General features: G+C 34.5%; 1 protein-coding gene across 1 annotated transcript; it reads right to left on the bottom strand.

The window, feature by feature from the left end:
* Window positions 1-29,950: 29,950 nt before the first annotated feature.
* LOC145690925 (uncharacterized) lies at window positions 29,951-58,113 on the bottom strand. The gene is made up of 2 exons (XM_081766372.1): window positions 56,945-58,113; window positions 29,951-38,602 (listed from the first exon to the last, which is right to left on the bottom strand). The coding sequence occupies exons 1-2, from the start codon at window positions 57,307-57,309 to the stop codon at window positions 37,507-37,509; spliced, it is 1,461 nt and encodes a 486-aa protein (XP_081622498.1). The 5' UTR covers window positions 57,310-58,113; the 3' UTR covers window positions 29,951-37,506.
* Between the last annotated feature and the right edge of the window lie 2,835 nt (window positions 58,114-60,948).

Below are 60,948 nucleotides of genomic sequence, written 5' to 3' on the forward strand. Positions count from 1 at the left end.
CTAGAGAATTCCCCTGAATTTTTCACGTTTTATCGAAAAATTCCCTTTTTTCCTTTTTGCTAAATTTACCTATGAAATTTCCCTAGACTAGGGAACTTTCCCCTCAAACTACGAACACTACGGTGGCTGTTTCAGCTGAATTACTTATTGTTTAACACGGGTGTTGGTTTCGTTACTCATCGGGAAGTGTGGGAGCCTGAAAAATGAAGGTATGCAAGTTGCACAGAAGGTTAGTTTTTTCGAGTTTCATGTCAATTCCTTCATTGTACCTATTTTTGTATTATTATTCATACGTCTCATCCATCACTGTCTCCCTTTACCGTCTGGTTAGATTCTTTGGCTTGGTGCAGTTCAACCTGGTTAATGTCTTGTCCGTACAATGCTGGGACTTTATACTGATACATTTCAGTCAGGATATGAATCTGACAGTACAGTGCTTTCGAATCCGTCTTACCAAGGGCCGAGGTGGTGCATAGTGTTCTTCGTTCGATCCCAACTTCCGCCCAGTGAACTTTGTAGTAGACAAACACCGTGTGCGTGGGTTTTCTCGGAGTTCTTCCGTTTCCTCCCACTTCTCCATTCCCCCATTTCCTTTATTTCTCAAGTGACAAATTCATCTCTCATTCCCCCTGCGTAACATGAAAGAAAAGCACGTTGTTTAAGGGATACAGCTTTTTTCAAGCTTTTTATATATATATATATATTCAACTACTACCTTCGTTTTTCCTGTAATGGAATCTACAATTAAAAATCTGCCTTGAGAAGATTCAATACTTATGACTACATTGTACTATTCTACTCCTCCCCCCTCCCCTGCAATTTCCTTGTACACGCCCCTGGATGGAAAAGGACTAGTCCCCAAAATCCAAGTCTATCAATCAGTATCATATTTAGTTATTACTTCAATTAAACAAAAGTAGGCTTCGGAAGAAACCAATAAACTTCTGATTTTCTTTCGCTTCAAAATAAGAAATAACCATTCTCATATACAGCTTTACAAAACACACGACCTCATTGTTTCGGGACTTCGGCCTTCAAGACTTCAACCTCTGTAGCATACAGAGTATAAATGTAAGGCATTATACTGAAACTTTGATTTCATTTGTTTCATTTGAATGTTTGCAACGATATGATTTGGCAGGGTTTTTAATAGTAACGAAATACTTCTGGCATTTATCTTTTATTCTGTCTTTTATAGTAGTCAGTATTCTAATCCAAACAATTTCGGTAGCCCCTACTACCTTCCTCATTAGAGTTGGGAATTTTACAAGCAAAGCATACATGCAAAACTCTACGATGACATCGTGAGAGGTGTAATATTTTCCGTGTGAGTTATTCGTGCAGCTGAGAAGGTAGCAAGCGCTACAGAAATGCCACTAATATAATACTCAATACTAAAGAACACGAAGTAAACTGAAAATATTTCGAGGTTTTGAAGAACAGGTTTACACGTTTAGCTCGAAAGTTTAGTCGTATTTCAGTGTTTTATCAGATACCAAATTAATATAAAACTAAATGTTATTAGGTAAAAATTTATCATACTAATTTCGGGAATATCTGACTTATTAGTTGTACGTACAACCAGTAACAGCACGATCTGCCTGGTTTTATCATAGTTTACTTTGCCTGAACAAGAGTCTAATTGCTACTTCACATTATTCATGTATGCGCATTTCTAACATTGCAGTAAAACATTATGACAATGAACTACTTTGGAACTTCATGACTAGAAAAAGGTAAAATATATTATTTAATAGTATATATTTGTATAACAATTAAATCTTTATATTTCAGATCGATGCTGAATTTAAAAATTTGTTCGGCGCGACAGAGTCTGTTTTCAATGTTATCTGTTTGGCAGTGATAATTTTCTTTAAGGTTTCGCTAGAGAAAGTTCTTGGTGAGTAAGATCAAGTTTTCGTGTATATTTATCATATTTCAGGTTGCATGTTTAAATATATACACAAGAGTCTATTTGTCATCAATACAACCCTACTTCTGGCAAAGCCCCATTTGTTTTTTTTTCTTTACATTATCTTTTTATAGTGTCTATTCACAAACATTGTTTTATTGTTATAATTCAATCGCAGCAAATAGTAGCTTTTATATGCTTTACTTTGAGAAGTAAAAATAAGTCAGTATTTTGAAACACGTAATACCTTTTAAATAAACGTACATGAACTCAAAATTGCACATCTTTGGCTTATTATCTTCACGTCTTAAGACAGTGATGGGCAAAGCATGGCCCGCGGATTAGATGTAGCTCCTTAAATGTTTCCACGCAGCCCACGACGTGATTCATTACCTGACGAATATAACTTCACTTCTGAGAATCAGTGGATTATACTTCCAGCCAAATTATGAGAAATGATTAAAAATGCATTCACAATACCATTTATCACATTCCCCTTCATGATCTTTCGAGTATTAATAGAGCTTGGTTTTACAAGTGATACAATCACTGTTGTTCTTTAAAATTATATTGGCCCACCTATATTTGTTTTTTCGTTTTTCTTTAGCCTTCGGCCCAAAATGTTTCCCCATCATTGTGCTAAGGAATATAACAATTGTCTAGGGCTTTAGAAAGCAGTACACTTTAAGTAAAACCTTATTTCAACTCATGGAAGTAGTTTTTGAATCGTTTAGTGTGATTTACATTGTACTTCAAAAAATATTTTGGCAGACAATAGCAATATCTACTAATTCCAAACATTATTATAGTCATATTTTCTCTCTATAGCAATCAATTGCGCACTACATTTGCTTCCATTTCTACTACCACAAGGTGTAATCATACGTAAGAAAGGAGCTAGAATAGTAAGGAGAAGGCCGGCACCTTACAGGAGCCACGAATATGTCATTGCAGAGCTACAGGTAAGTCGTGTCAGGCGTTTCATTGGACACATAATTTTTGTATACCTTCCTGATTAGGAATATGTCCATTATCGTTCAATTGTAGTTTCATAATTACAGAGTTAATACATTTACTTTCCAGGTTATACGTTTTGGAAATATCTTAATAGAAGAATGGTTTTATAAATAATTTGATTTGCATACTAATGGATGGTTCTAACGTCATCTGTATATGTAGCAGGGTTGGCAAAAACCATGGCTTTTATTAAAAAAAACGGGTTTTTTGTTTTAAACCAGGTTTTTTTGGTTTAAACCAGGTTTGTTTGGTTTAAATAATTTGCTCTATATATTCATATCATATATGGACAGAAATAAGTTTGTTTCGCCTTGATGTTATTATGCAACAGCCGGGTTATGCTGGAAGGGGTCACATAAGCTTAAAGCGGAATAAAAACTGCTTCTCGAGTTACATCCGAGAAAAATTGTCCTCCATTTGAACTCGGAACCAGGACTAATTGGCCACAAATGCGATACGTCTGCCGACTCACTCACGAAGGAATCCTGATAAAAATACGTTGTACTGATCTTTACATGCTTCTTAATATAGCTCTCAAGAGTCATTTCAGAAGGACAAAAAGATAAACAGTTGCACAAGTGGAACCATTATACTGAATTACATATGGACAATTTCAAAGTACTACGGAGTACAGAAGAACTAATTTAATTCAAGTAAGTTAACAACGACTTTTATTGGTCCAAAATAAAGAAATACAACGACTTAATTTGCATATCAAAAAGATACGAATTATTTGAGTCCACTTTGGCTCAGACTCATTTATACATAAATAGATATCGAAGATACTTCTCATTTCACTAAATGCCTCTCGTGGGGTCTGTATGACCCTCCCCCCCACACACAAAGTACGGTATTTCGATGTATTTTATCAATAGTAAACAAAACAATATTTAGAATGTTTCTTTGATTGCAATTACATAACAATAATAACTACAAAAAAATCACAAAACAAACATTTGTAAACTTACATAAAAAAAGGTTGCTTTTGTAGTATAATCTTTTTGAGTAATGAATGGGGAATTTAGGTCTGAATATAATACGAATAATATACGGGAGTGAAACGTGATAATCCACAAATGTGTGTTCATCAAGATTTTACAAACACTTACACTTTTACGAACATTTTCGTTTTTTGGTTTAAACCAGTTGTTTTTTTTAAAAAAAACAGCTGGTTTAAACCAGCCAACCCTGATATGTAGTCATTAAGTTTCCTTTCTATGAATAAAGAATCTGTATTCTCAAGCAGTGGCGTAACTAACAGGCTCCCGGTATTTAAGTTTCGGAGTATAACTTTATAATGTTTGGATGTTAAAAGCGCTTTGCAGAATTCCTCCGTGGCTAAGCGGTTAGCGTACGCGCTCTTGGCGCGGGAGACCCGGGTTCGATTCCCGGCGGGAGCTCGTGGTTCGGATTCCACGTTAATCAGTAGGGCCACGTCGCACATAGCCTCGCTGCTGAAAGGGACGCTAAACTGAAATTCAACTCCATTCAAAAGCACTTTGCAGGTTTCATATTACTGCAAGAGTACTCTACTTAGAGGAAAAAGAAATCACGGAACCAGCTATAATAGATTTAGTGAATTCTACTCGGAAAATGTATCGCCTTTTTTTTGGCAACAACTAACAAGTTTCCGATGAGTAGTGAAGAAACAATTTAGTGAAATTTTAACTTGGAATTAATTAGCCAATTATTTAGTCGTAGATAACTTCCTATGTTAGTAGTGTTCTGGATTTGTGTACTTCTTTGCAACTGTATCTCACTTTGCCTCTGACGAAGCCAATCCTGAGCTATCATTCAGTACACTAAAAGCCATCAAACTTTATATTCGTAGAACAAGGTCGAAGATGAAATTGAGCTCAGCCCCGTAACTTAGGCTTTTTCTTGGAAGACCAAACATTAATTAGACCTCCTAAAGTATGTCAAGTTGAGGCCCCCTAGAATAATGATGGCATTTGAAGTGAAATCCTTACTAAACGTGTTCGATACTTCTTGGGGCGCCAGTTGATGGTTTACTAAAGTAAGATCCAGATTACATATATGCTACATCTTAAAGGAATGTATTTCGTTCAGATAGTGGGGCAGCAGAAACACCTTAAATTATTTGCAATGCTTTTGAAAATAGTACGGTGCTTCACAAGTTAACTAAATGAGACAATATTTCACCCAGTTGAAAGCCTTACTAAATATATATTTTGTCTGGGGCTCTAATAGGACACATTTTACTGAATGAGGCTCGAAACACATTTTCGTTTCATTTTGTTTTTTTCCTGTTATGTGGTAAACCTATTCCAAGCTTTATTTATAAGTTCCTGTTCATATCACATCATACAAAGCAACAAAGTTTTAACTCAAATGAATCCTATCAAACAACTGGAAGCTTAATTGGGGGAGGGGCAGTTTCCCCATTCCCCCGCAAAAGTTACGGCATTGGTTGAGCCCTTTGCCAATCCTGAGCACTGAAAGCGAAGAATGGCACCACGTTGATATTGAGAAAGTAGTCGGCGAATTACTCTCCGAAAAAAAAATACGCAGGTTTAGAAATATGTGAGCAAGTTCCACAAGTTTTGACGAGTTTTCATATGTTAGTTGTTTTGAACGTTAGGAAGAAATTATTTCTGCTCTTGCCTTTGAGGTGAGCGGTCCCAGGTTCGACTCCTGGTGGGGACACTCGGCCGAAAGAGTGTAACAGCTTTATCAGACCTGCCATCTTGAGAGAAGTCTTTCTTGGGTTTCGTTCATTCATACCATTCAAATGCCGGGATGGAGGTACCTAATATAATGGTCCCAGGCTGCTTCCTTCCTTTCCCAATCCTTTCTTCCTTCCCTTTCATCGTATAGTGGGCTCGCTGAGGGACGTCATCCTTCATACGGGATGGGCTAACGTGGCCTTAGATGCCGACAGCCCAGAAATCTAATTCCTAATTCCTAGAAATTATTTCTTTTAAGAAACTTTTCAGTCCCATGTAATTGCTTAATAATAATAATAATAATAATAATAATAATAATAATAATAATAATAATAATAATAATAAATAATGTGCAATTTTTGTATATTAGCAAGTAGTGTCTGACTAGATGGAAAAATAACTCTACTACTGTATAAATTGTACGTGTGCCATGAACGTAGAAACAGGAAGAGCCCTTTGGCATTTTCGCGGCTGGAGGGGGCATGCATTCTTAGTTACGCTACTGTTCTCAAAGCATTCTAGTAATTCGTTTAACAATTGCTAAAAAAGTAGAAATCGAATAACGGTGAAATTTTATATAAATTAGAATTTGTGGTGTGATTCATTGTTTCTTTCTTTCTTTTTTTCCTGGAAGGGAAACAGTGAAGGAAACTGATAAGAGGATTTTACTTATGTTGGTGACTCATAGTCTTTCTTAAAACTGTTCGACTTTGGGTATATGTGTTAAGTGTGGCAGAACAAGTATTGATTCAGGAAGCTCCGCTAAAAGACGCCACTTACGTTTTTTTTTCCGCCACACATAAGCAGAAAGGACTAATTTCTAGGTTTATTGTTTCCTTGTCTTGCATAGATGAAACAGATCGAAATGTTTTTGGTTACCTTTCAATTTCCTTAAATTATAATCTTATTTCAATTGATATTAATCCTTCCAGAACGTGACAACCCTACTATTATTATAAAGATCGCCATAGACGAGTCAGGTCTTAAGTCTTTCACTTGATGTTTATTAGGATCACGCAAGTGGGATATATATAATATTGTAATGTTAGTACCATAGGTGTTCATTTTACTCCGACCTCACTCACCTTCATTCTCACAGTGAATTGGCCCTCGCCCTCACCTTCGAAGAGAGTTGACCATCGCTCTCGCCTTCGTGTTGGGAATTTGTCCTCGCTCTAGCCCTGACCGTGACAGTTGGCCCTCGCCCTCGCTGTCCAAGCTTGTCATCGCCCTCGCGTCATTATGGTTGAGAGAGAATTTGAGGGTGAGGATGCCCTCGAGAGGGCCATCCTCGCAAGGGTAAACACCTCTGGCTTAGTACGTCCGTTACACCGCTCAATAACTCTTCAACAAAAGATAATTTTAAAATTGTTTTCTGCAATCAACAGCTAGATAATTATCTCGGAGGAGTTCGTTAATGGATGTGATCCACCTACTTGTAGTGATAGAAATAAACCATTTCCGGTTAACGTTGATCACTGTAGAGCATAGACAGTAATCTCACATTGTATATTTTTTAATCGATTAAGCGTCCCCAGAATATATTCCATTTCCACTCTAATCACTCTGCTAAAACACTAAATGGTTGATCTACTACAACTTCTGGTTTCAATATTAATTGAAGAAATATTGCGCAATTCTCTTTACTGTCTTTACCAGAGCCTATATTATCGTATTTCAATTGATACTAATTCAAATTAGAACGTATCAACACTAATATTATTCGAGATATCGCCATACACGAATAAGATTTATAAGTATTTCATTTTATTTTTATTTCTATTGTCACTAATTACACAATCTCTTTGTTTCCAGGGAGATGAAGGCATAGACACATTTATAGCAAATGAAAAACTTCTGGGAGGATCTCGAACATAGCTGTTTATATTGTCCATTGGCAGTCGACACAGACTATTTTCCAACGAATGCATACATCTGTCATAGTAATTTGTAGGCATATTCAGAGTGTTCATGTATCCTCATTGTCTTATGTAAGTTGTTATAAAAATTTTGCTCATGTACCGGTATAGACTTAGTTTATTATTTGACAAATAAAAAAATACAATGTACAAACATATTTTCATTTAATCAAAATGAAACAAATATATATACATTTAAGTGTGTGTGTGTGTGTGTGTGTGTGTGTGTATGTGTGTACGTATGTATGTATATATGTGTGTATGTGTAACGTCGCATGATTATGTTTCAAGGCTAAAGGAGAAGGTAATGATAATGAAGTGGTGCAATGAAGAAAGTAGGAGGAAACGAGAATGCATCGAGAAAACAAGTGCACATAAGATTTGTCCACCATATCAGGCTTACTTGTTTAAAACTACGCAAACCAACATCACGAAAACTTTAAGTTACAAGGAGCTTGTGTCTTGACTGAATTAAAATTCTCATCTATGCTATTTATGGAAACAACAGGTATCAGCATAAAAATGTAACCTTGCAGATTCAAAATTTAGTAAAAAAGTACTTTAACAATTAGATTATATTAGTATTCAAAAATAGGAAAGGGAGTATTTATTCTGCTGCCTTGCTGGCACAGGGAAAATTCCCCAAAATTACAAAGGTAGATGAATTTCACACTGCACTAAAAAAATTTATAGTAAGTACGCCTTCTACACATTAATATTGATGTTAGAAATTTTCATCTTCAAAACTGGGAAATAGAAGTAATTTTTGAAGTACTCGTATTTTTTCAAAAACTTATTTCTATTTTCCAACTTTTAAGAGGAAAATGTTTTAACTTCAATATTAATGTGTAGAAGGCGTACTTACTATAAATTGTCCAGTGCAGTGTGAGAGTAATCTACCTTTCTAGTTCCAGGAAACCTTCCCTGTGCCAGCAAGGCAGCAGAATAAGTTTTTTTTCTGATTTTTGAATACTAATAAAATCTCATTTTTGAGTACCTTTTTACTCAGTTTTTTAAAAAAACCCTTCTCATTTTTGAGAAGAGTTTTTCTTAAATTTGAGAGGAAATATTTTCAATTTTTGAGAACGTGTGTTTCTCAGTTTTGCGGCTATCTGAGCATTTCGAATACTTTTCTACTCACTTTTGAGTATACATGTTCTCAATTGTGAGGAGAGCATTACTAGTTTTTGAACAAAGAATTTCTCAATGTTGATTACATTCATCTCATTTTACAGTTAACTTTCTTATTTTTGAGAAAATATGTTCTCGTTATTTTTGAGAAATAGCAGTTTCTCATTTTATTTAAGAATATTTTATTTCGCTTTTAAGAGAATTTTTACTCAAAAGTGAGTAAAATTCACTCAAATTTGAGTACATATTGTTCTTATATTTTGAACACCCACACTTTCTCACTTTTGAGAACAATGTATTCGGAGCTATTCTGAGAACACAATGTTCTCAAATTTGAGTCAATTTTACTAATTTTTAAGTAAGTATTTTTAACAGTGCAGCAGATTGTATGAAATTGGTCTTAGTTGCTAAGGTAAATATTATATTTCACGATTTTTTTAAACGTGGGATTAAACACAATATATGAGTCACATAACGAAACACATACCCATGCAAAACCGTGTTGCTTATCCCCTTGGTCATATTCCCACAAAGTGTCTGTAGAACACGTGATATTCAAATGATCAAAACTTCTCACGAAATTGACTTAGTTGCTAAGGTAAATATTGTATTTCACGATTTTTTAAGACGTGGGACAAGAAACCATATATGAGTCTCATAACGAAACACATACCTATACACTCCTCCCCCAGATCTCGTGCGAATGGATTCCAATGATTGAGCATATTCTAATAGCGGAAGCTTCTCATAGCATATCATATTGTTTAAAAACGTAGGATGTGAAATGTGTTATATGGATATTCACATGATGATGTCTGTTATGACAAGTAATTAAAATCACTTATGTAGAGAAATTAAAGATCAGATTATGCCAAATGAATTTGCTGTTCATGTTAAATCCGTGACGAGAAATTGCAATATAACATATTCCCATAGCACAAAAAACTACGTCAACGAAATTTAGAATTGAAATACAGTCCCATATAGCTACCTGTATAAACAAAATGAAACATGACTTTCCAAAGTCTTGATGTGAAAGATATTATCTTATGTACTGAAATCGTAACGAGATATGTTTTCGATTATGGTAGGCATGATCGAACTTGTTATGACATGTTTTTTGTAAGGCAAACACGTGCGCGCGCGCGCGTGTGTGTGTGTGTGTGTATGTATGTGTGAGTTTGTATACAGAGAACATTTGTGATTCAGTGTAAACGTGTGTGTGTAGATCCTCTTCACTTCATATTTGAAATAGTGAGTGTGTGTGTTTGTCTTTGTGCGTGGTTGATCCGTTGGATGACTAGAGTTGTGAATAAGTGCTATCATAAGACGATTTTATTAAAATAGGTAAGTAAAAAAATATATTATTAAAAATATTACGGTCTATGATTATTCTTGAAAGAATAAAACAATATGTTAGGTCTTCATTTAACTATAAATGTACTTCAGACAGTGTATTTTCTTTGCGTTTCCGTGTTTCATAGAGATGAAATTCTAACGTTAAAAACACATGCATATAAGCGAGCTTGGATGATGCTTCTGTTCGCTGTACGTTGATTTCTAAGAAAATGATAAGATGGAATTCTTGAATGTTTTCTGACTCGCATTGCAATTATATATCAGCTGACGCAAGAAGTGTCTGTAGACTTGGTGTTTTAATTTTGATAATATGATGCATACCTGTCTGTCTTTCTGTCTGTAAATGAAATCTTTGAACAATGAAGAGTTTTACGTCCCACAATAAAGCCAACAAGGTCTGTCTGTCTTTCTGTCTGTAAATGAGATCTTTGAAGAATGAAATGAAATCTTTGAGTTTTACGTCCTACAATTATGCCAACAAGGTTAATGGGAAATCTTTGAGTTTTACGTTCCACGTTTGGAAATCTTTGAGTTTTACGTCCCACAGTTATGTCGGTTATGCTAATGGAGACGGTGATGATGAGAAATGAAAGAATGAAATGTTGGAACAGAGAAAATGGAAGGAAATTCACGTACACGGTGTTTGTCCACCACAAACTTCATTCTGATTGGAACAGGATTTTGAACCTACGAGCTTTCATGTATACGGTGTTTCTTCACCACAAAGTTCACTTGATGGGAACAGGATATTGAACCTGTGACCCCATACACCAGAGGTGAACGCTCTACCAGCGAACCACCGTCACCCCCAAACCCCCCGAGCTAAGATCTAACGAGAGAAACAATGAAATGAAATCTGAGTTTTACGTCCCACTCTTATGACGATTAGGCTAATGGGAAATCTTTAAGTTTTACGTCCCACAGTTATGTCCGCTATTCTAATGGAGACGGTGATAATGAAAAATGTTGGAAAGGAGATAGTTGGATTAAATTCACGTACACGGTGTTTGCCCACCACAAAGTTCATTCTGATTGGAACAGGATTTTGAACCTGCGACCTTTCGTGTATACGGTGTTTGTCCACCACGTAAAAATAATTTAAAATGAACGATACTAGTGTGAAATACATAGTTTTCGGGGTCGCTGTGTTCAATGATGATACTCTGAACTGAATAACACATCATCTAAGAGGGTTAAAGTTGGGGGGAGTCTCCAGGGTTGATATCGAGACACGTAAAAATAATTTAAAATGAACGATATTAGTGTCAAATACATAGTTTTCGGGGTCGCTGTGTTCAATGATGATACTCTGAACTGAATAACACATCATCTAAGGGGGTTAAAGTTGTGGGGGAGTCTCCAGGGTTGATATCGAGACACGTAAAAATAATTTAAAATGAACGATATTAGTGTCAAATACATAGTTTTCGGGGTCGCTGTGTTCAATGATGATACTCTGAACTCAATAACACATCATCTAAGGGGGTTAAAGTTGGGGGGTCTCCAAGGGAATAAGTATAAAATTCACGTACAGATCGTTTATACATTAGATAATACACTTGAAGCAAACTGTGAACATACATTTGTTTCACTCCCAGAGAATACGAAAAAAGTTACAATTCATTTTAACTACTTAAAAGGTATGCTATTTTTTCCCTTGAAACTTCTGCCTTTTACATATAACGAATTGTAATTTATGTGTATATATACTGTTTATATTTATTTGGAATATGGTTATAAGTAACCAGTTCATTTCTCTTTTTATTTTAGGTTGAATAAAAATAAAGATAAGTGTATCAGACTTTCCTTATCTTTACCGATATTATTATTCCATTGTTAATAACTTATATATATATAGCCCTTTTTTATTTATTCATATATTCTTTTAAACCGCTTTTATTTATATTCTATTTGAAATAATAATTATAGATCCACTATTTATATATACATATTGGAAAATTTGTAAACAAGTACAGGAGTAGTAAAAATGGAAAACAAGTGTACGCAAGAATTATTAAAAGAGATTACCGCATTTATTAAAGACATAGAAAAAGAAAAAAGGTGATCGAAGTAAATTTAGAGACGCAAGTTCTTCTAAGAGAAATAGATGCCGTAATCGGAATAGAAGAAGAAGATCATGGAAATAAGGAAGATGATGATGAAATGAAGAAATTTACACAAAAGGGAGAAGAACTCATAGAAGAAGAAGAAAAAGAAGAGATGATCATCAATACCGAAGAAAAAGAAGAAGAAAGAGATGCAGCTAGTGAAATTCAAATTGCAGAAGAAAAAGAAGAATTTGAAGAAGAACAACTATTAGAAATATTGGAAAGTGCATGTAATAGAATGATAACAGAAGAAGAAGAAGAGGAAGCTTCCGAACGTATTGCCCAAATTAAAAAAAAATGGTTACAAGAAGGAGCAAAAGAAGAAGAAACGTCGAAGAAAGAACAAAAGAAGAAGAAGAAGAAGAATTGCTAAATCTAACGTTCTCCCAAATAATAGGAGAGACTTACAATGAGGAAGAGAAGAAGAAGACAGAAGAAGATGAGTTCTACGAAACTGAGCTAGAAAAATGGATTACCAATTTATTTCCCAATCCTGAAAAAGAAGAAGAACAACAAGAAGTAATATATCCATCAATTATGGAAATATTAGCCGAGGCTAATACAGAACATACAGAAATACAGATCGATTTAGACGAAATAGAAAAAAATGGACGAGTTGCTATCCGTATTTGCAGCAGAACGAAACTCAAATGTACAAGTAGGATTTGGAAATAACAGCCGTAATGATGAAAACAATAGATTTCATATAATAGAAGGACGCAGAAGACAATACAGAAGATACAATATGGAGGGTATAATGCTAAGATTCCGCCTAGCCCCCGTGCGTGCAGGTGAAAATCCTTTTACTGCAATTGAAACAAGTCTACGGGCTTTAATAGATTATTTGCTACGTAATGTGAACTAGCATGATTACGTAGCAATAACAATCACAAATGAGAGAGAAGGACATCACCCCTTTTGGTTATCGTTTAGAGAAGCAAGAAATCTCTCAGCAGAAGTTCTATGGACAAGTTATGAAAAAGTACTGCAAAGTAATGCGGTTTTTCGTATAAATGAAGATTGCATCGTGAATTTTCATCATGTACGCATGCCGAGAGGACAAGGGGGAGGATTGAAACAACATGTTATGAATACTGAAGAATATGTATAGGCAAAACGTGGTATTATCACTATTAAGACTAAAGGCACAAGATGTTTAGCACATGCAATCGTAGTTGCCATAGGACTGAAAAAATACAAGGGAAGAAATCAAACTGAATACAATAGATATGTAAAAACTCAAAGTAAATATATCATAGAAAAAGAAGCAGAAGACCTGTGTGAAGCTGCCGATGTAGATCTTAGTCATGGTGGTGAACAGTGGCGTAGGGAAGGGGGGGCCCGGAGGGGCCGGGCCCCCCCAAAGAGGTCCGACAATGTACTTTGGTACTTTGATGTTTGTAATTTTTTATATATTTTTATGTTTATATATTTTTTTGTTTGTAATTTTTCTATATGTGCCTATAACAGCACTTGGGCCCCCCCCAAACACACATCCTGGCTACGCTACTGGTGGTGAAATTCCTGAAATTCGTAAATTTCAGGAATATTTAAAGGATTATAAAATTACAGTGTATAGGGGCTTTTCAGGAAGTGATGTTATGTTTGAAGCTCCACCAAGTGATAATGAAAAAACACCTTTAAATTTACTCTTCGTAGATAATCATTACAACGTCATTGAAAGCTTCACAGCATGTTTTAGCTGTAGTTATTATTGCGAAAGCTGTCATAAGAAATATGAAAACAAGCATGCACATTTGAAACATTGTTCAGCTGTATGTTACCGATGTCATCAGAAGCCACCATGTGACTTTAAAGAAACCCATATTATTTGCAATGATTGTAATCGAGAATTTTATGGCCAGTCATGCTATGATTATTACAAGTCAGCGCCGTATCAAAATGGAAAGCCTTTATGTTCCATTGTGAAATGTGCCCAGTGTTTGAAAATTTATGTAATAAAAGAGGTTTCTCACGTATGTGGAGAAACTTATTGCAACATTTGCTATGCTATAGTACCACCCAATCATGAATGTTTCATGAAAGTGAATGAAAGAAGAAAATCAAAAAAGCCAATGAAAAAATTATCGTGGAGAAAATAGCTATGATTGTGTTTAATGATATTGAATGCACACAAGATACGAAAATAGAAGAGGAGGACGGAAACATACATGAGCATATACCTAATGTCTTGGTTAGTCAGCATACATGTTACAGATGTTATGAAGACAACATCAAAAATAATTGTATCGTTTGTGGAAAACGAGAAAATATATTTGACGGAGAAAATGTAATAGAATACTTTCTAAAACACCTTCAACCGCGACGTCCAAACATTAAATCAGTAACATGTGTAGCCCATAATTCTAAGGGCTATGATGGACATTTCATCATTAAGACCATGGTTGAGAAGATGAATTGGACTCCAGAAGTAATCATGAATGGAGCGAAAATTCTATCTCTTAAAATAGGGAACGTAACATTCATTGATTCACTAAGCTTTCTTCCTATGCCCTTAAGTAAATTAAGTGGTGCATTTGGTCTTCAATCGTGCAAAGGATATTTCCCACACTTTTTCAATCGACGAGAACCAAACATATGAAGGTACACTTCCAGACATTAGATATTATGGAGCAGATACCATGAAAGTAGACGAAAGACTCAAGTTTCTCCAATGGTATACTGAACATCGAAACGATACCTTTAAAATGAAAGAAGAACTAATCAAATAATGTGTACAGGATGTTGTAGTATTACGTCAAGCATGTATTTCCTTTATGAATACATTTGAATCTGAAACAAATGTAAATCCCTTATTTGAATGCATTACAATCGCCAGTGCATGTAATTTGCTGTATCGTAGAAATTTCTTAAAGGAAAATACGATTGGTATCATACCAAAGAACGGGTATCGATGGAGAGATGTCCAGTCAATTGAAGCAGTACAATGGATAGCTTGGGAAGAAAAATCAAGAAACATACAAATTACCAATGCTGCACATAGTAAGGAAAAACGAATTGCATCAATGAAAGTAGATGGTGTATGGACAGATCCCAATAAAGGAAGAATACACGTGTGGGAATATTAAGGCGATTTCACCCATGGCTGTATCTACTGCTACCCTAACGACAGAGATAAACCCATCTATAACAATGCTACAGATACCATGGAATTTCGATATGAAGCAACAAAGAAGGAAATCCAAAAATTAAAAGATTTTGGCTGTGAAGTGCATGAAATATGGGGCTGTGAATTTAAAAAACAATTGGCAGGAAATGAAGAGATGAAGAAGTATGTTAGTAATCATCCGTATACAAAGAAAACACCATTAAATCCTCGTGACGCTTTTTATGGAGAACGTGTGAATGCCATACGTTTGTATCATAAAGCACAAGAATCTGAAGGAGAAACCATCCAAAACAAAAATGTTATTTCGTTGTACCCCCATATTTGTAAGACTAAGAAGTTTCCAATTCTTCATCCTACTATCTATCCGCCTGGAGATTCAAATATTCCCACCATTGAAGAAGTTGAAGGATTAGTTAAAATAAGTATTCTACCTCCAAAAAATCTCTTACACCCAGTTCTTCCTTACAAGTCAAATGATAGATTGATGTTTCCACTTTGTCGTACATGTTGTGATGAATTCAACCAGTCATCTTGTAATCACAGCGATGAAGACCGAGTTCTACATGGTACATGTGTGGCAGATGAAGTAAGAAAAGCATTAGAAAAAGGATACAAAATAATAGATATTCATGAAATTTGGGCATATGATGTTGTTCAATATGATGAAGAAACAAAAAGTGGCGGCTTATTTGCAGAGTACATAAACACCTTCCTGAAAGCAAAAACGGAAGCTAGTGGATGGCGAGCATGGTGTGAAACAGATGAGCTAAAGCAGAAGTACATTCAGCAATTTTATGAAAAGGAAGGAATACGTCTCGATGAAAATAAAATTCAACATAATCCAGCACTTAGAAGTTTAGCTAAATTAATGTTAAATTCATTTTGGGGAAAATTTGGACAACGTGAGAACATGGGTCATGTAACCATTATTAATGACCCAAAGGAATTATATGAGAAATTAACATCTCATGATATAGACGTTCATCAAGTGTTTCTAGTAAATGATGATATATGCATATTGGCAATACACAGATGAAGTTCCTGTTTCACTACCAACAGTAAATGTCGTCATAGCCGCGTACACAACACCACAAGCAAGATTAGAATTGTACAAGTATTTAGATCAACTGCAAGAAAGAGTATTGTATTTTGATACAGATTCAGTCATTTATACGCAAAATCCTGGTGAAACTACAATCCCAACTGTTGACTTTTTAGGCGATTTAACAAATGAAGTACTCGAGTATGGTAAAGAGGCCTATATTTCAGAATACGTCTCGGCTGGACCCAAGAACTATGGATTACGTATTTTTGATCCCAGTACGAAGAAGGAGTTTCAAGTATGCAAGATACGGGGCTTTTCATTAAATTATGAATCTTCAAAACACCTAAATTTTGATGTAATGAAGAAAATGATAGTCACTAATGAAGAGGATGCGGAAGAAGAAGAAGAATCTCGTCCCACGGAAGTCAAAATTACCAATGAGAAAAAAAATTGCCGCAGGAAAGACCATACTATTGTCAGCATGCCCGAAACAAAAAATTATAAGATAAATTATATAAAACGACGTAGAATACCAAATTCATATGATACTCTTCCATATGGCTACACTACTTCCAACAAAATAAGAAGAGAAATGTAATAAGGCCCTTATAAATATACGTATAAGGAAAGAATGATCATACTCTTTAACATGGACACGACGTGGAAACATCCCTTTTCATGTATTGTTGCCGGACCAAGTGGATGTGGAAAATCTTCCTTTGTAATACGATTCCTGTCCAATTTATCACGTATGGTTAATACATCGTTTCGTCATATTTATTGTGACTATGCAGAATGGCAAAATGCATACAGAGAAATTTCGACAAAAGTACAATTTATTGAAGGATTACCTCGAACAAAATACTTTTTACCTGAAACTGGACCACATCTTATTATTATTGATGATCAAATGTGTGAAGTGAACCGCAATATAGTTGATTTCTTTACAAAGGGTTCTCATCATAGAAATCTTAGTGTACTATTTATTACACAAAACATTTTTCTTCAGGGAAAAGGAAGCAGAGATATGAGCTTGAATTGTTCTTATCTCGTATTATTTAAAAATCCAAGAGATAAATCACAAATTAAACATTTAAGTTATCAACTAACTCCTGAGAATCCAAAATTTCTTCAAGAAAGTTTTAACGACGCAACAAAGTTACCATATGGATATTTTTTTATTGATTTAAAACAGGATACGCCAGATGAAGTTCGTTTTCAAACAAATACCTTTCCTGATGATATTTATCATTACGTTTATGTTCCATCGAAATAGAAGAAGAAGATGTGTTTATAATGTTTGTTTTAAACTGTGTTTCTTCATTCTGACAATATGTCTCCAAGAGTAAAACACGGAGATCTTCTTCGTACGCTGAGCAAAGCAAATCCTAAATTACGTAAAGCTATACTGGCCAATGCAGACTCTTCAGTGATTCGAAGTATTTGCGAATGCTGTTATAATGTATTAAAAGGGAATGTACGTCTAACAAAGACATACAAGCGTTAAAGCGATACAAGAGGACGCTTCGATATCTTGTGAAGAAAGGAAACTCCATCAAAAAGAAGAAGAAGCATTTATTAGTGCAGCAGCATGGTGGATTCCTACCGGCATTATTAGCTCCTATTTTAACTGGTGCATTATCAAGTTTACTATTCCGTTAGTACAATGGAACACGCAAAGAAGATGATTTTAGTTCCACCTGAAGTTCTGAATCGTATACAAACACCAGCATCATCAACATCATCAGCCCTGGAGAAACGTGAATCTAATTTGGATCAAGAAATGCAAGAGATTTTACAGTTATCATCGCTTAGTGATGAAGAAAAGTGGAATCAGTATAATAATATTCTTCAAAAATATTTACATTTAACACGAAAACAAGAAGAACCTGTGACACTTTCAATTACGTCATCTAAATCAGAGAAGCCTGAAGTAGTAGAAGAAATATTATTATCTATACCCAAAATGTTTCGTAAAAGAGCTGAATTACTACTACATAGAATGAAACATGATGATAATATCACGTGGGATAATAAAGGAACTGTTTACATCAGAGGTGATAAACTAGAAGGATCTCACATTGTAGATTTAATTTCTGATGTGTCGCGACCCCGGAAACACACAAATCCACTGGGATGGGAGAAATTTTGTAATTATTTATCTTCTAATAACACACCTCAAGAACTTATTGGAAATCCAAAACGTTTGTCATATATTTTACGACGAACTAAAGCATCACCAACAACATCATCGTCAAGGGAAAAATATCTCTGAAATCGTTTCCAGAAGACGACGAAGAAGAAACAGAAGAAGAAGAAGAAAAGGAAAAAGTAGTATCTCCTATAAGGAAAAGGAAACGTGCCTGTAAACGTCCAGTATGGTCAAGGTGGAAACCGTAAACAAACAGTTAAGCAAGATTTACTACAACCCTTCACATCCTGCCTCGTTTTCAACTGTTAAAAAATTGTGGATAGCTACAAAGAAAATTCCTATACATTGTATAAGAAGATGGTTACTGCAACAAACAACATATACGTTACACAAACTTGTACGTCGTCGTTTTAAAAGAGATTTCTATGTAGTGAATAACATTGATGATGAGTGGGAAAGTGATATTAATGATCTTCAATCTCTTCATAAATTTAATGATGGATATCGTTCTATTCTTACCGTGATAGATGTGTTCAGTCGATATGCATGGACTGTGCCATTAAAATCTAAAAGTACAAATGATGTCTTAAAAGCATTGAAACTTGTGTTCAAAGACAGAATACCAATTACATTCCGAACAGATAAAGGAAGTGAGTTTACTAATAAAACAATACAGAAGTACTTAGAGGACAACAAAATAAAACACATTACAACTAAAAATCCTGATATAAAAGCTAGTATTGTAGAACGTTTTAACAGAACTCTAACAGAAAAAATGTGGAAGTATTTTACAAAGTATCAAACGTATAATTATTTAAATGTATTACCTCTTCTTGTGAAATCATACAACGAAGGTTATCATTCAAGCATAAAGATGTCACCTGCAAATGTTTCTCAAAATAACCTATTACAAGTATGGCATAATCAATATGATAATAAAATAAAGAAGAAGAAGAAGAATCCAAATTTCTCAAAACATCTTAAGATTGGTGATACAGTACGAATTAGTAAAACTAAACGTACATTTGATAAAGGGTATATGCAAAATTGGACTTGGGAAATATTTAAAGTGAAGAAGATAATACCATGAGATCCACCTGTTTATGAAATTGAAGATTTAAACAAGGAAACCACTGGATGGATTATTTTACAGAGAGGCATTACAACCTGTGACGTTATCAAAGACATTTTACATAGATAAAATCATACGCACAAGAAGAAAAGGCAGCAGAAAAGAATATCTTGTTCATTGGAAAGGATATCCTTCTTCTTTCGATTCCTGGATACCTGCATCATCCGTAAAGAAGATCGAGAAGTACAATGGATTCTTATGGAGATTTTTACGTTACGCTTCCCAGTAATAGCTCTATGGAATATTTTCCTGACAACACCTTAACATCATACACTACGAAACTTCATCAAAGAATGGAATTCCATGAAACGTGGGAAGTGGCTATTGTTGAAATTCATTATCCTCATTCAATATTAAATACTAATGAAGAAAATAATAAAATTTTTTACAAACCTGCAAAAAGTGATGAATGGAAATTTATAACTATTCCTGTACGTTATTACACTGACGTATCAGAATTGATAAAGATAATAAACACATACAACAGATTCACAAATTTACATATTTCTTATACTCGTGAGAGTAATACCTGTTTTATACGACGTCTTCATAAAGACATAGATGTAGACGTTGCTTTATCACCAAGTGTTAGTGCGATGTTGGGGTTTGATCCAAGCGTTGATTTATAGGATATGCAACAAGGCCAAAGCATTCCAAATTTACGTTTAGGACTTCCATCTACAATGTATGTGTGTTGTGATATAATTCAATCTGTATTTGTTGGAGATACAGGAGCACCATTATTACGTATCATAAATATGAATCCTGTGAATCGTACATTTGGAAGTAGTGTTATAGAAATTTTTAATCCTCCACATTATGTGCATATAGAGAAGATGCATTTTGAACACATCAAAATAGATATAAGAGATAGTACAGGCTCTCCACTGGCATTCACTTTCGGAACTGTATGCTTTAAACTACATTTTCGACCAGTGCGTCAACATCGACAAATATGAATAATCCATATTTACAATATTATCAAAAACAAGCTCTTTCTGGAACTGGAGACGTTTATGTTGAATCCCCTTATCAAGTTGGACATGGTATTGGAAGTTTCCTTGGAGGATTATTTCGTTCTGTCATGTCACTAGTAAAACAAGGAGCTAAAACAGTAGGAAAGGAATTATTAAAATTTGGAGCAAACGTTATTACTGATGTCATCATCGATAACCAACCTATTCACGAATCCTTTCATCAACGAATGGGTGAAGCGAGATCCGTCTTGCAAGACAAAGCAAAAAATAAACTGAAATCTATAATAGGATCTGGATATCAACGAAGGAAAAGAAGAATTACACATCATTCCATCTTTAACCCTTCATCATTACACATCATCAAGCGCAAGAAGAAGGAGGGAAAGGAAACGTACACAGTAAACCAAGAAAAATCAGTCTTATAAGAAGAGGAAGTTATCACACGATATCTTTGATTAAATCATCACCATCATGGCTTTCTTACATCATCAATCTTGCGAGTGTGTAAAAAGTGAACTAGATATTTTTTCTACAAAACCAACGCAAACCAGTTATAATCATGTTGTTACATACAAACCAATCAGTTCACTAGCTGATAATGCTCCTATAGAGTTTGTCATCCCAGGAACAAGTGATGAATACATAGATCTACTACATACTCTTCTTTACATTGAAGCTCAAATCGTTAAGCCTGATGGATCAGCATTTGGTGAAAGTGATAAAGCTGTGGCTCCTATTAATGACTTTTTAAATTCTATGTTCAGTGAAGTGGAAGTGTATTTAAATAACAAACTGATTTCATTTCCATCTCATAATCATCCATATCGATCACACATTGAAAAACTGTTAAATTATGATGATTCTGCTAAAAATACTCATCTTCAATGTGCATTCTGGTTTCAAGATACTGCTGGACATATGGATGCAACATCTAGTGGTAATAGAAGATTTCAACAACGTTATGAATTAACAAAAAAAGTGCAAAATTCTATATGCTTGGACATCTTCATTGTGATATTTTTAATCAAGATAAATTTTTAATCCAAGGAGTAGAATTACGTCTCAAGTTAATTCCTGCAAAATCAAACTTTTGTCTCATCGCTAGTGATGCGTCTGTTGAGGCTAAAGTGAATATTTCAGACGCTGCTTTACATATTAAAAAGATTAATGTTAGTCCTACAATAAAACTAGCACATAACAAGCTTCTACAATCAACAACAGCCAAATATCCTCTCACAAGAGTGCAAATGAAATCATTCGTCATTCCAAAGGATCTTCAATCAAAAACCATTGATAATTTATTTATGGGAGTATTACCAACTCGAGTGATTGTGGCCTATACAGGAACAATAACTTCAAATCCATTTCATTTCAAACATTTTGACATCAATTTCTTCTCTCTATACATTGATGGAAAACTTGTAACTTCAAAACCATTACAACCAAATTTCGAAAACAACCTCTATGTTTCCTCATATCATACCTTATTCTGTGGATCAGGTATTCACTTTTCCAATCATGGCAACAATATTCCTCGCCTTGCCTTTCCTCAAGGATACACTATCTTTGTTTTCGACATTACTCAAGATGGAGAAGCCAGCGCTGTGCAGCATTGGAACCTTATACGTCACGGCTGTGTTCGTCTGGAAGTTCATTTTACGAAGCCTCTACCAGAACCTATCTCCTGCATAACGTATGGAGAATTCCAATCTCTCTTAGAAGTGGATCATCAGAGGAACATCATCATGGATTTTTAAAGGTACGTTATTTAAATATGATATCATATATGTACATGTCTGCATTTTTATACATGATGTCCTCTACACTAGATTTATTGAATGCTTTGCAAACAAATTCTTTATTTCACAATCATTTCGTTGGCGTATATGCAGCCAATGAATTACCAACACATGTTCCACTACCTGCAGCTATCATCATAAATACAGATCCCTCGATCAAACTTGGCACGCACTGGATTTCCGTATATATTCATACTGGTGGACGTGCCCACTACTTCGATACATTTGGATTTCCTCCATATGTAATGCAACATATTCAATTTTTACGTAGAAATTCCACTTCTTATACATTTAATAATAAACAAAATCAAAGTGTGAAATCATTCCTATGTGACCATTATTCATATCTTTTCCTATGCTTCAAAGCTAAAGGAAAGTCCTTAAATGAATTTCATTACACTTTCTCATCAACTCCAGAAAAAAATGATCGTCGCTTGCTGTATTTACTTTTACAGGTAATCATGTCATTCATTCTTCTTCGTTTGTTTTGATTACTTTCTTTTCATATTATTGCAGGTAGTAATTTCTTCTTCTTCTTCTTCTTTATTATAATGTGTTTGTACGTATTATCATTTGTTGTTTTATTTGTTCATGATTATAGATAACATAAATATTAAGTTTGTTTTTCATTTTTTTTCATTTCAGAGAATAAAAGATCGTCATCGTGTGTATGGACATCATCATCATTGTACACTATGACTTCTATCTACGTTTCATCACCATCATCAACAGCAGTAGTATCATTAATTGAACTGTGTATAGTCATCGTCAGTGAACAGTATATGGCAGTTTTGAAGTTATCATCACATGAACAATGAAAAAAAATCTAACGTTCTTTTAAAAATGTACTATACTTACCGTCGTTTTAATTGTGTAAATAGTTTCATCAGCAATAAACAGTTTGTATTCTTTTTTCTCTTTGAAAACAAATGTTTTATTTCTTATTTTCTCCGTTTCCTAATAAATAAATATGTTTTATGATCAATTATATAATTAAATACACATATCATAAAACATATTTTTAAGTCATTGAATTAAAGAATTTCATAGTGGTTTTAAAAAAATGATTCTAAAACTGATTTTTAATTCAATGATGCAATCACATAACTACATAATAATAATGAATTCAAATACTTAATCAGTTATTCTTTCGTAAATTAAATCAAGTATGTGAATTCAATATTATTATTATGATAGGACTTTTGTTTTTAAAATTTTAATATTAATTATTTTAGTTCCTTTTTTAAAAAATAAAAAAGTCCTGTTATACTTAAGACAAAGTTGTATAATACTAATAATAATAATTTCAAATACTAATTTTTATTTTAACATTCATTTCAAGAATTTGAATTCATTATGATTATTATTATACGTATCACTTGTAGTATACGAGGAAAAAATATGTTAGGATTTTTTCTTATAAAAAATTAAAAATCCTATCATATTGAGGTGTATGAAACGAACACAAACCACACACACACACATAAAACATTTCACTTTTCACTATATATATTTTTATTACATTTGATATTACGTTGTTTAGTATACATGAAAAAAAACAAATCAATTTTCTTCTTCTTTATGAAGAGACGTTCATTTCATTGATACCCTCCGATGGTTGAGTTTCGGTTTCCCCCACCATGGCTGTGTCGATACACTATCAAATAAATCAGCCATAATTGAATCTATGAGTTTTTGTTTGCAAAATACTTTCATTTCCAATTTTAATCGTTCACCATCAATGTTCACATCACTGTTCTTATCAAGAGAGACACTTGGAAAACTGATGTTCATACCATTAATAATACTCTATTCATCTACACAGGTATGGATTCCGGCAAGTCCTCTGCATGTAAGACACTGCAATTGTACATGATTACGAATAGTATCTGTACACAAGTCAAAATATTCACGTAGCACAACACTACAAACTTTACTGTTTTTCACAGCATGTTCAATACACGGTAATATTTCCAAGAAATAAAGCCAATCACTTGAAGTTAAGTACACAGTGTTTCGAGGAGCATGAAGTGTTCCTTTCTTCTCTAACATCACTAATTTTTCACCCATTAGTTTTCGCACCACCAGTTCGTTTTTTCGACCAAGAGATTTTATAAATGTAATTTCCACTTGAGAATTTAAATAGTCCGTAACAAATGGGGTCAAATGTACAAGTTTTTCCCACTCTGCCAAATTTAACTCCACTCCAAACACAAGTCCTTTGCCAACACGAATCACTGATTCAAATGTATCACTATCCAGTCCAATACAAATAAATTTGGTTTTCATTGAATTAAGTCCATATTCAACATTTAACAAGTACTCTTTCTTGGTATTCATAGTTGATGCACAAGCACTCAAAGACGTGTTACTTCAGTCCCTGCCCAGCACAGAATAACGGCACTATGCATACAGATAACTGCGCATGCATGAAGAGGAAGGGGAGGGCGAAGAGGAAAATTCATGTTTCATCTTGTTTGTACATGCTACCATACACTTAACGATGAGTAAACCAGTTCAGTAAATTCAAGATCGTGCATGTTACGTCCAGATACATTAATCTTCATTCCTTTATATATTAAACAGACATTCCCACTTTGTAAATACGTTAATAATGCACCATTATCTGCTTCCAATTTTTCAGTACAACGTCCAGGTAAAATCACTTTTTCGCCTCCTTCAAATGTCACACATGCCTTCCTACCATATACCGTTGTAATTATCTCACAGTTTACAATACGAAATGGTACTCCAATCTCCAAATCTCGCATTTTTGTAAAGGGTACCATTGATGGCTTATTAAGCTTATCTAATAAACTCATTGACGATGACATCTTTAAATTTTGACGTTTCTTCCTTTGCAACAGCTGCTAACAGAATGATCTACACAAGCACATATGTTCCGCTTACGCTCTTCGCAGGAGGGGTGGGGGGGTTTGGGGATTCAAATTATTAGCCAATACACGACAAGAACACGAAAAAGGCATGTTTTATCTTGTTTTTTTACATCTGGTAGGCGTCCAAGACTATAAGCATAGCAACAGCAAACCAACATTTTCCCACGGGCTTCTGTGGTAGCCGTAAAAGGCTATGAACATAGCAACTAAAGGCTTGTCGAAACTTGCCTCCCAATTCCAGGAAATGATATCGATTTCTAGGAAAACAAGATCAAATTTCGTTGACTCGACTTTCTATCCACCCTCTACTTCTAGTTCCACTATCAAACAATTATAGAGATTATGATCCAGTAGAAATAAACACTCTTATTGGTCTGTTACTTGATTCCTAATTTAATCCATAAGTGAATGAAGTTATTGCTTGAAATGGGGGCTGGCCATCGACATGCTACCGTAAAAACAGCAACTTCATTCCCTTACGTTGTGGGCCAGGTAAATGGCAACGTTGCCTTCTCACTTAACAGAGGGGCACAAAGAGTGTACAGCCCAAAGGGCTTATCTGATTTTAAAGAATCCTTCAATTTAGGTTGAAAACATCATATTTGGAGACGGTTTCCCCTCTTACAATTTGAAGTAACACTGAAAATAACAGACTTACACTTGTCAGGGAAGTTTTGAGACACCCTATATATATATATATATATATATATATATATATATATATATATATATATATATATATATATATATATGTGTGTGTGTGTGTGTATGTGTGTAAGTGTAAAATATATTGTAGCTTTTTAAGGTGTTTAAGAAAAATATAAACCATTCCAAAGATGTTCTTAAACTATATACATCGGTGGCCATCTGAGAGACGAGGCATACGGTTGAAGTATTGATATGAATGGTTTAAAATCAATTAGTGATGTAGGTAATGAAAATGTAAAAGCCGGATTTGGTGTTAACTAATGTGGAAGAAGAAGCGACAAAATTATCTAGAAATTACAATCCATTTGTAAACGAGGATATACATCACTCAGATTTAATGCTGGATGCGATTTTAAAAATTAAGAAATAAGAAATTAAAAATCATTATGTATCAAAATATAACTTTCAAAAAGCCAATTTTTTATAGATTTATACAGGTTAGAGAGAAAGTTGGAAATGCTTGACAATTGTGACAATGACGATGAAGCAATAGATTATTTCTATTCTAAAGTGAGTAATTTTTTTGATAAAAATGTACCGGAGGTGATATCTTTAACTAAAAATAAACACCCATGTTGGTTTGACAAGGACATAATTGGAATAACTAAACAAAAACAAATACATTGAAAGAGAATGAAATAATCAGAATATGATAAAATAATGTTTAGATATCACACAAATTATTCTGAGAAAATTGTGAACAAAACACACAATAAATGTATAAATAATATAAATTAAGTGTTGAAGTCTAATATAATATATTTTTGAAATGTGTTAAGTAGTAAAAACCTAAATACTACTACTACTAATAGTAACAGAATCATGATATATGGAGAAAATGTATTGGACACGAGTAGTTCAATTGCGAATGGCCTTGCTGACTTTTTAAAATCAATTTATAAAAATTCAAATTGTTATAAAATTAATAATCTATATCAATTAAACAGCTTACTTCCACGCACGTTAACATTGAATTAGATTTGCGCTAAAGAATATAGAAAAGCAGTTAAGAAACCCAAGCCGAAAAAAGCTAGTGGCCCAGATTATTTTCCAGCTTACATACAGAAAGCTTGTGCATAATTATTAGAGAAACCACTATCTATTTACAACTTAATCATAAAGACCATTACTTATCCAATCTTATGGAGAAAAAGCTCGTATTTCACCTTTCTTTAAATTAGGAGATGTTACTAGGATTGAAAATTATAGACCAGTTGCAATATTGTGTGTTCCGTCTAAATTATTAGAACATATTTTACATAATCGTATTCTTACTCATATAAAATCATATATCGATATTAGACAGCATGGCTTCTCCAGGAAGGTCAATTGTTTCCAACTTAATGACGTATACGCAATATACATACTCTGTATTACAGAGAAGATCAATAGTACTTTCCAAATATTTTGATTTTTCTAAAGCATTTGATAAAGTTAATCATTCAATTTTATTATTAGTTATCTAACTTAGGCTTTTCAAATCAGTTTCTGTCTCTATTAATATCTTATTGAATAAGTCGTACTCAATACATAGTTTACAATAATTTTGAATCTGCTGAATTTGTGGCAACTTTAGGAGCACCGTAAGTTTCAAATATAGTTTCATTATTGTTTTCCTTTCATGTTGGTGATTTACTATCAAGGATAAAACTTGTCAAATGCACTATGTATACAGATGATATAAAATTATATTGAGAATTAAAGGTAAAGATTATGTTAATGCTATATAAAGTTACGTAGATTCACTTTTGAAATGGTCAATTGAAAATTATTTATAGTTTAATATTAAAAAGGATTTATATATAATATTTTCAACAACAAAACGCTCATATAATACATGCTACACAATGAACAGACAACAGCTAAATACAGTAAATATATGTAAAGATTTGGGTGTGGTAAAGGATGATTGTTTGACCTTCACGGCTCATATAAATGAAGTACGAAATCAAGTTTACAGAAGGTTACGTTATATAATTAGGAATGCTTTTGATTTAAATGGCATTAAGAACTTCTAATTACTGTGTAACACATTAGTTAGAATTAAACTGGAGTATGGCTCATCTGTGTGATTCACATCTTGTAAGTTGAATTCAAGTAAATTAGAAATGATTCAAATACAATTTCTTTGATTTAAGAAGTAACATATGTCTAAACTAAGATTAAGGATTCCAAATTTCCAATTTATTGTCTGAATTTCAATATATTAACCTTGAGGATAGGAATGTAATAAACCAACAAATTTTGTTATATAAAATTGTAAATTTTAAGATAGAAATTTCAGCATTTTTGGAAAATATCTAATTTAATGCTGTTGGAATTAGAAACAGGAATAGAAATTTATTTAAATATAATACTCCCAGAACTGGAAAATTCAAGACCTGTCCTTTAGTACGTTTGTGCAAATTATATAATGACCTATTGGCAAAAAATCCAGTTCTGGATTTAGGAGTTCCCTTTACAACATTTATAAAAAATCATAAAATCTATAATTAAAAATGCAAATGGCTAAGTATGAATATCATATTAGTATCTTTGTTAAATTTCATTGTCAGAACTATTTGGCACTCGTCAATGTTAACATAATATTATTAATGAAATATGAGTTCTCCTACACGAATATTAGATTACTGGATGGCAGATTTTTGTATGTATGTAGCAATTGATTTAATTACTTCTTGCCATTGGTTGGTATTATTTTCAAATTTATTGTCTTATTGTTTTTACTATGCAAGTAACTATTATTGTGTGTCTTTTAACATGTACATTATTTTATTGTATTGGTTATTGACATATGTCTAATTTGTGAAAGCAATATTTGTAAGCCTTCTTTAATTGGAGTTATTTATTCTCTTGAAAGCATAAATAAATTAATAAATAAACTAATGAGATTCCTCCATATTTCATAATGTGTACAGTCATCATAACTCGTCTTTCCGAAATATTCTTCAATACATTACATTTTCCTCCTAATATTTTCAATGCTCTCTCATTTAGTACTTTGTTAATCCACCTTTATCATTCTTGTATATCAACCGTTTTTTTCTATTTTCCTAATGCCCAAGTCTCACACGGGATGTACTTGAACCTGAACCCACAAAGTGGGGGTGATGTATATATTTCCTGAAAGCTTGGCTCAAGGTAAGATCAAAACCGGTTACTAAAATTGGGGAGGTCTCAAGCATTCCGCTTGAGGACAGCACGTTACTCATTTTTGTTAACAACTTTAAGCGTGTACATAAAGCCCGTTGCAACTCCGGAAAATCTGAAACCGTGGGACAAATATGAAAACAGAAAAATATCTCTTTCATCATTTCAAAAGTGCAATGTATCAAACTAAAGTAAATTATACTAGAGCCCCCCGCAGGGTCCCAGACGGGGTCCAACTCATTTTTTTTAAATGGAAAGCGGGTTCACTTGCATATCGTATGAAAGTTGATGTTACATAGAAGAAGATAAATGAAGTCGCGACTATCTACAATAAGCCTGTGCAAAATAGCGGTGAGTAAAATATCAACACAATCTTCATTGCAAAGTCTATGCCACTCGTAGGAATCTGAAACGGTGAAATAGGTGTAGAGAGAAAAATACGGATATGTCATTATTTCAAAAGTATAATGATTCAAAGTAAGAAACAAATGTTCCAGTGTCCCTCGCCGGGTTCCAGACGGGGTCCAACTCAAAACGTTGAAATGGAAAGGGGTTCAAGTTGAGTATCGTACGAAAGCTTATTTAAGTGAAAGAAGAGGAAACAAGCCTCGACTCTTGATAAAAATATGTCTAGTGCTACTCCTATTAATCTGAAACGGTGAGACAGGTGCAAAAACAAAACAAAACAAAACAAAAACTAGAATGTATCAAAGGATATGACTCGTGTCAGTTTGCAATGCTTATTGACAGTCCAATTCTGTATCATTTAACACGAACTTTCACATCATGTGCTTATTTACCCCCTTGGCACTTGAAACTTTTGAGTGGGACCCCGTCTGGGATCCAGCAATTGTAACTGGGATATTTCTTTTTTCCCTTGATATGTACATTCTAGTTTGTTTGTTTTGTTTTTACACCTGTCTCACCGTTTCAGATTAATAGGAGGGAATAGACCGATACTTGTTTCGTCTTCTTTCACTTAACGTAAGTTTTCATACGATACTCAAATTGAAGCCCTTCCTATTTCAACATTTTGAGTGTGTCCCCTTCCTATTTCAACATTTTTTTTAAACTTTGAATCCTCATAATTTTGAAATAATGACATATCCGTGCTTTTCTTTCTACACTTATTGCAGCGTTTCAGATTCATACGAGTGGCCACACTTTTCAATGAAGATTATGTTGATATTTTGACCCACCGCTATTTTGCACAGGCTCATCGTAAGAGTAGCGACTTGATTTATTTTCTTTTGTTTAACACCAACTTTCATATGATATGAAAGTTGACCCCCTTTCCGTTTAAAAATTTTGAGTTGGACCCTGTCTGGGACAATTTATTTTACTTTGATACGTTGTACTTTTGAAATGGTCAAAGATATATTTCTCTGTTTCCGTATCTGTCTCGCCGTTTCAGATTTTTCGGGGTTGCAACGGACTTTAAGACACGCTTAAAGGTGTTAATAAAAATTTGTAACGTTCTGCCCTCAAGCAGAGTGCTTGAGACTTCCCCAATTTTGGTAACCGGTTTTGATCTTACCTTGAGCCAAGCTTTCAGGAAATATATACGCCAAAGCCACTTTCTGGATTCAGGTTGAAGTACATTCCGTGTCAGATCAATACGATGTCACGCCCCACACTTATGCTTTCGTTAGAATTTTCTTCAGTTTTGTGCTGATGCTTCTGGTTAGAAACTTCTGTTCTCCGAATGCCTTATTTACCTGAGCTATACTGGATCTTGCACCTTTTTTGCACCTGTCATTGCTTTTTTTTCTTTCTAGGTAATAGAATCCCTTTACTTTTTTAACAGGTGAACTTATATTTTGATATTTTTCTTGATGTGTGTTTTCTAGCACATCTCATAACTATTTGTTTGTTTTCTTTAATCTTGCTTGCTTTTAATTACCTTAGATTCATGATTCATACGTCAAACACCTCAGCTAGTACCAAACTTTCAAATGATGTCATGCACATGTGAAATTAAAAGGTAAATGAGAGAAATCTTTCCTGAATTTATTGAATAAATTCCAGATTCCCTTAGGGTCCGTAATCATCATAGATTCATGGTTCACATTGATTTTGACTTACGCAGAACACGATATACATTTGTTGCAGATGCATAATTTGCCCCACAATTAAATACGTATTAGTTTATATGGCCCAAAGAAATCAAACTAAATGAATATTGTTCAAATTTCGCAAATAAAATATCTTGTTATTTGAAAGGGAATTATTTGTTGGACAATATCAATTTTTCGGCTATTGTGATCTGACCACTAAAATTACCATTAGACTTGTGTACAGTTGCATTAACCATACGCTGAAAACAAGTAAATGTCGTACTACACTGTCAAGACTGTGGTGGTAAGATTCATTTAGGAAGCATATAAATCTTCCAGTTTTAGATAAATATGATTAATCAGCTTGGAAAGAATTAATCCATTATTTTTCATTTTGCCTTTTATTAACTGAGTTAAATGTACGTATAATATTAATTGCTTTGTTATTCAGGAAAGTGATTAAGAAAGAAAGATGTCTCCATTAAGGGCAGCAAAACAGTAACATTTGTTGTTTAAAATACTGCACACTTGACGTTAAAATAAACGAGTAAATCATATTCACTCGTCATTAACTTGGATATTTTACTTTCTATTTCCATAAAATGCCATGAATTCAAGAAACAGATTTATGAAGCAGATACAACTAATGATCGAAACTTAACTGGGACTTCACTGATTTGAAGATGAATCACAAGTTTAAATTAAAGATGTAGTTAAAAGGTTTTATTTTAATTCAATGAACTTAGCTGATCACATGATTTTCGCAGCATATTAATTTACAGATTGCAAAGACCTAAGATAAGGATTTTCTGATTTTAGCGGAAAATTAAGTTACAATCACCCTGTTACGGAAATATTAAATGATGTCCCAACGCAGAAAAGTTTGAAGTTTTTTTAATTCACAATACTGAGGAAGTTGAAGAAAAAAGTAGTCTTGTACGAAGAATAAGAGGCTTTTCAGAGAGAGATATGTGGGTAGTCTTTTCGACTAGTAAGCCTACCTTATAACTAAGAAGTCTAGCCGAAATTTTAGTCCCAATGTAGGGCTATATGTCGAAAGTATTTGACTCTCTTAAGGAATGGAAGTCTTTGATTAATTTAAATTAAACTAATAAATTTCATATGAACTAAAGCTCATTAAAATTACCGAAACCCCAAAAAGCGTATCTACAAAAATTACCTATTTCGCGAAATCGACAAATTATACCAAACTGAATTGTTTGCTGTGTAACAAATATAACACAAAATGTCTGCTAAACAACACGGAGCAATCTATCATAGATTTTGTTGCAAAGTGCATTTCGACAAAAAGAACTGACTTCTTGCCCGTATGAATCAAACTCTCTTTACCGGAAACTGCTTTTTGTACTCAACTCTAGCGCATTTAACGCCACTTGACATTACTCTCTGGAGGTACCAGAACTCTTTCGAAGGTCCCCAACAAATATTGTAAGAAAATACTAGTAAGTACTTAGGTCGTTCCAGTTATTACATTTTAAACTCAGGATTAGGTGTTTTTAATGCCACTATATAATTATAACTATCTGGAGCAAATATATTACCCAATAGCCTATAGAACACAAGCGTCCGGTAGAAATTTCATGTCTATGTCAACTTACTGAATACGTGGTTCATCCACACATTGATAACTTATCAAGGCTTGTGGAAACTAGTCAAAATTAAGGTAAAATGTTCCAGAAACAATACCAATGTCCAGTGCTATATTTGCCTTTTCTGACTTAATTTCAATTTATTTAATTTGTCAGCATAATTTTCTTTCGTACCTCGTAATCGATTCCTTTAGAGCAAATACAAGTAGATATGATATTGTAAAGAGTAAGTTTGGTTAGTTGTTGGGAAATAAGTTCAGCGCTCCTTAAAACACCAAGGCAACAAAGGGAAGTGTAGTTACAGTTGAACGTGAATGTGCAATCCGAACGACGTTACCTTCCACGCGAATGGAACGGGGTGTGATGCACCGAAGGTGCTTAATCTAAAGACATAGCAGTGAAGAAATTATAGAGAGGAAAGGAGAAACTCGGTAAAGATTTACCAGACTTCCTAGAAGCTACACTCTTCCACAGAGAGGAGCGGGATAAGCAGTTCTACCTACATAAGAGGTAGAGTTGTTGTGAGGTGAAAGGAGAGCTTCCATAGGCGCTCACAGACAACTCAATTGGCAAGCCAAGTTAAAAAGTTCTCAAAAGATCATATCGAGCCATGAAATGAATTGAAATCTTTAATTCCTCTACTTCTCGTCGATAATACTAACAGGGAAAGCATAACAAATCAGGTGTGAGCCATGGAAACAAAAAACGACATTGGTAATATTGCTAAGATTAACAAAATATTAGGCATAACTAATACAATAGAAGAATGAGATTGCTTGCTACTTTGCTCCAGAGCAAATCATATTCTTTCAATCATGCTATAGAAGAAAATAAGCGACAAAGGGACTGAAATAATGTATGAACCTATGGGAAACAGTTCTTAATTTAAAAAAAAAAATACTTTACTGAAGGAGGTGACACTTGAAATTTTAAATTACACCACGAAAGACATGTCGTTTATAACTGTTTCTCTTTTCCTTCTTTCTTTTTTTGTTACGGTGAGGCATAAAGTACGTTAAAATAAAAGATTCGTAGATGCCTTACGACAGAGAAGTGACAATCATTTATGTATAAAGCCAGACGTTAAATATTTCTTACAAATAGACCTGTTATCTTTGGGCAAAATATTTCAACTGTTCAATACAGCAAAATTTTCTGCCATCAGGGAAAGTCAGAGAACCACCATGAAAATCACTACAAAGTCAAATTCTAGATAGGTAAATAATTCTTTCCTATCCGAGAAGAATATCAACGTAATATTCGGAATAAAATGACTATTACCTTGCAGAGAAACGTAAAGAAACACAATCTCTTCACTAGGATACCTTTGTCATGCTTTTTTATATTGTCCTTAGGATTCATCTTCTATCTCAGACTGATAATATGACGCCAAATTATGAAAACATGACTCTTGAACAATAATTTTTACGTACTTCTGGTAGTCTAAGGTTTTGACCTAGTTAAAACCGGTGGATGTTATGCAACTTTGCAAACGCATTACAGCGATTAGAACAACCGTTTCCAACGTTACTCTAAACTTAGAGTAGATGTGTATTTCACCGTCTTAATAACAAAATGATTTCTTTTTAGAACAGTCGTATTATTAAAGCACTAAAATTAGAAAAGAACCAGTCGAAAACTGTACCTGTTATTATATAAGAAGGAGTGCGGGGCTCGTGTGTCACGTTTCATTTAAAGTGAGAGAGTAGAAAGCTTATTACGGTGGCGTGGATTTCACCGTAAACTATAGGTCATGTAAAATAGGTGTTCAAGAGGAATATTAATCTTAACAAGCCAGAAGTTAAAGCGCGTTTATTACAGATATGCGATTATCATTGTGAAGGATATATTTCTTAAAATAACAAAGTCCAAAAAGTAAAATCTAATACTGTAGAAGCCAAACAACGGGTGAGCCAAGTGTTTTTAACATCTTGCAAATGGTAGAGTAACATTACTTTAGCATTTGAAGATATGGCCTCAACAAATTTTCATTTCTCTTCAGACCAGTTTTTCTATACGAAAATGTAAAAGAGATCTCATTTTTGAGCACACCATTTATCTTTAAAGAGAGGATACAACCAGGTTTAAAAAAAAAAATATAATTCTATGTATGGCTTACATTTACTATTTTGAACCTGAAACAAAACCCATTTGAAAAGAGAGAACACACCTCATCTCCTTTCGTAAAATACTAAGTGAGAATTTTCATTAAGGTGATGGCGAAAGTGTGATGTGACTAAGTGCATTCTTGTGCGATGCAACTGACTCAAGCAAGCGGTGATACTATTGACAACTATTAAAACTTTTAAGTGAAAAAAATATCAGATCGTCGTGAATACCTATCTAAAATGGTTCTGATATACTAAGATAACAAATAAAGTCCATACTGCGAAGAAATAAAAAATCTATTCAAATTTAGTACCCTAAAACGTTTTTTTCTATTTCTTACTTATTATATAATAATAATAATAATAATAATAATAATAATAATAATAATAATAACAGATTTTGAGTTTAGCGCAATTTCCAGCAGTGAGGCTATATGAGAAGCAAAGCTACAACCTAACCTAGGCTCCGAACGATGTCAACTCCCGCCGGGAATGGGACCCTGGTCTCCCGCAACAAAGATACGTATAATAATAATAATAGATTCTGAGTTTAGTGCCCTTTTTATCACTGAGGCTATATAAGAAGTAAAGCTTGAGCTTAATGTAGGCCCCAAATCACATGAGCTCCGCCGGGAATCAAACCCGGGTTTCTCACACTAAAGGCGCGTATAATATATATATATATATATTTGATGTTGAGTTTAGTGTCTCTTTGAGCAGCGAGGCTATATGAGCTGTGATCCTACAGCTTAACATAGGCCCCAAGCTACATTAGCTCCCGTCGCGATCCGAACACGGGTCTCTCACGTCTGAGCAGCGTATAATATTAATAATAATAACAAAAGCTGCGTTCAGGTAGTGATGAAGGAGTTATTAGATCTGATATTGATATTCTGGATACTAGAACTCCATATTTTTTTTTCAGGTTTACGAAAATCTTATGGATCGATGCAAGAAGTGATTTGCACTGAGAAATCATATTTGAGATATACAGAAAAGGTTTTACCGCTGTACACCTTATTTTTGGATAGAATTGAAAGCTGTATATTACCTCACTGTAATATATATACTATAAAAATGTGTGGGTAGAATAACTGAAAACTTAAAGGCATCGAGTTTGATTCGAACCAGGTTCCAGACTTTGCACCAACACAAAAATATTCTACTTGACATACATGGCCTTCGGAACAACTAGAGAGCGCTCCTTCAGTTGCGTTGATGAAGAACCAATTCCTTAACTAACATTGTTTTAAAGATCTTCGTTTATTCGGTAAGTGTTTTCTTTTTAAAAAAGGAAAATGTTTGCTGCATTAATGCTAAGATACTGTTTGAACTAGAAGTATCGTGAGAATTTCAAACAACAAATCCTGTTCAGAAGTAGTTGTTTTTAGTTCCTTCCCTTCATGCAGCTCAGAGTGCGTTGTTGCCAAAATTACAATATTAAGGGAGTTAGAAAAAATGAAGCGTGCAATTATATTTTGGAGAAGTGTACATAAATTCCCGGAAAATTCCAATTTTTGGGTATCTTCCCGGGAATTTAACCATCACTAATGTTAACGTGTTTTGTAAGATTAGAACGTTGACTAAATCCTACTCCGCATTCTTGGTACGTGTGAGACTTCTGTTGTATGAATTGACATATGTGTAGCTAAACATGAAAGTAGACTATATCCCTTTCGACACTTATCGTATGCGGGAGATTTTTGCTCAGTGTGGACTAATATGTCTGCAGCAAAACTTGACAATACACTACATCCCATTCCACACTGTTGGCATTTGTGAGAATTTTCTGCAGTGTAGAATAACAATTGCGAAATAATGTTTGAGGGTACACAAAACTGCTTACAACATTCTTATAATTTATGAGCAATTTCCCCTGTGCGGAATAACATGTGTGTGTGTTCAAGTTTGAGCTCACACTAAACACATTTCCACACTCATTACAGATGTTGAATTTCTCAGTTTTGTTAGTCAATATGTGCATTTTTCTGGCTGAACGTCTAGTAAATTGCTTTCCACAGTCTGGAAATGCGTGAGATTTCTCGCCCGTGTGGACTAACATGTGCGTAGCTAAATTCGAAAGTTTACCAATCTGTATTGCGCACTCTCTGTAGATGCGGGATTTCACCTGTATGTACCAACGTGCTTTTTGCAATGTCATTACCATCACTACACCCCCACCCAAATTCTTGTCACGTATGATATTTTTATCTTGTAGGGACTAACATATATGTAGCAAAAGTTGAACGTCGACTAAATCCGTTTCCACACTGTTCGCATGTGTAATGTTTATATCCTGTATGCATTAACATGTGTTTAGCCAAATTAGAACGTTGATTAAATGCCTTTCTACACTCGTGGCAAATGTGTTGTTTTTCCCATGTGCGGATAAACATATGTTAAGCCAAAGTTGAACGTCAACTAAATCCCTTTCCACACTCTTCGCATGTAGAGGACTTCTCTCCCGTATGGATTAACGTATGTTTAGCCAAATTAGAACTTTGATAAAATGCTTTTCCACACTCTTGGCATTTGTTATGTTTTCCCCCTGTGTGGATGAACATGTGTGCAGCCAAATGGTGACGTTGGTTAAATCCCTTCCACAATGTTAGCATGTGTGAAGTTTTTTCCCTGTGTGGATTAACATATGTCTAGCCAAATTAGATCGTCGACTAAATATCCGGCCACACACTTCGCATGTGTAAGTTTTATCTCCTGTATGGATTATCATGTGTGTAGCCAAATGAGGACGTTGATTAAATCCCTTTCCACACTGTAGGCATGTGTGAGGATTATCTCCTGTATGGATTAACATGTGTCTAGGCAAATGAGATCGTCGACTAAATATCTTGCCACACTCTTCGCATGCGTGAGTTTTATTTCCTGTATGGATTTTCATGTGTGTAGCCAAATTAGAACGTTGATTAAATGCCTTTCCACACTGTCCGCATGTGTGAGGTTTATCTCCTGTATGGATTAACATGTGTGTAGCCAAATTAGAACGTCGATTAAATGCCTTCCCACACTCTTGGCATGTGCTAGGTTTTTCCCCTTTGTGGATTGACATGTGTAGAGCCAAATTAGAACGTTGATTGAATGCCTTTCCACACATTTGGCATATGTGAGGTTTCTCACCTGTATGGATTAACATGTGTTTAGCCAAATTAGAACGTTGATAAAATGATTTTCCACACTCTTGGCATGTGTTATGTTTTTCCCCTGTGTGGATGTACATGTGTGCAGCCAAATGATGACGTTGGATAAATCCCTTTCCACACTCTTGGCATTTATGAAGTTTTTCTCCTGTATGGATTAATATGTGTCTAGCCAACCTCGAACGTTTATGAAATGCACGTCCACACTCTTCACATGTGAGAGTTTTTTGTTGTGTATGTGTTAACATGTGTATAACAAAATTTGAACGTACACTAAATAACATTCCACACTCTCCGCAGATGTGGGATTCCTCACCTGTATGTACTAATTTTTCGCTTGACAATGTTGATCTTTGACTATAGCGTTTATTGCTCTTTCCGTACGTGAGATGATTTTCACTTTTATGTGTTAGCATATGTCTTGAGAAAGCTGATCGATTAAATCCATTACCAGACTGCTTTGGAGATTTCTCATCGGAATAAGAAAAGGTTTCTCTTAAAGCAATAAAGGTATTCGCTTCTCTGTGAAGAGCAAATTCGCTATAGCACCTGTAACAAATTCAATAAATAAGGTAGTGTGAATGAAGGTAACCACAAAAAATGAAATAATTCTTTGAATCTCATATTTCTGTTCCATTAGCATGAAATTTTGTAGGAATATGTAACCAACAACTCACAAGGTGATTCCACATCTCTCTATTCTAAAAATAGGAGCACATAGTTTGCTTTTAATGTCAATTTGTACAATTATTTGTACATACGATATCAGAGTTAACTCAAGTAACAACGAACATACCTATTTTGTGCTATGTTGAATAAACATTTTATTATTATAAGTAAAAATTGAGATCCGTTGTTGCTAAAAATATTTGGATCAGAAAATTTAACAATAGCGAGAATTTGTTTCAATTGGAGCTACAAAATACTGTTACTATGACGACCAAGAAGCAAAGGAAAAGTACAACTGTTAAATTTTTCAAAAAAAAAAAAAAAAAAAAATCGTCATTTCAATCAGTATAAAATCTCTAGCTGTGACAAAGTAAATTTTAGTACGTACTACAATCTTTGCGTCTATTAATATATAGCTACGTGGTTACATCTGATACACATTTAAGCCCAATTATGAAATGAATACATTTGAAAAGCAGAGAGTTTTCAATTTCTTGTAATCTTTATCTATTTTTTTGAAATACATATCAAGACTCCTGAATTTCACGTTAAGGGATTGTGGACAAGCATTTGGACCTTCGTCACCCTTAGATTATTACTAATGCCTGTACGTTTGTGCTCAAAACATAGAATTTAAATTTCTTATAACCTGGTGTCATGCTATTAGGAGAAATCAAAATTCTCTACTGGGTTTGTAATCTAGTTGTTACAGGATTTTCTATAAACAGTGTTCCTCGAGTATTATTAGGAATGTGAAACACTTTAGTCATTATTGTTTTCATACGTTAAAAGTAAAAAGGGGCATGTGAAGATAAATGCTAAAATCAGAATACCGAAAAATGGAAGAAATATGTTTTCCATGACATTATAAGAGACAGCAGGCTGAACTGTTTGAAATTTTTTTTTAAATATGTTGAGTGTCTACAATTAAGTGGCATTTTAACATGTTAAATTCATTGAAATGGGAATCATAAGGGCCGAAAAAGGATTATATTTGTACGTCAAAAATCATAATCTGACGAGTCATACTCGTTAGAGACAGGACAGTTGCCCACTAGCTCTTTAGTTTTAAAAAGCTGTTACTTGCATCAGTGATTTGGGAAATACAACATTCAAGAGGGAAAGCATGAACAATCTGCATATTATATCTCAGTACAAACTTGACATCCAGCTAATCCGGTATTAGCTAAGGAAATGGGTGATCTGAGTGAAATTAGATTTTACAGTGAAGCTAGCACCTGTATCTCAGCCAGAAAATTTCTTTCTTACGTTAGTGTCACTAAAATGAAGATCTTACGAGTAAGAAAAGAGATTTAAACTTTCCGGGAAAAAGAGAGCATCTGACGAGTGGATTATGTAAGGGAGGTGAAATCTGTCCTACAAAATCTTTACTCAATACCAGCGAGCAAGTGACCTACGCCCGACGAGGTCAAAACGGGCAATTTCCGTAAATTTCTTAATATATAAATTTACCATGATATACAGTTAAATATAATATATAGATCTCTATTACGCATTGCTTGATGCAGTTAAGTCATCACATTTTTGCTAGCATATTTTTAAAAAGCTACGTTTGAAGCGGATGTTGTGAAATAAGCTGTAAACCCATATAACTTGAAATCCTCTTATAGACGTCTTTAGTTGTTTTAACACGTGTAACGTCAAAAACAGTAAAAAAAGCTTGTAGTATACGACGTGAGAATTATTTACTGGGAAACAAAATATTTTCATCATTTTTCTTTGAAATAACGCCTATATTCTTTCCAAACGTGCTTCTTTACTGATATGGAGCATTATACAATCGCTATTTCTTCCTCAATAATTTATATTTATATTACCAGTTTCATTTAAGCGTTACTACAATACAATACTGACGGGACAAAACTTATGGACACTCTTCGCTAAGTATGTCTAGGTAGCTTGAGGGCATTATATATAATATGACTTTTTTAAACACAAATTTGACGGAATAAATATTACGTAAGAGGATATGCCTAAGAACACTGGACATTCATAAACCCTTACAATGTAAAAACTTCAAAAAGATAATTCGCAATTAAAATAACGTTTTTTTTTAAAAAAAAACTTCTCCCGACTTCAAAAACACATTTCGAAGAAATTATACATTTTATTTACATTGTCTTTAAACGTGCCAACGTGAAAGTTTATATACAGAAATGCGTCTTGAAACCGGCCCACATCTCATTAAAGTAAGAATTAAAATCACGATCCTCCACAAATTTTGAACTAGGGACAATAAGCGTAAGTTTCCTCAAGGTTTTATTTACTGAACGATCCTCGAAATCTCAAAATTGAAGTTAAGCATTGGTTTTCTGCACATTCTGTTGTAGAGGTCAGGTGTGATCAGGTGTGTGTTTCGCTGGTTACAAGCCGGTACAACATACTGTGCACACGTTCGCGAAGTTAGGAGTAACGGCCGAATGAGTTAATTATGTGGAACAAACGTGACGTTCATTTGAAATTTTCATAATTTTCACTGTGCAATTTTAGCAGCAAATTTAGAAGCCCAAGAAAATAAAATATATACCTGACCTTAAACTTTAGTATACATTTGGGAATATACGAAACTCATTCAGCCACTATTAATCAATGCCTAAGTCCCATACCTCATAAATTTAAATTCACAACTGGACATTATCCTACATTAAACCATGTTAACTTGGATTATTATCACCTATTCTTAGAGTATCTTACTCTAAAATATTATCTTATCGTTTTTGACATAATGTTTCAGAAGAATTTTGCAGCTCCCATGCGTATTACTAACACAAGCGACGTGACCCGCCTATCGTAGAAATATCGGCCTCATTCTCTAAAAATATATGATTTCTTACTACTGAAAATGTTAACTATACATATAACGATGTAAACTTTCTTTTCCTTCATCTCTCGATAAGTAAGTTACTAAAAATTTAGCAGTCTTTTTGCTGCGTGTTGGTAACATTCTTTAACCCTTTCAGCCTGCACCTACACAATTGTGCAGGTATATACCATATCGGCCGAACATGCACAATTGTGCAGGTTAATTTTGTCCAAAGCTACTATTTAAAAAAAACTAGATCATATCAATGAGGATTACTAGATCATAATAGATTAGAAAAACAAGTTTCTTTGTTTGTTTCCTTTTGAATATTTTTAAAGAAATAGTCCGAGGGGAAAGGGATATAAATCGATACCCTGGATTTGTGACAAATAAGTTTAATTGAAGGTGAGATAGATGAGAAAATTATTCTTTTCTCAATTTGTTCTTGATTTGGTACGCCTGTTCTAAAATGTAGTGTAAAAGTGTTTGTGTACAAATAAAACGAATACAATTTTAACACAGATAATTTTATTTATATCAGGATAAAAATCCATAGGACATTTTTAAAAACCTGCTGACACATAATGAGTGGTCAAATACGTGATTTGACAGAGCGATTATTTTCAGTAAACTGAGGCTTCAGCACCAACACTGAGTAAAAGTTTAGCTCCATAACACACACTGGCAGTAACTTTCTGAGTAAAAAAAAAATTAAACATTGATGTAAAAAAAAATGTGTTATGACATCGTTCTGTATTTTTTGCGAACACATTCTTACCTAATCACTGCTAATCCACGACCATTAAATTTGAAATAAATAAATAATTATCAAGAAATATGAACACATAGAAATCCATTTTGAAGAAAAGATACAAAAGTGTAATCATATATAATGGAATCCGATTTAACTTACCCTAATCTATGAACACAATCTAAGATAACATACGAGAAATGCAGGAAAAGAAATAATAATATACATATAGAGACATGTTTAGAAAGAAAAATGTTTCACCTGATGTGACTTGAACCCGCGACCATTTATTCCAGACGTCAACACTTTAGCCATCTGACCACCGAGTCAACCTTGCAAGTATTGGTTTGTCCATTTTATTTGCCGTGTAAAAAGGCAAAATTAAATCAAGATGTCATAAATTAGTAAGTAAAAAATATCCGTAGTAGACACGGCATAACCCCGCAAAGACCACATTCCGGGCACAGAAATAATCCACGCAGTCTAAAGAAAGAAAGCGAAGTGTGAAGATATTTGACCAAATCTAGCATCCACCAAACACTGGTCAACAGAATTTAAGACAATCCACTAGAAATGCATATATATATATATATATATATATATATATATATATATATATATATATATAAATTAAGATAAGAATGTAGTTTGAGAGTAAAAAATAACTTGTACCGCCGAAATTTAAACGCGGGTTTTTTCATAGAATAACACGACACCGTATCGTCGTATTTATGTGAAAGCTTGCAATTAGCATTTTTGAAGTTATATTTTCACTGCTCGTATTTTATCTAACAAAGCCACGAGATGTCATTCACGCACAGATTATTGGTAAGAACACATTAGTTCAAGAGTTAGGGCTGGCCTTATAGATTTATGAAATCACTTTTTTAATCCTCCTTAAAGAACTAGTGCTCATATCGCAAATTTAGGAAACAAAACTCTAAATCCTCGATTTCTTCTTGTTCACCCCAACCATAGGTTGGTAGGCAACATTGAAATTTTGAATCTTTTCACTCTCTTGGGAAATCAGATTTAAACCTTGATAAGGACCCTTCTGCGTAACAGTTTATATATTGAATCCTGGTCTTCCTCTTTATGCTATTATTATTACATTTCCCTATCCAATCGGAGTGCCGAATAAGATAGCCAAGCACGCTGATTCTTCTTTTTCCTATTACTTTCACGATCTATCGTCCTTCATTAGCTTTAGTCCTTGTTCATTCCTTTTCCTTTCGGTCCAGCATTGCGGGCCAATACCACATTTTAAATGCTTCCAGCTCGGATATTTTAGCTTTTCTCAATACAAATCCTCGATTAGTTCCACATAAATGTAGCTGCAACACTAATTTGTGATGATTGTGGATTAAGTTTCACCTGATCTTGAACTACAGATCGAATGCTTTTCTCTGAAGCCAAATGTAAATCTATAGACGTTTAAAGACCGTAAATAAAATTCAAACTGCAGATGGAACCGGGGCAAATTTATGGCAGTGTGAAGTTTCATGGCTTATTTAAACACACACCATAGATTGTGCACCTACTGGAACAGCGTGTGAGACTCTGTCGAAATGTTCTGCGTTCGATTCAAAATTTGGTATTAGAGTTTGTTTTTGAGGGAATTATGTAGCTATTGCTACGAAAAGAGATTTATTCCATAAGGGTAGAGAAAACCCAAGACAGAAACATGGAGCAGGAGGGAAACGCAGATTGTTTATGCTTATGACTTTAAATTTCGTTGTTCTGTCCATGGTTTCTCTGTCTCTGCATGATGAATATTATTATATTCATTTTCACTGCATTTATTTTCATCTCTTAGAACTCAACATGATGCAATTTATCCTATCTCGTGATTCTCCAAGCGATGCCGAAATATTCATTCTTTTTTGCTCCAATTGGAGAAATAATCTGGCATATCATGTCTTGGGGCATGTAAGTATCACCATGTTCCTTGTCCAGCTATCAGACATACACTGAAACAATTCAACTGGAGGACGGAAGTACTATTTCTTAGAAGGCCAACCTCCAAAAACTTTAGTGATTGGCTGACTACAAGTGATACAAAATTTGTTTAAAAAGAAGTAATTAGCAAATATTTCTAAAATATGTGGAAAAATTACGATTAGTAATGTAGCTAAACGCAATCATCGAAAGAAAACGCATAACATGATAAAAGTTAAGCAAAAAGCACAAATTGGAATAATACACTCGTACAACTAAAATTACGAAAGGGAAAACAGAATTAAACAAAGAAAACATGGAAATTGTTAAAAATCATGGTTCCTTTAATTATTATACTAAAAGATTAAATATCGAATATAATTAACTATGTTACTGCATGGTATATCAAACGCCGGAAGAAGCAGCGTTGGACCAACCTAACGGTCTACGGTTTATGCTCCCTACAAGCAACAGCTTTTGGGTCAAATATAGTGAGTGTCACATTATCGTTTTTCTGAAGTTTGAAACGACAGAGATAAATAATCTATGTATGTGTCTAATCTATTTTCGTGAAGCGTCGGACGTAAAACTGAAAGATTTCATTTCTTTTTTTTGTGTGACTGTAATATATTTAATATTTAATTTGGATTTCAGGCCCAAATTTCTACAGGTTTAGATATTTGGTTTTCAAGCGATATTCTATACATTTGAAGTTAGTATCACTGTTATCCCGAATGTGTAGGCTTTAATCAGAAATATTCGATTCAACATGTATTTTGAAACGTAAAATTTATAAAATGGCCTTCTGTCAATTTTGATGAATTAGTACGGTATCTCTTTCCACAAATTTTCAAACGTGGTAGAATATTGTGGAATAGCTAATAATTCACTGCGTTTTGTTTTGTAAGAAGAAGGTAAGAAGAATACTTTAGAAGTTGGACCGTTTAAGAGCTGTAAAGAGTATTTACCAACCTTAGCTTGCTTTCAAGTTTTGTGTGTTTACAAGAATCCTGACAGGAATAGTTTCATGGTGAAATTCAAGGTCAAAACGTAATAGTGTCTGAAGAAAAGTAAAATCATTAGGTCGCTTCATTAAGTTTGTGGTTTCAAGTAAGTTAAAGTTGGATTCTGCGCTTAAATACAGTTCTATTGATGCTAATACAGTTACCATTACTCCAGACTTTCCTGACTGGGTATAAACTATTTACTTCGTTTGCTTGTTTTGAAATAGTTCCATTGGTGTCAGTTCGTTCGTTAATGATTGCACTAGGGAAGTAGTACACGAATCATATGATGCCATGTCATGATAATTATTATTGCCACCTCGCGTACAGTTTTCATATTTCGTGACTTTTTACATCACACTGAGTTAAATTATACACGAATTATTTAACAAATTCTTTATTGCAATAACCACGAAATAAAAATCTCATTTAAATTATTTGACGATTCCCACAGTACTTGGAAAAATAATGAAAAAGCTATGTTGCATCCGTTAGTGCGCTCCAGTTTAGAAACTGCGTTGTTCATCACAGAGAAGTTCCCTTTCCGTCATTTCACACCAGGTGCTGACAATAACGTAACAGTGGTTTAGCAAAAGGAATGTCGTTGTAAGCCACGAGGTGCGTAAGAGATTGGGTTTCGCGCGGAGCGGTAGTTGGTGGTGCTGAAGACACCAGGAGGACGTATGCGTTTCGCTGTGATCACCCATATAAACTGTGCCCACCTTGCGATAGTGCAAAAATCTTTCAATAGAATGTAACCATGTGGTTTGAATTGGCATCTCATGAAATCATAGGGAATAGAGAAGAGGAAAATTTCAGATTATGTGTTTTCAATGATGTCCTTCGTAAATTCAATCAGAATAAGAATAACTGGTTTTCGAAACAAGAAAATCTTTATCATGAGTTGGTGTGTTTCGATCCAAGGCTGATTTTGGATTTAAAGACGAACTACCCACAAATGCAATGAACAAAAATCCGTCAGCTCCAGTATAGATAAAGGGAAACGTACCGAAAACTAAAATTATTTGTAGAAGTTTGTTCCAAGACATCGCACGGAGATGCTGTGAGTGAATAGGATAATGAATAATTAAGTAGTGAGTATGAAGAGGAAACATGGTGACATGATATTGAATCAGCGTTGTAGAAAATAATCATAAAGAAAGGTTGCAAGTCTTGCCTCACTTAGGCGTTCAAAATTATATATGAATATAGCATGTATGCCTTATGTTATACATAGGTCTTTAAAGTGTACAAATTCCTCCATACGTCCAATCATACACAAGTATGTTGTGAACGAGCGATTTCCAAACTCAAGATTATTAAATCTAGATTAAGGGCGAATCTCGGTTAAGATAAATTTGAATCGTTTCTGTGAATGCAGTATGAAAGAGATATACTAAATAAAGTGAATAAATGTGTCGTAACTAAAAACTCTGTCATTACAGTGCACAAATGAAAGGATTTCTGAAAGGTAAGGATGTCCTTGTTTCTTGTCATGCAAACAGTGGCATTGTATCAATAGTAATTAAGCTGTCTGAAACCAAAGTGAACTCTCATAACTGCATTTTCGAGCTGTCAACAAGTACGAGCAAAACTCAGAATATCAGTTACCACAAAAATGGAAATTACCACATTTTTACATCACATTTTCAGGTGAATTTATCTACCACTTCTTCAAAAAGTACTTGTTTGTCACAAATCTTGAAAATCCACATAGTTCGTTCTCCTTACTGAATTCGAAAGTGCATTTAGTGCACTGTTATCAGACAGCTCAATTGAGGCCTACATAATGAAACTGATCTAAGTTATACATGACTTTTCCAGTAAGGTTTATTTATATTCTGAGAAGTATTCTCCGCAGCACAATATGCAAACTAGAAGAACCACATCGCAGTTCACTCGAGGGTCTTCCAATGAATGAGTTCCGTCGTGGTTCTCCTTTCAGTTTATATATTTCACTATGGAGAATCCAGTTCCTGGGCATAAATAAATTTACTCCAAAAGTCAGTTACTGCCTTTGACTACTAAGGTCCTCAGTTTATGTTTGACGTTGCTGGTTTATTGAGTGTAACGGAATAATAATTTCTGGTTTTGAAACTTTAATTTTGAGCCCTTAAAGGGTATGCAACGATATTTTTCTAATAGGAATTTATATACTACAGTTGATCAGCCAGTTAAACATAAAATGCGAATATAATAATGCTAGAGATAGTGCGCCCTCCTAATGATTTCAGGTCTGCGCCCACCACAGCTGCTTCTTCTCATCCTTGTAAAAATGAAAGCACAATTGGTGTTAGAAAAAAACTAATCAAGGGTTACGAGATAACATTAGAGATGCAGGGGTTTGGAAAAAAAACTCGGTTTTTTCTGCTCCGCTTTTTTGCGCGAGAAATGTTGGGCTTTTTTGAAAATTTTGCTTTAAACTGATAATGCAGACTTAGTTTCGCTTTTCTGCAACAAAAAACTCATTTAATTAGTGGTTGATGCAAATAATAATATGAAACCTCGAAAATAAACCATGACTTTCAAAAAGATTTTTTTTAAAATTCTTAACATATTTACATTATGAATTCCAAAGGATTAACCAATAAATGTAATAATATTTTAAACTCTTATATACAATAAATAGTTAAACAATGATACACACATACCTAGCAAAATTGTATGTAGCATTTTTATTTCAAAATATCACACACCCTCCTTTTGAAGCAAAATAAAGAAAAACATGAGAGAAATCTGCACATCAAGAGCTTTGTTTCAGGTGGTTCTGCATATTCTTGAAATTTTTCAGTTAAGCTTTAACTTTCATGTACATTGTATGAATATTTCGAACAAATTTTTTAATGATTGATCACATATGTAATAATCTGTTACCACCTCTCAGGTGCTTCGGATCTGCAAAATCGGTAAAGCTCCAAATTCTGTAATGCACTGACTGTTCCTTAAGCTTGTTCAGAATCGGGAAAGTATCCAATTTTCTGTTCATGGATCATATACGTAATAGACGGTTCATCCGAGCGTATGGTTTCCTAGGCTGTTGAACATATAACCACCATCACGGTTTACATCGTTAGGAAACTTTTTTTTCTACAAAAAAAACTCTGGATTACATTTAAAAAGAGTAATCAATCACTGTTCCAATTCACAAGACGATAAAATTGATTGTAATAATAATCGAAGCATTTCTCTTAACATTCTATTAATAAGATTGAGCCCATACGCAGATTAAATTATTGGAGATTATCAGTGTGGATTTACTCGAAGTCGCCAAGATATTTACCATTCGACAAGTACTCGAAAAGAAATGGGAATATATTGCCCAGTACATCAACTGTTTATTGATTTTAGAAAGGCTTACAACTCGGTTAGGAGGGAAACATTGTACAACATTCTTACAGTATTTCGAATACCGAAAAAGCTAGATCTAGATTTATTAAGTGTTTAAATGAATCCCAGAGTTAAGTTCGAGTAGAAAAATACGAGCTTCTACGTCGAGATTGGCCTTAAATAAGGATATTCATTATCGCCGTTATTATTCAGCTTTGTTTCGGACGCCGTTATTATTCAGCTTTGTTTCGGAGTACGCTATAAGAAAAATCAAAGATAGAAACCAGGACCTAGAGTTGAATGGTATTCACCAGGTTATGATGTTTGCTGATGATGTAAATCTGATAGGAGAACAATCAAAAGAAAGGCAGAGGCCTTACTAAACGCTTGCAGGGATATGAGTAAATACAGAGAAATCTAAATACAAAGAAGTTTACAAGGATCGTAATACGGCAAATTATGAATGCGTTAAAATATCAATTAATACTTTCGACACAGGATACTTTCAAATATCTTGGATCAGTATTACCAGACCAAAATCATACCCACATAGAAATTAAGTGTCGACTGAAATCAGGAAATTCTTGTTATTATTCAGTTTAAAATATGTTGTCGCCGCGAATTCTGTCAAGGAAATTAAAGCTTAAAATATATAAAATGATAATCATGCCTGTTATGCTTTCTGGTTGTGCAATATGGTCGCTTACGTTGACGGAAGAATGCAGACTCAAATTATTTGAGAACAAAATTCTGTGACGAGTATGTGGACCCAAGAGGAACGGGAATGGCGAATGGCGGAAGCTTCATAAGGAGGAACTGCATAATTTATACGGTTTACCAAACATCGTTAGAGTCATCAAGTCTAGGTGGCTCAGGTAGGCAGGACATTAAGCCAGAATGGAAAAAAGTAGGAACGCTGTCAAAGTTTTAACTGGAAATCCAATCGGAAAACGTCAATTAGGAAAGCCTAGGCCCAGATGGGAGGACAATAATAAGATGGATCTAGCAGAAATAGGAATACAGAGTAGAAACTGGATTGAATTGGATGAAGACAAGTCAATGGAGAAATTTTGTGGGCATAGAGAAAGAGAGAGAATACATTTAAGTTAAGCACAACTGCACAACTAACTTGAGTGAGTGGTTAGCTTTCGCGCTTCTATCGTGATTTCCGGGATTCAATCCCCCTTTCGACCATTTTAACAAAAGTTCTTCTTAATTTAATCTCTGAATGTAGAGATATTGCTTGTACTGTGAGTCCTGGCCGACTTCCTTTCTAATCGTTTTTAATCTTTGTTATTACTAATTACCAGCAGTGATGGATTTGCGAAGAGGTTTAGGGTGGGGATATCTTTCGGATTGAAACCTCTACCCCGAAATTTTGGAATTTCTAAAACAAACTAAATATTATTTTTCCCTTTACTCATAAGCTTCAAACTTTCCTCAAATAAAAAATTAGGAATTTTTAGAAAAAACTGAGCATTAGGAAAAGCCCCTCCCAAAATACTTTTCTAAATCTGCTACTGATTATCAGTATAAAATGGTCTTCAAGGTTGTATCTGGAAGATTATAGCTGAACAACACAAACGAAACGATATAAATGTTATGCCTGTACTCATAAACTTAAGCTACTCTTAAACAAAAGTTAGTAATTTTTAGAAAAAAACAAACATTAGTCAGAAGAACCCCTCCCATATATTTTTCTAAATCCGATACTGATTATTTCTATCAAATGGTATTCATGGTTGTGTCCGGAAAGATTATTGTTAAATCATTGCACAGCTACAGTATAACGGAAATGTGGAAGTACGGTTTGACAGATATATTGAAAAACATAAGTTTAATTATGTGCTAGAAGCTAGAGTACTAAACTCTAAGGAGTGAAACACGGATGACTAAAAAAGAAATGATCTAGAGAAGAAAAAATGTCGAAATTCAGAAGTTAAAAAAGTTAAATAGCTTCTAATATTGCCCTCAAATACTACGTACTTTATGATTACTTTAATTCAAAAACCATGGGCTCTATCCATCATGATGGTGAATCCCACAGAAAAATATAGTATTTCGTTCATGAAATCTTATTTAATTTTAGAGTATACTATACGAAAGGTTTTTGAACACAAAAATCATGAAAACGAAAAGCCAAAATTTCCAAAATTCTCGTTTTTTTTTTCAAAAAAGCCGCCTTTTTATGTGCAAAGGGCCATCGATTCAAAAAAGCCGGCTTTTTTGCATCTCTAGATAACATCATATGGTAAAATATAAAATTCAACCAGTTTGATTATTCAGCTACACATGTAGTCAAAAATATGTCGAAAAAGAAAAACACAATGAAAACAATAGAAAAGAACACTAGGGTAACATTCTATGTTGGAATGGGTCACATGAGCTTAAAGCGGAATCCAAACCGCTTCTCGGGTTACATCCGAGAGAAATTATCTTCCACTAGAACTCGGAACTGGGTCTAATTGGCCAAAATGTGATACGCCTGCCAAATTCTCACAAAGGACGCCTGATAATAATACTTTGTTCTGATCTTTACATACTTGTTAATATAATTGTCAAGTGTAATTTCAGAAGGACAAAAAGGTAAACAATAGCACACGTGAAACATTATACAGAGTTACATACGGACAATTTCAAAGTACTGCAGAGTACAGAAGAACTAATTTAGTCCAAGTTAGTTCACTACGATTTATAACGACTCCAAGCTAAAGATATAACCGCACTTAATTTCCATATCAGTGATAAAAGTGAATTGAGTCCACTTTGGCTCCGACACATTTATACAAAAACAGATACCAAAGATACTTATGATCTCAAGAAATTCCTTTCGAGGGGTTTGTATTCCTCCCCCAAAAGAAAGGTAGGTATTTCGACCAATTTTATCAATAGTAAACATTATTAAAACGATACAATATTTACCAAATGATTCCTTTTCATCATTTGTAAATTAGTACTTCGCTATTTTGGCTATTGTTTAGCATTGGGGAGCCAGCTTTTGGACCTAGCTTTTTGCGATATTTTATTCCGATGCTGTTATTTTATGGTTTAATATGTTAAATTACGTTACGAGCATGAAATTCAGACAGCGTTGCAGAGCGAACATTAGCGAGTGAAGGTGGGTTAAAGCCCCTCATGGAACGTTGCTTCCTATATCCGTTACCAACAATCCACTTTCTTTTCTCACATCATTTCCACTTACCTTTACGGTTTGTACAAATCCCTTACTGCCGTAAAAAAATGTGTTCGATACTTTCTTGACTACTTGAATACGAGTATCAACTAATTTCTTCTGTAAATCATCCTAGTTTTTGCTACTTTTGGCCCCCCAATACTAAACAAATACATTACTTTTTAGTGCAAAAGGATATGGAACCTACAAAAATTGCGTTATTAGCTATATAATGTACACTCAAATAATTCTAAGTTTTTTAACCTTCAAATTCTTGGAAACCTAGAATCTTAATATATTCTTTTGGTCTCGGTGTATAAACGTCCGTCTCGGTCTTGGTACCATCCCTAGCTTAAAAAAACTAGTTTAAACCAAAAAACGAAAAAATTCGTAGAAGTGTGTGTTCCTAAACGTGATGGGCAGTGGGAATATTACCGGTGGAAAGGAATGTAAAAAATGGGAATTTTCCCGGGTTTTTTCCCTGGTCTACAAATTGCAAGAAGGAATTTATTTCCATTGTTTACTCTATCTTCAAAATTATAAGAACCACATGACTGATTCCTTTTATTTTAATATATTACAATTTAATTCTAGGTTCTCAAAATTTGAAGATTAAAAAATTTAAATTTTTTTGACTGTACATCATATAGTTAATAACACGATTTTTTGGGTTCAATTTACATTTGCACTAAAAACTACGGTAATTGTTTAGTATTGGGGGGCCAAAACTGGCAAAAAGTAGGATGATTTACGGAGGAAATGAGTTGATAGTGGTATTTAAGTAGTCAAGAGAATATCGAACACAATTTTCTAGGGCAGTAGGGGATTTATACAAAGCGTAAAGGTAAGTGGAAGTGATGTGAAAAAAGAAATTGAACTGTTGGTAACGAAGATAGAATACAACGTTCCATGCGGGGCTCTAACCCGCCTTCATTCGCTAACGCTCGTTCTGCAATGCTATCTGAATTTCATGCTGGTAACGTAATTTAACGTATTAAACCATAAAATAACCGCATCGGAATAGAATATCGGAGAAAAGTAAGTGCAAAAGCAGGCCCCCAATGCTAAACAATAGCCAAAGGTAGGAAAAACTAATTTACAAATGGTGAAAAGGAACCATGTGGTAATGTAGAATTATGTAGAAATAGAGACGAAGTACTATTAATAAACTCTAAACCACCGTTAGTAATATACGTCGGTCTGTCTCCTCTCTGTAACTTGAAATTCTGAAGAGGTACTTGGACTTCTCTTACATGTTAATTAACGCATGGAATTTCGAGAAGTGGGCAGAAGGAAAGGTCGTGTGTGACAATGTTACATAAAAAATTGTAAAGATAAGAAAGTATCTTGCAAATACTGTGAACATACATATTTGCGTAAATGTTGACAAAGCTGTTTATATATCATTTCAAAATTTAATGTGTTTATAATACCAGTAGTAGTGTCAAGTTTAAAAAACCCACTTACCTGAAAATTTAAACTTTTTAGTGGTTTAAAACTATGTGGACTTACAATACCATTGTTGAAACATATTTTCTTTCATAGGAGAAATTGTAAATAAATATCCATTAAAGCGCACTCTCTAAATATAATAGAATATTAATAAAATAACATATTTCAGAATATACATTTTAAAGATTCCTCTGGGGTGTTACACAGTTAAGCGTCGAAGTCCTAAGCCGGACTCAAATTATGGGGTGAGACGCCCGTGCTTTTCTAATTGTGTGTGTTGGAGAGAAAGAGAGAAAGGGAGAAAGGAGTCAAGTGAGGCTTTGATTGTATTAGCAATCTGACTCCTCACTGACACCAACCCACACGCATGTAATAGTGGTGTGACCCTGGCTTTGATTTACCCAAATCACAGTGCTGGGTCGCGGCTGTAAATGTATTAAACATCACGCAAGCAATAAGTACATAAAAACATTACGTATTTGGAGCTAAACGTGAAATAAAGTTGTATTAGTAAATGTAAAATAGGTACTTCCGCCACGGCGTGATGCGGAAAATCATAGAAAACTAGAAGTCTTGGCCACTATTGGGCATGCGCGTGAAAAGCTTCTCCAAGCTCGTCAAGGCTCGTGACGTAGCTCTCGAGCTACGTCAGAACTAGCAGAAAATGCGTGGGACGAAGTCGCTATTTAAGCGAGGCCCTAAGCCGAGCTCAGGTTGTTCGTTTCCGGCATTCGACTAGTGAAATTGGTCCTTCGCTCCGGACGCTCATTATAAGGTCAGGTATGTGATTATTTTTCTAAGTCCCCCCCCCCCCGTTATTGGACGAGCACTTTGAGACAAGTTGGAGATTGACATTAAGTTGCGACTTGAAAATGAGACCAATTTTCCACTTCGGAATTTACCACTTCCCCGTTTGTCCAATGCAAGTTGCGAGTACAAATCATCAAAATTACTAATATCAATAAATCGCGGCATAGCGTGATAACCTTCTAGCACCCGGTTTGTAATGTAGGAGTTGTGCCCATACATGTCATGTAGTAATAATTTAAGGTTATATTTTCAAATATCCGATTGTAAGATTCTTTATATTTTCATTTTTATTTATTTTTTTCTTATTCTTATAAATAAAAATTAACGATGGAAGTGCACTCTTTTAATTTAGTCATGCTATCCCTCCCTATGTGGATTCAGTTCACAGTCTTCATGAGTTACCTGGGTTTCGATTTCCAGTACAAGATCTACCTCTGAGATACAAGTCTCTCCCCCCCCCATTATTGAGACTTTTAGAGCACTTTCTCATCATCTTCGAACCAGTAAAGCCTAAGACGTCTCGCTACGGAGGCTTAAAGGGAGTTGGGCTCCGTACCAACTTTGACTAACTGGCTGGAGAGTAGAGAAGTGATCTCAAATTCTATTTCACGAAAGAAAGTGTATACAACACATAACGACAATCTCAAAAACACATAACAGGGGACAACAGTAATAACAAACTGTGATATAAAAATGAATTTTTCTTTGAAATCTGAATATAGTAATAGAATGCAATATTCTTTTTTATGTACATAAGTTCACGAAAAATGCTTATTTTGGGGAATCTTCCCGGGAATATACATGAAAAATATCTTCCCGGGAATTTACCCAACACAAGTTCGTGAAAACTTCGTGAAGACACATTTGTGAGTTATCACGTTTCACTCCCGTATATGGTTCGTAGTAGAATCAGAAAGAAAAAAATGAAATGAAATCTTTGAGTTTTACGTCCCGCGGTTATGCCGGTTAGGCTAAAGGAGACGTGATTATGAGTAATGAGTGAAATGGTGGAATGAAGATAGTGGGAGGAAACGGGAGAACCCCGAGAAAACCCACGCACACGGTGTTTGTCCACCACAAAGTTCATATGGCGGGGAATCAGAAAGAAATTCCCCATTCATTACTCAAAGAGAATAATCCACACAAGTAACTTATTTTTTTTATATATAAGTTTATGAATGTCTCTTTTGTGAGTTTTAATAATTTATTATTATTGCTATGCAATAGCAATCAAAGAAAATTCTAAATATTGCATCGTTTTAATAATGTTTACTATTGATAAAGTACATCGAAATGCCGACCTTTCTTTTGGGGGAAGGAATACAAACCACTCGAGAGGAATTTCTTGAAATCATAAGTATCTTTGGTATCTATTTATGTATAAATGTGTCAGAACCAAAATGGACTCAATTCACTTTCATCACTGATATGCAAATTAAGTCGTTGTATTTCTTTAACTTCGACTAATATAAGTCGTAGAGAACTAACTTGGACTAAATTAGTTCTTGTGTACTCTGCAGTACTTTGAAATTGTCCATATGTAACTCTGTATAATGTTTCACGTGTGTATTGTTTTATCTTTTTGTCCTTCTGAAATAACACTTGACAATTATATTAACAAGTATGTAAAGATCAGAACAAAGTACTTTATCAGGCGTCCTTTGTGAGAAGTCGGCAGGCGTACCCCATTTTGACTAATTTGTCCCAGTTCCGAGTTTAGTGGAAGACAATTTCTCTCGGATGTAACCCGAGAACCAGTTTGGACTCCGCTTTAAGCTCATGTGACCCCTTCCAGCATAACCCGGTTGTTACATAATAACCCCAAAGCGAAACAAACTGATTTCTGTCCATATGTGATATAAATACCTAGCGCAAATTATTTAAACCAAAAACCCTGGTTTAAACAAACAAACAAACAAAAAAGGATTTAAACGAAAAAATTAGTTTTTTTTTTCTATTCAATAAAGCAATGCAACCAATGAAAGCATTTCAGGAAGTTACCTACAAAATATTTAGGAACGTACAAATATATATTCAACACGTAAGATATGTAAGTCTACGCTATACAGTGTATTTTGTGCTATCATCATGTTTACCTATAGGCTTATATTTACCTTCGGTGACTCGTTTTATACTATCGGACGCATTACTTTGCATCCAGTTGCACCAACATCCTGAACCTTCTCTAAGTTACATAGCAAATTTTCCTTTTACCGGCCATCCAGCACATCTCGTTTGTACAATAATCCTTGTATCGTGTACGTGCTCTAAGCACCTAAAGTAAACCTGTATGGAGAAATGGAAATCCATACCCTAGAAATGATTGCTGAAAATACAAAATGACTACTTCCTTAAAAACAAATGAGTATGAAATGAATTTATGTATGGACCTGTACAATTACTGAACATCCATTCTTGGTTAGAATTATTTTTTATCTTGTATTTTGTTAATGTCTTTCGAAGCCCTCCGGAAAAGTGAGGCTAGACCCATTCGAGCTACATCCTGAGTAAAACCACAAACGTCCATAGTTTTTGTTCCAGTATAACACCTTTCACGTGTAAATTTTCAAAATTTTGGGATAAATTTCATTCTCCCGATTTTTTCTTTGCAAAAGCCTTTATAAAAATAAAACACTATCCTGGAGCACCCATATTGTAAATATATACAAAAAATGTTGAGAAATGTGTAATCAATAATAAAGTAATCATTATTTCATTAAGATAAGAACTACTTAAAATTTGTATGGATGTTTTGGATATTATTATTATTATTTGGTATACGCCACAGCTGGTCTATATGTGCCATTCCGTTTCGAAATTGAAGATTACTAATTTACATGTCCCATACCTAAATATTTATCATATAGTATTGCTTTTAATCTATAAACTTTCCGAACCAAATAATCAATCTGAGCCTATTACTTTATGAAAAATTGAACATTACCTTTCTGGCCGAACTGAACTTGAACTTTTTGCTGTTAATTGTTGGGAGGCCTTAGAGTACGACGCACAAGTCTTTTGAGCCACTATTTTCTTTAGCGTTTCTGTATTACTTTCAAATGCAGGATGATCTTGTGCTGCAGATTCTGATTTCACTGTACCAACGCTTGGTTTCCCATCCAAAGAAAACATAGCTGCATCCTTCTCCATTGTTTGCTCTCCTTCCGTTGTAGGTAATATTAATTCTTTGTTGTCAGTCATAAGATCGTAAGTCCACCCTTTCCCCTCGAGTGGATCTTCCTGAGGTAAGTCATAATCAATTTCTTCTTTACACATAAATTCCAATTTAACAGACTCCTCACCAGCCATTATGACTTAAGATTTAACAAGAATTTGACCCTGTTCTTATACTTCCCTTGTATTTTATGCTGCCACTGTTAATGAAATGATGTACAAGAACGTTCTCAGAAGCAACTTTATACTTCCAATCAAACAAACAATCAGGTTTTAATAACGTACTGTATATAATTGATTTTTGAAAACAATAGGTCTTCTCCTTCCTCTCCAGTTTAATGCTTCAGGTAACGAAGACAGTTGGGTAGTTATTAAAAGTATTAATCGTATAATAAATTAATAAAAGCGTATTACATAACAAAGGGTGTCTACGAATAAGGAGATAAGTGTAGAATGAGAGGTATTTACCAAGTCCCACGCAGTGACACGAATCGGAATACGTTCTTCTCTTCTCTTCATAAGACTATTAACAGTCAAATAGGTAGGTGCACCAGCTTTCTAGGCAAATGTGCTACTAATGCTAATTGGTCAAATGTATACCTCAAACAGAGGATTTATGATTGAAAAACAAAATAGAGAAAGATGCAGGACACAATCGGGAAAAATTGACATAAGCCGGGGAAAAGTCAAAATCAGGAAAAAGGCAAAGTCAAAGTCGGGAAAGGAGTTCAGACAGGGAAAGAGAGCGAAAAGCCAAGGTGAACAGGGCAAAAAAGTAGAGGAAAGGGGGAAGTGTAAAATGAAAATAGAATAGAGAAAGAGTATAAAAAGAAGGGAATGTATGTACGTGTAAATGGAACAGAAAGTGTAAGTGTAGTATAGGTGTATCACTGGGCCAACTTAACTCTCTTCCTCTGCGAGCACTAGCAGCTACGATGCACGCACTAGAACAGCCGCTGTCGAACTCCCCCGGAATACGTTTCAACACTTGGTTGGTAGCTTCTACGAGAAGAAAAGACGGGGAGTTCTTAAGTTGACATAACCACAGCAACAGGACATGACGTCACCTAATGTCGTCACTACCCTGGAGCACTTAATGCGCAGTGTATCCATAAGCAAGGCAGCTCTGTTGACAGTATTACTGCTGAGATAATATACCAAAGTGGATTATAATTTAAGACATACCTGGAATTTGTTCGTGTACTGGTGGACAATAAAAACACATTATGTTGTTACAGCGGTTGTGTGAGTTGCGTTTTACATTCAAGAAACGAACAAGATTATACAGAAACAATGCACTGAATAATGCGTAAATAATTGCGGCTTGTCCCATCAAAGACGGGAAGAATGCCGTTTTTTTAAATCTTATTTCGTGCTGCGCATACGTGTATCAACATTGAAATTTCAGGTTTCCTCAATTATGTTCTCTTTTATAAGTGTATTGATATTCATGATATATCAATTTATTTTAGCACCAAATGAACTCTTGTAGGTTTAGTAAGTGTTTTGGAGTGGCAGAAACGGGATTAAGAATACGCGGACATTTTTAAAATTACAATTTACAGGTAAAAGGTGTTAATTCAGAACAAAAGACAAATGTTTAGGGAATTTATTTATGAAGGCGCAGAATATGTAAGTCATCTGTGAACACAGATACAGCAATAAGATGTTGCTTTAATTCTATGAAACTCTCCATAAGGGCGTTATTCCAGGGCTGCAAACTAATGTAGAAGGGACTTGAAATATGACTTATACTTGCACCCCTTGGAAACCACTACATGGGCGCCCTTGCTTATGAACTGCACACTACGAAAAATCCGTTCTCCGGACAGCGTATATTGTACAAATATACAAAATCCTCTTGCTTACTACAGAAATCAGTATGGAGCATATGCTACATACACACTGCCCTTAGATGTTACATCATGCCATTGCAGGATGTCTGACATCTAACAGTTTTCCGTATATCACCTATGTTACATTCTGCAGCTATATTCTATTCAGAACAAAAGACAAATGTTTAGGGAATTTATTTATGAAGGCGCAGAATATGTAAGTCATCTGTGAACACAGATACAGCAATAAGATGTTGCTTTAATTCTATGAAACTCTCCATAAGGGAGTTATTCCAGGGCTGCAAACTAATGTACAAGGGACTTGAAATATGACTTATACTTGCACCCCTTGGAAACCACAACATGGGCGCCCTTGCTTATGAACTGCACACTAAGAAAAATCCGTTCTCCGGACAGCGTATATTGTACAAATATACAAAATCCTCTTGCTTACTACAGAAATCAGTATGGAGCATATGCTACATACGCACTGCCCTTAGATGTTACATCATGCCATTGCAGGATGTCTGACATCTAACAGTTTTCCGTATATCACCTATGTTACATTCTGCAGCTATATTCTATTCTACTATGGACATTCTGCGTCGATTTGTATGTGAGATCTTGACCGCCTATATTGTTTCATATGGAAAGTACGTACAGATGGAACACTTATACGGAAAGTAAGTATTATAAAACATGCGTTTTCAGTTTTACGTTTGCTGTGCGTTAAATCCAAAAACTACAGGAATTACGCATGTATCCTACCGTTTTGAGTACGCTACCTACATTTTTTTCTCAGTATGTGCTCTGAAAACTAGCAATATGTCGGATTACTGGGAGAAAGCATTTTTTGTTGAAAATCATTGACGTTTTCTTAAATGTTTTTGAGGTTAATCTACCTAAAGCCAAACATACTACTAACTAAAGGGTTTCAGACAGTATTGCTGAGCATGAGTAGTCGCTAATGTTCTCGTCTTTGGTCTTGGGCTCGATTTCCGGCAGGGTCACTCGGTCGAAAAGGTGTAACAGCTTTTTCAGGCTAGCTATCCTAAATGAGGTTTTTCCTGGGATTTCCTCATTCACACCAGGTAAATGCCGGGATGGTATCTAATTTACAGGCCTCAGGCCGCTTCTTTCCTTATCCGTTCCTTATATCCCTCCCCCGTACCGTGATTGTGTGCTCGCCGAGGATGTCATCCCTCCAACCTGACGTGCTTAAAGCCATATATGCCGGTAATGGCCATCACTTGTATCAATAAATAAATAAATAAATATTGACGAGCGAGCGCTAGCAAGCGAAGTCGGGTTAGAACGCCGCAATGCACGTTATATTTGTCCATTCTAATTAATAGCAAATAGTAATTGCAAAATTTTCCATTCAGCACACGGCATTTCCAGTCTACTCAGTTCACAAATTACTCACATATCAATATCAATTATCTTTCCGCAACATGAACTTATTCCACCTGTAAACATTGTGTTTTTACGCAGTTTTTCCCCGTAATCCTACAGAACCCGAGAAATATATTACATACTTCTTTCGTAAATTTTGCAAATTCAAACTCATAAAATAGGACAGCACCATCGTTTTCTACATACAGTAAACGTTATATAATTTTTAAAAATTAGTAGTACAGTCCTCTTTCACACCCAGTCATTTATTTTAATCATAAATTACTGTTTTTATGTTTATGAATTCTACACCTGCATCCATTTATCCACCGCCGTAACTTAGATTGTTTTCTTGGGAGGGGGTAAGCATTAATACGCGTATTTGGTGCTCCGAGAAAAAGTTGTTTCTCTAAACTCGGGCTCCCTCTTTCCACCTTTCTCTTACTCTTTATGGGCCCGGGTCGTTAGTTACACCTTTGATCCCGTTCTATACATGACAAATGAATTAAGGGGCCAATATTGACAAATATCAAAGCCATACGAA

The sequence above is a fragment of the Thermobia domestica genome, chromosome 7 (assembly GCF_964235325.1).
Source record: "Thermobia domestica chromosome 7, izTheDome1.hap1.1, whole genome shotgun sequence".
NCBI classification, from domain to species: domain Eukaryota; kingdom Metazoa; phylum Arthropoda; class Insecta; order Zygentoma; family Lepismatidae; genus Thermobia; species Thermobia domestica.

Excerpts from the sequence above, each read along its gene's own strand:
- LOC145690925 (XM_081766372.1), bottom strand. The coding sequence starts at position 57,309 with ATGGCTGGTGAGGAGTCTGTTAAATTGGAATTTATGTGTAAAGAAGAA. Across the intron at positions 38,603-56,944 it reads AGTTCAGTTCGGCCAGAAAG|GTGCTATAGCGAATTTGCTC; the intron begins GTAATGTTCAAT and ends AATTTGTTACAG.